Below are 72,089 nucleotides of genomic sequence, written 5' to 3' on the forward strand. Positions count from 1 at the left end.
ATTACTGTTTTGCTATAACAGCAAAAGGACCTATGAATGAATACATGCCTGTGCACCAAATTTTGGCATTCACAAACTAACAATATAGCCAAATGGCTTACCCTGAGACCAATTCTGCAATCTCTGCGGAACTGGGGGATGCTTCAATGTTGTAATTATAAACCAACTTGAAATCCTGCTTAGGGGAGCAGGACCGGTGAATCAACTAAAGATAAAGAAATGAGAGGAAGGGGTGTACATGTCAATCTTGGCTGATTAAGTAGACTGGCAGGTAGTTATTGCAGCCATAAGTGCAGTAAAGTCATAATGTGTCTCTTCTTGTTGCTTTAAATCAGTCTGTGTCACCATGTTGGATACAGAGGCTTCAGGCTAGGAGGTGTAATGGCAGGTTGGGTTGTGCCTGATGAGCAGGGCTATGAACAACTCTCCTGCCCTTTGTCATACCCACTGAGATGCAGGGAAATCAAGGAGACAATGATGATAGTTGTATAATGATCCAGTGGTGGGAGAAGACCGTTGTTTGTATATAGGCAGCAGAGCTCCTAGCTCAAGCATCCACTCCAGGGCCATCTAGGACAAGCTCCCATAGTTGTCTTTTAAAGTGGTTGTATACTCTTTTTTTTTTTACTTTAACCTACAGGAAAGCCTATAATAAGGCTTACCTGTAGGTAAAAAAAAAATCTCTCCTAAACCTGTACGGTTTAGGAGATATTCCCCTCGGTATGCGCCGCTGACTGCAGCGGCGCATGCGCACAAGGGGATTCTTGGCTAAAAATCCGGCAGTGGCCGACCGGCCGGGAAGAAATCTCCTGCGCGCATGCGCGGGAGTGACGATATCGCGGTTCCGGCCACTCACAGCGCCGGAGCAGCGATACCCGGACGATCTGTGGATCGGGCCAGATGTCGGGGCCTCGTTCTAAGGTAAGTATTTCATAATGAGCTAGAATGCGGTGCATACTAGCTCATTATGCCTTTTGCTTTGCAGGTGGTAAAAAAAAAAAAAAAAACATTAGCGGGTTTACTAGCGCTTTAAGCAATGCAGAACTTCAATCTATGGGGAAGGGGAGATTTCCCCTCACCTGCTGTGTGGTCACTGGGCAGTAAACAGAATCTTTACAACCGTAACAAAGACAGCAATAAAAACACAGACTAAAGGAAAGGTAAGCCAGACCTTACATTAACCAAATTTTCTTTCCTTTAACCATGGTTTGAAGGAAAGAAAATTGTTTGATTCCCCCATCGACACAGTCAGTGTTGATGGGGGAATCCCTCCCACTGAGCTATTGTATTCTGACAGCTGGATGTTTCCTGCCTGTCAGAATACAATTGTAGCAAGGTCTCTGGCCTTGTCCAGTCTAATGAGGACTTTCCAGGCCAAAGATAGCTGACATCCTTCTATATGTGGTGAGTTGTGAGGCATAGTGGGTGCAAGGTGGACAAAGTTATTGGGCGCCAGACACTTCTTGGATGTAAAAGAGGTAATATTTCTCTTGACAGTCCTTTATGTATTTTTGGGGGAAAGAGGGTTAGGGCCAGGTACCCTTAAGTAGCTGTAAATTAAATTAAACAGAAAAACAGAAAGACAGCCATGCATGGAAAGGCACTAGCACATGCAGGAATGCTGTCTCCTATGGCAACAGTCTTTAACAGTTCCCAACTCAAACGTAACAGTTCCTTCAGCTTCACTACAACTGCCTCTTGTAGTTCTTCAACACTTGAGCTCCAGGTCTCTCACTAGACCCACTGATTCACTGACTCTGAATCCCTTGAGCTCCTCCAATATTTGTGGTAGTATCTCCCTCAAGCGTCACCCTCGCTTCCTTCCTGTGTCCCAAGTTGGCACTTCAGATACTTCTCAAGCTTCATCCCTGCTTACCGGCTCAGTCCCTAGCTTGACACACAAGGCTGCTCTGCAAGCGTCACCTCCGCTGATTGGGTCCATGACCTAATCACTGCCTAAAGTTTCCAGATTCTCCACCGTGCCCGTTTGGCGAGAATGTTGCTCCAGTACTTGTTCAGTTACTCACTGTGGTCCCTGGTAATAAGGTGTTTTGGCCGGCAGAACCGTCACTTATGGTTGGACTGCAAGCCGCAATCCCAACCCTGCGCTGCTATCTTACCTCTGGATAGGCCCTCACATGGCCTGGCAACCAGGTGCCCCTGGGGTAGGCCCAATCTCTGGCCTAGCAGCCTGGGGCGCATGACACACATCCACCCAGACAGCCGCCCGGGTGGCACAGAACATCGATCACCTGACTTCACCCGAATATATAGACTCTCCCAGCAGGCCAAGAGATTCAAGAAAACCCCTGCCCATTGGCTGAGATACCCCATATACCCATAACCTGACCTTGGGCTGCCCTTCTCATATCTAGTACCACCAAGTGCCCAGCCACCTAGCGGTAGAAGAGAAAAGTGCAACAAGGCCAAAATTAAGGAGAAATCAATAGATTGCCATCAATTAACCAGGATAACTACTCCTGGCAAGTCTATTTGGGAGATGCTCCCTGCCTAAACTACAGGGTGTTACATCCTCCTCCTGCCCAAGAAACTACATCTTGGAATTTGCAGAAAAATAATTTGAGCTCCCGAGCCTGAAAGCGAATGTCATGGCAAAAACTGGGACAACACTTTAAATGGGTGTACAAGGTGGCTCTCAGCGTAGCGTCCTTGACATCACACAACCCATATTTGTAATCCACAAGGAAATTATATGACTTTGATGCGACTTCACCAATAATATCTGGGATCTGGCAGTGTCACATCTTCTCCTTTGGCATTTACACTGACAATATAATATTTAGCATCTTTCTTGTCTGGCCTGCGGAGGATCTCGCTGTCCAGGTTAATTTTACGACCGTGGCCCCAGGTATTTAGCAGTGAGAGGTATTTCCCTGACATCTTTGGTGACAAATTAAGAAAGTCGGTCTTTAGAGGAATCTGAAGGAATTCATGGATGGCTTCATCCACCCTAGTAGGCTGGACTGTCTCAGAGACCCCTCTGAGTTTTAAGTTGTTCTGGTGTGACCGGTCCTCAAGGTCAGCTATTTTTTCCTTCAGCCAATGCCGCTCTTCTAGATTATCATCATGAGCATCCACTAGGTCATTTACAGTGGTGGCGATCTCCTCCCAGTTTCTATGTGAATCATCCTTTCACCTAGGGAGTTGATTTCAGAGGAGAATTTGTGGATGAGTGTGGCAAAATCAGCTTTTAGTAAGCTTTGTAGGGATAATAGCAAATCCTTAAGTACAGTGTCCATTACCAGTTGGTTGGATGTAGGATATTAGACAATGGAAGAGAGGAGAGGGGGATAGGAGAGAATGTCTGCAGCAGCATGGCTCACCTCATCATCCTGAGGGCTGTCATCTAATCATATGCAAGCTTTTGCTGGGCTGGTACAGAGCAGGCTGTGATGAAGGAGAAGGTAGGGATGTAACATCTTGCGGGGATACAGGATCTGCAGGATCATCGTGAAGAGTGTAGGGCAGGGAGGAGGTGGGGGCCAATGCTGTGGTGCCACCTAACTGGCCTCCTCTAGCAGGCTGTAGAGAAAATGCGGTCAGTTTTTGCAAATGCCTGTCTTCCTTTCTTTTGCTGGATATGATCGGTATTTTCCTGTGGGATTCAGGCAGGATTTGGCTGTGAATCAGGTGGCAATAATGTCATGCTGGTATATGCCCTAATAGTTCCGGAGCTCAGCTGTCATCTAGAGTGCGCGCTGGTAATGGCCACCCGCCCCGCACTGGGCTTTTTTTCCATGGGGCCGCATATTTTCATATCTCCCTTTATGCCGGGAGTGTGCCACACAGCGCGCTCCCAGCACAGAGACCGGGGTCTCACCAAGAGCCCTGGGCCCTGTTCTAACGATCAGGACCCGGAACGTCTGATTCTGGGTCACCTGATCGCTGTGATAGCCTCTGATTCGCTATCACAGTGATCAGTCATTGTGAATCCCGCCCGTTTTTTCTGTCTCTCTGAATAGACGAGACAGATACATTGTACCTTTCTCTGTCCTTGCACAGATAGAAAAAGACTGTAGAAAAAAAAGTACAAATAATAATAATAATTAAAAAAAAATACCTAGATCAAAATTTGATCTAGGTCAGCACCAGGGTTAGTTTGGGTCAAGGTCAGGGTCAGTATTTTTTGGATAGTTAGTGTCAGTGTGTTTTAGGTAGGATAAGAAAGTAAAAAGCAAAATACACACTATTGTTTCTGGGCTATAATAGGGGTAACAACAACTAACATACACATATGTGGTATCACTGCGGTCGTCCGGATCAGGAGAATTTATTTTGGGCTGTTCCTTCGTGGTAGGTTATGGTAGTAGGAATAAATGTACAGTTAAATTAAAAAAATATATATTTTTTTTACTATTTTGGGCCAGTTTTCCTTTGATAATAATAATAAAAAAAAAAAAAAATCAGCAGATATCCATTACCATTTACCATCAAATGAAAGCCCAATTTTTCCTAAAAAAAAACACAAGGTTTAATTCATCTGGATGCACAAAGTAGTAGATATGTACAGTTTTACTAACACATCTCAAAGTTGCAAAATTGGGCTTAGGCATTAAGATTTGTTTTACCTTTAGGCGTGAAAGGGGTTAAAAAGGAGCTTTAATATCTCTGTTCGGTGGTGCCTGTGGGCACTTTGAGTCCGTCTGCTGGCCACTATATCACTACAAAAAACAGTAGTGATGTACTGTAAATGCCATAGTAAGGAACCACAGTGCACAGCAGAAGCACGCTATCCAACATGTTTTTTTGTCTTGGATAGCAGTGGTGATCTTCAAAAGAGCAAACCTTCAACACCACTCACCAGATATATGTTTTTTTTTTTTCACAGGATAGGTCTCTTTCTGTTATATTAAAGCCTAGTGCCAGGATTATATAAACTCCTCCTACTTTGCATGTCCACGCCGCTGCTTGTGTGACATAGACACTTCTTGTTGGCTGTTCAGCCTGGGGGGTGGTCTCAGGATCCAGAAAATAAGTGACATTAGGTCGAGTGGACAGTAGGAGACCTTGAAGGTCCATCTTCAGCACTGGGTTACATAAAAATAACAGCGAGGAACCTCGACAACGGATTTAGGTGAGTGCAACTGGCAGAATGGGTAGAAAGGGGTGGGAGGAGGTTCATATTTTGCCTGGTCTAACATTTACTATAGGGACATGGTAGTTTAATGCTGGATTTGCACCTTACCAAACAGGTTTTCATGCATTTTTATGAGAGTTATCAACAATCAATTAATGTGTATGTTGCTATTGTCACCAATATACCCTATAACACATATTGACACATTAAAGCGGAGTTCCGCTTAAAAAAAAAAAATTAAAAGTCAGCAGCTACAAATGCTGCAGCTGCTGACTTTTAATAATCGGACACTTACCTGTCCCAGGGTCCAGAGATGCGGGGGATCGAAGCCCTACTCATCTCCCCCTCGGCTCACGATTAGCCGCGCAATCATCTGGGACCTGTGACATGTCCCAGATGATTGACAAGAGGGAGGGGGCAGAGCAGATCTCCCTTCCTGCGCCAAGGGAAGTGATGTCAAGAGCCCAGGCGCTGAATGAGGCAGACTACGAGGGACCCCCTAGCAACAGGAATTTAGTGGGGAGTAAAAAAAAAAAAAATTCTCCAAATGTTTTTTTTTTATTTTTTTTATGCACGTTAATGAATTTTTTTTTTGTTGGGTGGAACTCCACTTTAAAAAATTAAGTATTGCATAGATGTGAACTAACACCAAAAACAATGGCTAATGCATCTGCCTGTGTTGATGTGTGTTAAAACACATAGATAAAAATTGGACCTAAATCTTTTACAACTCCAGTGGTAAGATTTTACTGTAGTTTGTACCTTTGTCTTTCCCTACCGTAAGGTTCTAATTAATCTGACAATCTTCTAACTGCATTTCTCAATTATTTGAAATGATGAAAAATGCATCTGGGAAATATGACCTCATCTGGCTAAGTATTGGCTTTAGCAGTTGTGTGAAAACTAGTAACAAGATATGTTGCCACTGGAATTTAGAAATATAAGAAGCATATGATTTGTCTTGCCAACAACCATGCAAAACTAAAATATCTGTTTTATGTAGAGTCATACTTTAGGCTTTCCACTTATAAAATAGGTGAACTTGATAGAAGTGAAAAAAAAAACTCCTTTAGGCAATAATGTGATTCACTGGGTAAAAAATGAATGGGAAATTTCAGTTCATATTATGCTGGTTTGGTTTTAAGCAATATAAATGCCTCAAACCACTTTTTTGGGAAAATAAAAAATCTAAAGTGACACATAATAATAAAAAGGCTCAACCAAGCTCAAGTCTGCCAAGATGAAAGGAAAGGAAAAACCTCTCCCTTTCTTTCTGGTAATTGGTCCCCTGAAATCCAATGTGAAGTCAGTCTTTTAGGGGAGTCCTGGGTTCCCTGCAGCGGTCAGCGGTTCCTTCTGCAGACCCCTATGTCAATGCTCACTTCTCCAGTGACGTGGAGGACAAGTGGAACAAATAAGAGCTGTATAGGAGAAAGATGTTATTACAACCCATGCCAGTTAAAACTATACATAGTTTAGTAAGCATTTTTTTACACTGCCTCACAAAAAGCATTGCTTCAGATTGTTTTGGGTTGGCAACTATGCCTTAATGAATAATACATACATGGCAAACTATGATCAATTATAGTTAAACAGATATAAACTCTTCCTGTTCCCTTCTCTGACTAGTACTAGCCTCCAGTACTGATCTCCAAAGAGCAGGAAACCTAATTGTTGCAACTTGTGCTGCGCAGTACTCCGATCCTCCAGTGAGCTAGCCATAATTGTATAGCGGAGTCCCTATTTTCTTACCATGTTTTGCTCTGATTGAACTGGTTATTACATGGCTATAATTCTCCAAAGTCTCCAGGGCAAACCTGTACTTATCAACAAATGCCTTGTATACTCCCAGCTGGCAGACCCGTTTCTGAAAGTGGTGGCTGACAATTGTCTTCTTGTCAACTCCTGAATGCAAGGATAAAGGTTGTCATAACAGTCCTTATGGATTTTATAGCTGTCTTGGACTTTGTATAAAACAGCATCTGATTGTTGCATGGCTAAAGCTGGCTGTGACATAGTGGCAGTAGCCTTAAGTGGCTTCATGGGTAAAAGCAGGGCTTCCTGTTTGTTTATACAGTGGCTATAAAAAAAAAAAAGTCTACACAACCCTGCTAAAATGTCAGGTTTCTGTGATGTAACAAATGAGACAATGATAAATAATTTCAGAACTTTTCCACCTTTAATGTGACCTATAAACTGTACAACTCAATTGAACAACAAATTGAAATTCTTTAGGCGGAGGGAAGTAAAAATAAAAAACTAAAATAATATAGTTGCATAACTGTGCACACCTCAAACGAATACTTTGTTGAAGCACCTTTTGATTTCATCACAGCACTCAGTCTTTTTGGGTATGAGTCTATCAGCATGGCACATCTTCACTTGGCAATATTTGCTCACTCTTCCTGGCAAAAACACTCCAAATGGGTCATATTGCAAGGGCATCTCCTGTGCACAGCCCTCTTCACATCACCTCACATATTTTCAATCAGATTCAGGTCTGGGCCATTCCAAAACTTTAATCTTCTGGTGAAGCCATACCTTTGACGTGGATGTATGCTTGGGGTCGTTGTCATGCTGAAAGATTAAGTTCCTCTTTGTATTCAGCTTTCTAGCAGAAGCCTGAAGGTTTTGTGCCAATATTGACTGGTATTTGGAACTCTTCATAATTCCCTCTACCTTGACTATGGTCCCTGTTCCAGCTGAAGAAAAACAGCCCCAACGCATGATGCTACCACCAACATGCTTCACTGTGGGTATGGTGTTCTTTTGGTGACGTGCAGTGTTGTTTTTGCACCAAACATATATTTTGGAATTATGGGCAAAAAGTTCAACCTTGGTTTCTTCAGATCAGAACACATTTTCCCACATCCTTTGGGAGACTTCAGATGTGTTTTTGCAAAATTTAGCCAGGCTTGGATGTTTTTCCTCATAAGAAAAGGCTTCTGACTTGCCACTCTACCCCATAGTCCAGACATATGAAGAATATGGGATATTATTGTCACATGTACCACACAGCCAGTACTTTCCAGATATTCCTGCAGCTCCTTTAATGTTGCTGTAGGCCTTTTGGCAGCCTCCCTGAGCAGTTTTCTTCTCGTCTTTTCATCAGTCGTGGAGGGACATCCAGTTCTTGGTAATGTCACTGTTGTGCCATATTTTTTCCACTTGATGAGGACTGTCCTCACTGTGTTCCATGGTATATCTGATGCCTTAGAAAATTCTTATGTATCCTTCTCCTGACTGATACCTTTTAGCAATGAGATCCCTCTGATGCTTTGGAAGCTCTCTGTGGACCATGGCTTTTGCTGTAGGATACGGCTAAGAAAATGTCAGGAAAGACCTACTAGAACAGCTGAACTTTATTTGGGGTTAATCAGAGGCACTTTAAACAATGGCAGGTGTGTACTACTGACTTAACATGGGTTTGAATGTGATTGCTTAAATGTGAACACAGCTACATCCCCAGTTACAAGAGGGTGGGCACACTTAAGAAAACACAAAATTATTTTTATTTTTCCTCCCCCCCCCCCCCCAAAAGATTTCAGTTGGTTTTTCAATTGAGTTGTACAGTTTATATCTCAGATTAAAAAGGTGGAAAGAGTTCTCAAATGATTTTTTTCATTTCTTTTGTTTACATCACAGAAACCTGACATTTTAACAGGGCTGTGTAGACTTTTTACAAGTATATCCACTGTATATACAGTATCTCCTCACTTGCCAAATTTTATCTGACTCACTTTCTCCCTATGGAAGTAACCCCTCAGTTGGAGTGGGCGAGACCCCAATGACACTGTCTTGACTCCTGGCACTGAGCTGTGGAGTCATGGTGGGAGATTTACCATTGTAGGGCATAGCTCCTGTGAGGGCTTGATGACTATTTAGTTCCTCATTCCCCTCAGCATCATAATGCCATGCCCCTTTTTCTGCCATCCATTGCCCAGCATAATGACAAGACAATGTGCCCCAATATGTTTTTCCCCTATATTGTTCAGTTCAACTAGAGATGAGCTCACACATTCTCTGAACTCATCTCTAGCCAAACTTGCCCCACCTCTTTGTGATGTGAGCGGAGGCCCAGTGATGACCTGACCCCCGCAGTTCATTGGAATGAAAAAAAAAATGCAAGTTTGGAGTTTGGCTAGAAATCAGTTCAGATGACACCAGCACTCATGTGTAAGTTCAACTACAACAGCAGGTCGTGTGCACTGAAATAAAGCAGGACAGGGTGTATTTTTTTTTTTTTTTTAGCTCAGTGAGATGTTACACACTGCACTAAATTGGGCTTCTTAAAGTGGAAGTAAACCCATCGATTTAAACAGTTAAAAGAAAAAAGGCATGCTGGGAATGCTAACTGCACATTGGCTGTGCTCTCAGCCAAACTATCAAACCATCCAATGGCTGGTGTCATAACGAATCACATGTGCAGCACCATAGCAGCTTCCTTGGCTGAAAACGATAGGGGAGTTTACTTCCACTTTAAAGCTGAATGAAATATCATTATGTGTCTATATTTAAAAAAGCCCAACTATGGAACGCCCTACTCGTGACAAATATGTAATAAAAAAATTCCAGGACCTTATCCGGTATTTCCAGGGTTTTCTAGACACACTTGGGATGCCATCAACAAGTAATGGCACCGCAAGCGCCACTTGCATTTTTCACGTTCCCAGAATGTGCAGGTGCGAATGCAGCCTAAGGGGTTACAGCATTGGTACAACTCTACTTCACAACATTATACCAGGGACCATTCACACTAGAAAGCCTCATTATGCCCTGTATAAAAGCTTACTTTTCTTTTTAATCTGTGTGGGATGATGCGTCCATTTTTAGAGAACAGATGCCTTAATTCACACGAGTAAAAAAGACACAATGGTGCTACAATATAAAGAGAACTATAAGGCCCCTTACACATGAGATGGGCGCCGTTGGAGTCTTACTGCTCAGGGGGAAATCTGTCTGCTGATCAGATCGATGACTGGTCCCTGTCCGCTTGTGCAGAGCTGACACAGACACAGCCTGCTCTCCTTTATGGGTGGTCAGCTGTAAATGGACCAGGGAGGAGATAAGGGCGTTTTGGTGGAGGTGGATAGCTGGTCAGAGGGATGATAGTGATGAGATGGCACTTTCTCCCCACTGACACCATCAGCCTGTGAACCCAGAAACCCAGGTTTCTGTGCTGCCTCCTTTCTCCAGCACATACGAGAATGCTTTACAGCTGCTGGACTGCTCTACACTGCTCTCTACCACCATGCAGAGGATGGACACATGCCACAAAAGAGGAACTCCTGATTATATAATGTTTTTACCATTTAACGATCTTGTAAGTGCTTTTAACCCTTTGTGCACTTTATTAAATATTGCATACTGCACTTAGAGGATGTAAATGGACCACCTGTCCATTTACTCTCTACTGCCATATTGATGGGGAATGATCCCCATCCGTCTGTTTTTAGCGGACAGGATCGGATGTCAGCAGGTGTCAATGAACCCATGTCCGTTGTCACACAACGCTCCATAAAGACGACTGGAGGGTTCATCTGAAAAAACTGACAGGAGGACCTGATCAGTCCACCTGTGTGAAAGGGCCCTAAACCACAAAAAATAATATTGAAAAATTGTATTCCAATTAAAAAAAAAAAAGATATTCTTTATTTTTTTAAAGCACAAAAACAGTAGAGAAATATCAAAAGACAACTGCTCTTAAGAGGACTTTAACTAAACATGATCATCTTGCCAAGACACTTCGCCATCTGGAGAAACAAAGAAATCAGCAAATTGATTTCGAATGTTCATGACATCAGAACAAGAGCACGAGTCCATAAACTGAACATCCTGTGCAGGGTGTGGGGGTGTGGGTTCAAAGGAACCACGCTCCTTTTCAATAAGAAGATTGTGTAGCACACAGCAGGCCAGCACCACTTTCATTGCATTTTCCACATCCAATTGTATGGAGGAAAGGAGTACACGCCACTTAGAAGTACAGCCTCCAAATGCATACTCCACAACTCGACGGGCACGGCTCAGTCTGTAGTTGAATATTTTCTCTTTGTGGCTAAGTTCATGTCCACTGTAAGGCCGCATTAAGTGCTCTGCAAGTCCAAACGCCTCATCTGCTACGATAACAAGTGGCAGACTTGGCTCCGTCGTTAATGGAAGAGGCCTCTTTGGGGGAATCCCAAGACGTCCCTCATACAGCCGACGCCCCATCACAGACTCTCCAAAGATTCCGGAATCTCCTTGACTCTCGTAGGCTCCCACATCAACAGATATAAAACGATGGTAGGAGTCCACCAATCCAAATAGGACAATAGAAAAGGATTCCTTGTCATTGAAATGCTTAGAACCAGAGTTTGGTGGCATTTTTATCTGAACATGTTTTTGGTCAAGGGCTCCAATGCAGTTGGGAAATTGAGTTTTCTCCCAAAATTCATCTGCCAACACTTCCCATATATCCTCTGTTGGCCGAGGCATCACGGTATGACGCAACTCTTCCCATAGTGCTAAGCAAGTTTGCCGGGTTACTTTTTTCACTGTCCTCACATCCATTAGGAAATAGTGGTGGAGAGAGGCAAAACTTTGCCCTGTTGCAAGAAAGCTAGAAGAGAAAAAAGTTAAAATTACCATATGAAATATATACACATACATACATATATACACACACACACACACATATATATCTTCAATTAGTCTGTTCCTTTAAAATTGATTTTAAGCAGTTCTCCATCCCAATAGCAAAAAAATAAAAAAGTCAGCAGCAAACAAAATGCTGCAGCTACTGACTTTTTACCACTTGCTGACCAGGCATTTTCAGTATTCTTTGATAGAAACGTACTTATAACCCCCAAACATTATACATTGTTTAAATTAAAAAATTGCAACGATCGCCATTTTATTTTATGTCACACGGTATTTGCACAGCAGTTTTGCAAATGCAATTTTTGGGGTAAATAAATCCACGAATGAATATAAAAAATTAAAAAACACAATAGTTACCTCAATTTTTTTGGATGTGAAAGATGATGTTATTCTGAGTAAATATATACCCAACATGTCATGCTTTAAAATTGCTCAAGCTCGTGGAATGGCGATAAACTATGCTACTTAAAAATCTCCATAGATGGTGTTTTAAACGCCTTTACAGGTTACCCGTTTAGAGCTACAGAGGAGGTCCAGCGATAGAATTATTGCTCTCCCTCTAATGTTTGTGTCAATACATCATATGTATGGCACGAATACTGTTTACACATACGTGAGCGACTTGCGTATACGTTCGCTTCTGCCCACGAGCATGGAGGGATGGGTGCGCTTTAAAAATGTATTGTTTATTTTACTTTTTATTTTTACACTGTCCCCTTTTTTTTGATCACTTTTATTCTCATTATAAGGAATGTAAACATCCCTTGTAATAGAAATAAGGATGGCAGGTCCTCGGACTGGTTTCATGCAAAAGACGTCTGCCTGCTGTAAAAAATGGCACCGGGTTATGGCTGATATCTTTAGCTATAACACTAGTAAACCACTTGTAAACTACAACATATATACGTATTGCGGTCGGCAAGTGGTTAATAATAGGACACTTGCCTATCCAGGGATCCAGCACAGTCCTCACCTCTTCAGCCATCTTCAGGTCCAAGTTTACTTAGGGAAGAAGGCTGTGACTGCTTGCAGCTTCACACTTCTTATTCGTGAGCTGCGCTGCGCTTTGTGAATGGTCCCACAGTTTTCTAGTACCTGTGACGTGTTGCAGGGGAAAGGGTGGGAGCGATCTGTCAACCGGAGTGGGAGCGGGTACCTTTCAAAACCAGGTATCTGCTTCCCCCCTCAAAAAAAAAAAAAAAAAAAAAAAAAAAGGGCCAAATCATAAGGGGGGTGGGGAAGCAGACAGGTTGGTGAAGTTCTACTTTAACCACTTGCCTACAGGGCACATTCACCCGCTTCCTGCCCAAGCCACTTTTCAGCTTTGTCACACTTTGAATGAAAATTGTGCGGTCATGCTACAACTTTTTATCATTTTCTTCACACAAATAGAGCTTTCTTTTTTTGGTATTTAATCACTGCTGGGGTTTTTTTATTTCTTTACAAAAAAGAGAGAAAAAATTTTGAAAAAATATAGGTTTTTTACTTTTTTCTGTCAGTGAATTTTGTAACCAAGTAATTTTTAGCCTTCACTGATGTGCGCTGATGAGGTGGCACTGAGGCTGAACTGGTGGGCATTGATGAGGTGGCACTTAAGGGCACTGATATGCCGCACTTATGAGCACTGACTTGTGGCACCGATATGTGTCACTGATGAGCACTTATCAGCACTGGTAGGCAGCACTGGTGGGAACTAATAGGTGGCATTAGTGGGCTCTGATAGGCAGCAGGGATAGGCAGTACTGATGGACACTGATGGGCATTGATTGACTGCAGTAATGGGCATTGATGGGCAGCACTGATTGGCAACGCTAATGGGCACTGATTGGTGGCACTTGTGGGCACTGTTTTTTTTTACACTTTTTACACTCTGTCAGTGTGAGGCGAGGAGAGGCAATTACCGGCACTTCCTTGTTTACATGTGACCGGCTGTGATTGGACACAGCCGATCACATGTTTAAAAGAGCCGAGGACTCTGCTCTTTCCACAGAACAGGTCGCAACGTGTCCTAGCAAAACGCCGCGGCCGTCGCGCTGCGTACCCCCGTGTGCGCGGCCGTTCTGTCCCGCCATCATATGAAGGAGGCCTAGGACAAGAGCTCCACCGTCATATGATGGTGGGCGGGCGGCAAGCAGTTAAAGACATCAGAACCACATGCAACTTATTTGTTACATTGTTATATTATTATAGCAATAAGCTGCATGTGGTTCAGGATGTCCTTAAATTGATTTAAATGAACCAGATTGTTGAAGATTTGTAGTATACATTTGTCCAAGCCTGAGCAAGGATGTTGTCTGAAAGCTTGCATTGGAGGAAAACCATTTTGGCATGGTATACAATGGATGTGCATCTATTGTGGAGAAATGAAAAGCTATATCAAACAGTATGGGAGTGCAGCAGTCTTTGGATGTTTACCATATATACACACACACACAGTATCACACAAAAGTGAGTACACCCCTCACATTTTTGTAAATATTTTATTATTATATCTTTTCATGTGACAACACTGAAGACATGACACTTTTCTGCAATGTAAAGCAGTGAGTAGGGATCAACAGATTTTTGGTGAGGCCGAGTTTCACTTTTTTTTTTGTATCGGGCACAAACGTACCCAATATTGCTTCAAGAGGTTTTACCGGGGTGATGCCTGCAGCTGCACACAATATCGGCTAACAGCCTGATAGGTGACCGAGACATCAGTATCGTATCGGCATATCAACTATATCGGTCGATCCCTAGTAGTGAGTGCAGTTTGTATATTGTGTATATTTGCTATCCCCTCAAAATAACTCAACACACAGCCATTAATGTCTAAACTGCTGGCAACAAAAGTGAGTACATCCCTAAGTGAAAATGTCCAAATTGGCCCCAAAGTGTCAATATTACGTGTGGCCACCATTATTTTCCAGCACTGTCTTAACCCTCTTGAGCATGGAGTTCTCTTCCATTCCTCCATGATGACATCACAGAGCTGGTAGATGTTAGAGACCTTGCGCTCCTCCACCTTCCGTTTGAGGATGCCCCACAGCTGTTCAATAGGGTTTAGGTCTGGAGACATGCTTGGCCAGTCCATCTCCTTTACCCTCAGCTTCTTTAGCAAAGCAGTGGTCGTTATTGTGTTGGAATACTGGCCTGTGGCCCAGTCCCTGAAGGGAAGGGATCATGGTCTGCTTCAGTATGTCACAGTATATGTTGGCATTCATGTTTCCCTCAATGAACTGTAGCTCTCCAGTGCTGGCAGCACTCATGGAGCCCCAGACCATGACAGTCTCATCACCATGCTTGGCTGCAGGCAAGACACAGTTGTCTTTGTACTCCTCACCTGGTTACCGCCACACACGCTTGACACCATTTGAATCAAATACGTTTATCTTGGTCTCATCAGACCAGAGGACATGGTTCCAGTAATCCATTTCCTTATTCTGATTATCTTCCGCAAACTATTTGCGTGCTTTCTTGTGCATCATCTTTAGAAGAGGCTGCCTTCGGGGACGGCAGCCATGCAGACGAATTTGATGCAGCGTGTGGCGTATGGTCTGAGCACTGACAGGCTGAGCCCCCATCTCTTCAACCTCTGTAGCAATACTGGCAACACTCATATATCTATTTCTCAGAGACAACCTCTGGATAGGACGCTGAGCACAGACACTCAACTTCTTTGGTCAACCATGGTGAGGCCTGTCCTGAGTGGAACCTGTCCTGTTAAACTGCTGTATGGTCTTGGCCACCGTGCTGCAGCTCAGTTTAAGGGTCTTGGAAATCTTCTTATAGCCTAGGCAATCTTTATCTAGAGCAATAATTCTTTATATTTCATGTCCTCAGAGAGTTCTTTGCCGTGAGATGCTATGTTGAACTTCCAGTGACCAGTATGAGAGAGTGAGAGCGATAACAACAAATTTAACACACCTGCGACCTTGCAACACTAACGAGTCACATGACACCGGGGGGAGAGAGAGAGTCTAATTGGGTCCAATTGGACATTTTCCCTTAGGGGTGTACTCACTTTTGTTGCCAACGGTTTATACATTAATGGCTGTTTGATGCGATCTGTTGAGGGGACAGCAAATTTACACTGTTATACAAGCTGTACACTCACTACTTTACATTGTAGCAAAGTGTCATTTCTTTGGTGTGGTCACATGAAAAGATATAATAAAATAATTACAGAAATGTGAGGGGTGTGTATGTGTGTGTATATATATACACATACACACACACACACACACACACACACACACACACACACACACACAATATATTGTCAAAAAAGTATTGGGATGTCTGCCTTTACATGCACAAGGTCCCTACGCCGTATGGACCTAACGGTGGGGTGCATCTCACACACACACACACACACACACACACACAAAATCTGGTAGCTGCAGCCACTGAGATTGCATGAAATTGACAGACAGACTCCTGTCTGTTAGGTGAGAGTATTTGGGTGGCTCCGCTGCTGCCCGATCGCTCTCACACACCCCTGGTACTGATGCTCCTCCATGCTTACCGGGCTCTGCTTGCCCATTGGCAGACCCGTGATCTCCATGGCGGGTGCTGACGGGTAGAGGGGAAGAAGACGTCTGCTCTCCTCCCCTTCTTGTGACTCGCAATGCGATGTCTCTGTTGTCACTTCCAGGTCAAGCTGTGTACCCGGCTCGTTTTGCCGAGAAAGGATATTTTGCAATGCAGAACGAGTCATATCTCAATAAAGAGAACCTGTCACCTAAAAATCATTACATACATGCCTCCCCCCAAAGAAAATTGAGGCCCCCCCACCCCACATATACACACGTATGAACGATAAAGCATTCGTCGGGGCGCGTACGCATGAAAAGGTTGATTGCGATACACATCGCTGCACATTCCGGAGTGAGAGCACTAATTCTAACATAAGACCTCCTCCGTACCACTAAACTGATACTGATAGAAGGGCTTTTGAAGCTTCGCCTTCGCAGATATAGGGTACTTAGCCAATAGCTTTGATGTAGGAATTTGATCTGAGCATGCGTGGCACTTGGTCCGATCAAAATTCGCTACACATGATCGGAGTATGTCCGATCGAACCAGTTGGTCGGGAAAGATTTCCAACATGTTGGAAAATTGGGTCGGACGGAGATTCGGACGGAATCAGTCCGATGCATACCACACACAGTCGGATTATCTGACGACACGGTCCGATAAGACGCATTCCGACGGATTCTCCGACCGTGTGTACAAGGCTTTAGGGCAGTCTCTGCTCCAATTCATCCCAAAGGTGTTCTATCAGGTTGAGGTCAAGACTCTGTGCAGGTCAGTCAAGTTCCTCAACCCCAAACTCACTAATCCATGTCTGTATAGACCTTGCTTTGTGCAATGGTGCGCAGTTATGTTGGGACAGGAAAGGGCCATCCTCAAACTCTTCCCACAAAGTTGGGACCATGAAATTGTCCAACATGTCTTTGTATGTTGATGCCTTAAGGAGTTCCCTTCACTGGAACTAAGGGGCCAAGCCCAACCCCTGAAAGACAACCCAACACCATAAGTCCTGACCTCAACTCGATAGAACACCTTTGGGATGAATTAGAGTGGAGACTGTGAGCCAGGCCTTCTCGCCCAACATCAGTGCCTGACCTCACAAATATGCTTCTGGAAGAATGGTCAAACATTCCCACAGACACACTCCTAAACCTTGTGGACAGCCTTCCCAGAAGAGTTGAAGTTGTTATAACTGCAAAAGGTTGGACCAACCCAATATTAAACCCTATGGACTAAGACTGGGAAGTCATTAAAGTTCATGTGCGTGTAAAGGAAGGTGTCCCAATACTTCTGGTGTGTGTGTGTGTGTGTGTGTGTGTGTGTGTGTGTGTGTGTGTGTGTGTGTAGACACACACACACACACACACACACACACACACACACACACACACTAGGGTTGCCACCTTTTCTTCAAGTCAAACCTGAACACTTTAATGGCGCACAGCATTTCTTTTGTATTATAAACTATACATATATTTTACTATTAAAGGACATTTCCAATCATATGACATTAATGACAAGCGTCCCCCTTTTATATCTGAGTCCAGAGTTCCTCTTTTACATCTGAACTCACATAGTTCCCTTTCACTGTAAGGAGGGACTCTGCAGACTCTGATGTAAGGGAGACCTCTGGGGACTGACATAAGGGATGCTCTGGGAACCCTGACTGAAGGGGGAACAGTGTGGAATCTGATCTAAGGGGATAAACTGTGGCCTCTGGAGTAAAGGGAAACTCTGAGAACCCTGATTTACCTTAGTGTACTCACTCAGAGGCATGAGAGAGAAGGGGAGAGACTTCAGTCACAGACAGGGATGGATGGTGAGCTCACTCACCCCTTGGCAGTCAGCATTTCTCACCCAGATGTATCTGTGGCTGCTACACTTGCCATTTTCTTTTCTAAGGCACAGTGCCGGGGATTGGGGGGTGGGTGCAGATTGAACCCTCTCTACTCAGTGTGTTTTGGGGGGATTATTAGTGTTGGATTTAGCAGTGTGAAAGAGAGTGTAACAGACACTCTCAGCTTAGACAGCTGGAGGAAGCAACCCAGCTTGGAAGCCATAGTCCAGTCTGAATAATGTGTCCGGGTTTCAGGCAATCTTAAACCCGGATGCATGATTCCAAACCTGAGCTGTCCGGGTGAATCCCGGACATATACCCGCTCATGTTTTAGTAATATTTCCCATGACACTGGTGTATTCCCATACCGGAGTGTGACCAGGAGATGCTGTTCCGGGGACACGCTCATCCTCAGCTGGGTGTCCATACAGGAGAATCGGGGGCGCAGACGTTCAAGAAGGTCATCAAAAGTGCCGATGGACATCCGGGTCATGCCGAAGAACTTGTCGGGATATTTGCGCAGCTCTCCATACATGGTTGTGAAGTACTGTGCAGAGGAATGCTGGGACAGCAAACGTTGTACCCGGTACTGATGATTGGCTCGCTTCTCCTCCAATTGTCTCCGTCTTCTGATCCTCCTCAACAAAAGCAGCAGCAGTGCTTCTTCAATCATACTATTAATGGGATCCATGCTGAAGAAAGCCAGCTAGCACGGCTCTCAGTGGGGAAAGGGGACTTTTACCGCCAGCAGGTCCTTCAATCAGTGAGGATTATTCACCCGTGTCCATGAGGCCTAAAAGACGAGTAATAAATCCCGCACCCTCCACTCTGATCCTGGTAACTACAATACCAGCAGCTGCAGCTCCCCACCCCCCTTCCTCTCAATCTGCGTCCCACGCCTCGTTCTGGGTTCTCACACAGGAAGTGTACACCTCCCGCTCTACACAATCATCTTCGTCTCTGCTTGGTAACCGGAGCCACAGGCCTCCTCCTATTGGTAAACATATTTTTGTTTTCCTATTGGAAGAGGCTTTCTAGTCCCTCCTGTCGTGGAGCGTGCTATAAGCTCCGCCCCTTGTAGTTGGCAGCTCTCTCCTCCAATCCGCTGTGAGCCCCGGGCGAGTAGTGTTTGCGCACTGTGGTGAGGAGGGAGCTTGGTGAGGTTGTATCTCTCGGGGGCTCCATGGCGGTCACCAGGCAGCTCTGGATCCGGATCGTTTACGCCTCGGTGGGCGCTGTGGTTGGTCTGTCGGCGTTTCTGGCGTGGAATGTTGGATTCGGGCAGCCGTGGACTGCGGCTATGGGAGGCCTGTCAGGTACTGTCACTGTTACTATGCAGGTGTAGTGGGGATGATGTCATAACCATCCATTCTACTGGGAGCACAGGGGGTGTGGATGGAGGGGAGCAGCTCAGGGGTCTCTGAGAGAAGCACACAGGGTCTCCTTAGGTTACAAGGGCTGGGGTTGCAGGTTAGCAAACTTGGACACTTGTGGGTGCCACGGGCATCTGCGGCTGCGCCCCCTTGCAGTTGGCTAGTGCCGCGGGTGTCTGCGGGTGCCCCCCCCCCTGCAGTAGGTGTTGGCTGCGGCTGCCCCCCTGCAGTTGGTGGGTGCCGAGGTCATCTGCAGGTGCCCCCGTGCAGTAGGTGGGTGCCACAGGTGCCCCCCGTGCAGTAGGTGGGTGCCACAGGTGCCCCCCGTGCAGCAGGCGGGCGTCTGCGGGTCCCCCCCCCCCCTGTAGTAGGCAGGTGCCCCCCTGCTTAGCTTTGTCTGTGGATATTAATGATATGTTTCAAGTCAAGGAAACTCCATATTTTCAAAAGATGATGCCTCCGACAGAAGAGCGCGCTTGTAAAATTTTTGCACCTGATGTAGGAGGTATTACCAGGTTCGGGGTTAGGAGCCCTTACCAGGCGCTCCAGCAGCAGTTCAGCATTACGTAAATGTATTAACTCGAGCTGGTTGGACGCTTCCCAGTTCCTGGAGAACACAGAGGACACTGGGCTGCAGGAACACGCAGAGGACAACTGTCTATACTGTGTGGGGTTCCAGATAATGGGTTAAAACCATGGTAATCAGCTGAATGAATTGAGTCACTTAGAGTTTCCATTCCATTTTCTGACTGGTGTGCCCACACCATACCCAATCATTTAGAGGTGGTGTCCCATTCTTCCAAGTTTTCTGGGATTCAGGGTGTAGTGATGGTGTATCCCAGGGCTCTGTGAGCAGTACCAAAAGTACAGTTAGTTCTAGGAGGAAAAACAGCTCCTGAAGATACACTTGTGTGCCGACTGTTGCTCCGGAAAGAAGTCTGAAGTCTTGTCATTAATCTAAGGCCCCATACACACTATCGGATTTTCTGCTGACTTATTCCATCAGATTTGCCAAAACCATATAATATGAGGTCAAACCTTAGGAGTTTCAATGTGTATGCAATCAGGCTGGCCCTTGCACTACATGGCTGAAGGAAAAAATCAGCAGAAAATCTGATAGTGTGTATGGGGCTTAAGTAATTCTTTAGGAACAAAGGGTCATGAAACAGGACTTTTAACAAGTAAAGAGAAGTTTCCCCCAAGTGTGTACATTTGCCTCTACTTTGAAGTTTCCTACTTATTAGCTCATTGCACGTTTCGACTCCCGTCTCAGAGGTTCATCCAGGAGCTTTTTCAAGATGTGCAGTTTCCAATTATGCATGAAGAAGCAGAGGTTCTCCTAGCGGTTCCACCAAAATAACCTATAATTGCTGCTGATGGTGACTTGTGACCCTTGATTTCTATGATCAGCAGGAAGTAATGGACATTTGCCTGGTTGACTGGCCTCACAGACACAGGAGCACCTTCTCTCATTCAGAATGCTATGTGTATTCATGATAATATCTCTCCTCCCCCTCCCTACAGTTAGAATACATCTAGGGAACACAGTTAACCCCTTCCCACCAGTGACATTTCTACAGTAATCAGTGAATTTTTATTGTACTGATCGCTGTATAATTGTCAATGGTCTCAAAAGTGTCCAATTTGTCCGCTGCAATAGCGCAGTCCTGATTAAAAATTGCAGATCGCCATTACTAGTAAAAATAAATAAATAAAAAACGCCATAAATGTATCCCTTATTTTGTAGACGCTATAACTCTTGTGCAAGTGACTCAATATGCGCTTATTGCGATATTAAAAAAAAAAAAAAAGTAGACTATTACACATCGGCCTTAACTGAGGAATTTTTTTTAAAATTTGGGGTGTTTATTATAGCAAAAAGTTAAATTTTGTTTATAGCGCAAAAAAATAAAAACTGCAGCGGTGATCAAATACCACCAAAAGAAAGCTCTATTTGTGGGGGGGGGGAAAGGACGTCAATTTTTTTTTTTTTTTTTTTTTTTTTTTATCTAATCTAGTTTAATTTTACTTTTGGAGCAAAAATCTACCTAAAGATAGTTTTCCATTTAAGATACATGAATAATTTGGTTTATTCAGCATGAAATGGAGCTTAATTATGTAGCATGAGGCTGTATATTCTACAATATTTACATTTGTGGTAAACTCATTCAATGAATCCAAGCTCTGATAACATGCACTGCATTGATGCATTCACACAATTTCACAGTAACTATAAAACAAAGTTCAAGAGTATTCCTTTTATCCCATTGTTTTACAAATCTATGTACATTACAAACTGTGTTAACCGGTTCTGATATCGCTGTTTTACTAACCTGACAGCTTATTATTCTAAATAGGAAACCTTCATTTTGTTTGCAAGATTCTAACTACCAGCAAGAATAAGTCCTTCCATTTTAAAGAGCTCCTGTATTTTCAGATCCATCGTGACAGCACCTGTTGGCAGCAAGCCACTCCCCTGCTGCTGCCACGTCCCTCACCTTGTTGTGTCCCTGCCTCATCACCAGCCGTCCCAATAAAGTGAATGAGACTGTCGGTGAGTCAACGGCGGGTCAGAGGAGGAGCCGCTGTGGCACAGAGATGACAGTTGCTCTTTAAAAATTATGACTTAAATCAAGTTGATTTTAATCAAGCCTTTTTACTAGTGTTTTAAATCCACTTGCTTTTAATCAAATCCACCCCGGATTACACACATTAGTATCTCGTTTTACAATCGCTGCTTTACCAACAGCTGGTGCAAAGGCATGATTGATTTTTCTATAAATGATATGGATATACATGGCATAGTTGTTGGACTTTGTACATATATTGTATAAATCGTGGCTACTGACCTTTCCCCCTCGGGCCCTTGTGTTGAACCTGTTTCTGCAAGTTGCTGCACCTGATGTGACCCAGCCACAAGGTGGTATTTGGCTTTATGTCCCCTTGGTGTTGTGTGACATATTCACAAGACATGGTGGATAGATGGCTGGGTCTTCTACCACTGGCATCCAGCCGATAAGGTCATAATTGGTGGAGTTTCTGGGCAGAACATGCTGATCATCGGAGAATCTTTTCCTACAATATGCACTGCATATAATCTTATTCAGGTAATGTCCTAACAAAATGAATAAACTAAAGAAAATGCACATTTCTAAAATTCCTTCTTTCACTGTCACATGTTTGCAGTATTTGTAATCAGAAATGTATAGAAAGTGCTGCTTTAGAGTATTCGAAAGGAGCAGCACAAAAAAAGCGTCTCTCAGCACGATTCGGGAAAGGCGCATTTCGCTCTGGTGTGAACCGGCCCTTTACTGAACCGGGACCAGTTCGTCTCCGGCCTTAAAAATGACAGGAGCTGCAGCCATGAACTTGTTCTAGCCACTCGATGTTTTTGTACATTCGGGGATCAGCAAGTGGTAACATTGAAAACTAAAAAGAAGAATTTGGCTGGCTTTGTGTACCTTTTTTTTTATTTTTTTTTTTTTTTTTTTTTTTTTTTTTTTTTTTTTTTTTTTTTTTTTTTTTTAATACTTTACATTCAAATAGTTGTTGCTAAGCTCTGGGCTCCAATAAAATAACTTCTCATAAGTACCTGGGGGACTGCATGGAACTGAGAATTTTCGCCACTTTCAATACATTTCATTGTGTTATGTGTAAAGCTTGTCTTGAATATGCATCAGTAGATTACTACTACGTAGTTTTCATAATGCCTGGGTTTTATCTTTCCTTATGAATTAAAGCTTCAAGTTAATATTTTGTGTTATTTCTTTTCCTTTTTTTTTTTTTTTTTTTTTTTTTTTTTTTTTTTCCCCCTTTTCAGTATGAAATTCCTCCCAGTGTTGTTGGAAATCTTTGCACTTTGGAATGAATGTTTTTCTGCTTGGCTGCACTAAAAACAGCTGCATTTTGCGAGATAAGACAAAACCATTGCCAGCATGCCTGCTATGCACTTAAGGCCAAAATGAATTCATAACCTTATTAAACTCATATGCACAATACCTATAGAGATATAAATCCCACTGTACTTGTTGCCAATAGTTAATATTTTCAATTAGCTTTGTGTTTTGGTGGTCCTAAAATATGCAAACAATGTTCTAGTAGCAAAACAAAATCATTGCAAACATCTGTTTTCACTGAACAACTAAGCAAAGGAGATGTTGTGAGTAAACTGAAATAACCCATACACATGTAGATTTTTATGGCAGATTTTAATTGTCTTGGAACAGATGGCACATATATTTATTCCATAAAGGGATAATAGTGCTTTCTCTGGCGATGATCAAACAAGAGTAAACCTTAGGCTGGGTTCACACTTATGCGAATTGGATGTGGGGCGTACCAGGAGAATGTGACTGGCTCTCTATGGAGCCAGTTCACACATCTCCGCAGCAGGTCCGGTGCGTTTTGCAGGAAAAAACGTGTGCCCTTTTGGTCTGTTTCAGGTCCAAATTCAGACCAAAATACGGCTGAAATCGGACCAGAAACAGTGAACCAGCATGCACCTGCTGTGCGATGGATGCGGCTCATGTGAACCAAGCCTAAAGTATACATTTAGGTAAAGTGTTTTTTTTTTTTCCCCCATTTTGGATAGAATAGGTAAGGGTTAAAGTATTATTAAACCCAGAAGCAAATGTTTTGTTGCAGCCATCACATCGAAGTATTAAAAGGGTAGTAAAGGTTCCTGTTTTTTGCATAAAAATAATAAATGTGTTATACTTACCTTCTCTGTGCAAGGGTTTTGCACAGAGCAGCCATGATCCTCCTCTTCTGGGGTGCCCCACCGGCATCCCAGGCTCCTCTATCTGGTGCCACCAAAGAAATCTGTTCTCCCTGGGGGCACACATGTGGGTGCGCTCCCGAGTCCCACTGCTGCGTCCATTAACACAGACAGTGGGACTCTGCCCCCCCCCCCCCCCCATTTCCGCGTCACTGGATTTGATTGACGGCAGAGCAGGAGCCAATGGTTCCTGCTTTTATCAATCTGTCCAATGATTAGAGAGATGGTGGCTGAAACTGCTGTGCCCGTCACTGGAACAGGTCAGGTTCAGGTAAGTAAAAGGGAGGGGGCAGCTGCAGGAAAAAAAGTTTTCACCTTTAGTATAATAAGGTGAAAACCTTTAGACTTTACAACCCCTTTTAAGCTGCATTTTGTGTGTGTGTGTGTGTGTGTGTGTGTGTGTGTGTGTGTGTGTGTGTGTGTGTGTGTGTGTGTGTGTGGTGTTTATTTATTTTTATTAATGGCTTTCTTTCCTTTTTCATGTTTACCTGTGAAAGGGGCCATACTGGCCAGATTACCATGAGCGTACCAATTGCATCTGCCTCTGTTTTTCAGGTGGACCTGATCGGACCCGCCATTCCCCTCCTATGGAGTGCCAGATGTCAGCAGACATGTGACACCCGCCGACTTCCGAGCCCATCGGCTGAAAACAGAAGTATGGTTATTGGATTGGAAGACAGTCGGATGGAAATGGCCAGGTGGTCCGTTTCTATCCCACCGCCTATAGAGGAGTATGGGCTGTGTTCGTGTCCGCTCTGCATGAGCGGCGCGGACATGGACCTGTTACACGCCTGCTCAGTGGGGATCAGCGGACAGATTTCCCATTGAGCTGGTGGGATTGCACATCTGAACAAGGCCTAAATCTTTTTTTGTATTCCAACAGAACAGGCTCTCCTGCAAATTTAGCAGTTAGTGTTGGGATTTACCACTGGCAGGAGTGCTTACAGCAGTTGCCTTTTTTGTTCAGGTAAAACCTTCAACCCAAAAAGGAAAAATAAACATGTTGCTGTAACTGCTTGTATAAGCTTAAGTTTGGCTTCATGTTGTTAGTGTATCTAAATCTGGTAGTACATCTAACACTCCCCTTCCCCAGACTGAAAATGGTGTCCAAATGTGCCCGCTGTGCTCCTTGATTCAGTGTGTGGGCACTCTAACACAGGAGCTATGCTACTGGCCAGATCACAAGGTGAAAGCAAAGGGAAAAGCCTTAAAGAAAACAAATGCAGCCACCACATCCAATGATTGGTAAGCTGCAATTTATTACATGTTTGGTTTTGGGTTTAGTACTACTATCAGTTTTGTGTTTGTTTTATTTTTATTTATTTTTTTGTCGCAAATAATTTTGCTTGTCTAGTAAAACCTTGGTTTGAGAGTGTTTTGCAATAGTAAAAAAAAATTCACAAGCTTTTGTGCATAGTCAAGCATTGAAGTCCAGAATTTATCATTTTATTTCTACAAGTCAGATATTGCTAAAGAAGCTGCATGAGAATTGTCATATAACCTGATATTTCTTGCCTCCCACATGTAATGTTTTCCAAATGACTGCATTCCTGAGGTTGGGTGGATGAGGACATTCCTATAAAAGAAACTTTGGGAATTCCAAGCTCTTCCAGAAACTCTTGGGAAATGATAAATTCATAATTTTCAACACAAACACTTCAAAAAGTCATAGTGAATCATGTATTCACATTGAGCTGGTGTAGATGTTGGTAGAAAAGAAGACCTAAGATGTTAAATTGAAAATTGACCTTGAAAGCCTCATGACAAGAAGATGTTCAAATCTGTCCACAAAGGTCTGTGGTTCTAGGTGTACAGGCCAGTCACATGTGGGGATTGTCCGGGCATTTTAGGATTTCAGTATTTTGTGCTTGGCTAGGGCATGTTGGCTCATAGATTGGACAGACTGGCTCCTGAGGTTTACATGAATATGGCATCCCTGTATTTGGAAATGTCTTTGAATAACGGCCAACCTCTTTTAAAGGAATTGTAAAGGCAGAAGGTGTCCTGTGTGTGTGTGTGTGTGGGTTTTTTTTTTTTTTTTTTTTTAATCTTAATGCATTAAAATAAAAGGCCTTCTGTGTGTAGCAGCACCCCCCCCCCCCTAATAAACTGAGCCCCATCTCTGTCCAGCGATGTCCATGAGTCCCTTGGCTGTCCGGGACTCTCCCCCCCCCGATTGGCTGAGACACAGCAGCAACTTCATTGGCTCCCGCAGCTGTCAGCTAACCAATCAGGGGAGAGGGGAGGGGCTGAACAGCATCTCCATGTTAGAATGGACACAGGGAGCTGTGACTCTGCTCGGGGGGGCCCCCATAGCAAGCTACTTACTGTGGGGGCACTTGACAGGAGGGAGGGGCCAGGAGCACTGAAGAGGGTCCCAAGAGGAGGATCCAAGCTGCTCTGTGCAAAACCACTGCACAGATCAGGTAAGTATAACATGTTTAAGTGTGGGGTTTTTTTTTTCTTTTTTTTTTCTTTCTGTCAAATCTGTTTATTGATTTTATAACAAAGAATAAAACCAAAATTTTGTTGTGAAGTACAATAAGGGTAACCCTTTTCAAAAGCTTTTGGAAACCTTGTCATGCAAGTTTTGTGATCTGTGTTCCTCCAAAGTAGATTCTCCCTCTCCTTGTCCTGATGTCCATTGTCACTGGAACATAAAGTGATGGAAAATACATTTTTAGTTGCCATTAGAACAGGAGGTGAGGGTGAGGCTGGGTTCATACTATTGCGAATTGTATGCGGAATCCCCACATCCAATTCGCAATAGCAGGAGATTTTGACAGGCTCTCTATGGAGCTGGTTCACATATCTCTGATGCAGCTCCAGTGTGAATTTGATCAGGAGCCCTGTGTCTCTCTTGGTCCATTTCAGCCCAAAATTCGGGCTGAAATTCGACTTGCAATGGTGAACCAGGATGCACGAGACCCCCCCCTACTGGGAGCCACATTGGCATTGGGTGTGAACCCAGACTAAACCATCCACTGGAGACAAATGTTCTGCTGACAGCTATATATTGGGGGGTACAAAGGAGAAGTTTTTTTTTTTTTTGTTCAACCCAGCGGACTAACGCTAGTGGTGTTGGTGCTGCAATCTCCCTCTGTGTCCAGCTAATCGGCTTCTGGTCAGATGCTGGTTTTCCAGCAGGACCAATTTCTGGTAGACGGGCAGCTGTACACACTGTGAATGTCAGCTGGTTCCTGCTGAACTGGCAGATATTGTGACCATGTGTACCCAGCTTAAGAGGTGGAATTCCCCCTCACTTTATAGATTAACAATCACTTCCTCTTGCGTTTTTCCAGGCCTGAAAGTGAAGTGAAATCCCTTCAGCAGGACACAGACATAAAAAATAAAAAAAACATTTTGAGACAGTTGACAATAGCAGCTTCCATATGTATCCTGTGACAATTTTGCTTTAAAAACAATTTGCAGAAGTGGCTACAGTGATACTGCAGTAAACTATGCAGTGTGAAATTGTCAGCAATTTCAGATATGCTGTAAATGGCCGAGTCACACTATGAGGTTCCCTTTATGCCCATTACAGCAGAATCAAACTTTTCTAAACAGTATCCTAGTTCAGATGACTTGGCTCTTTTTAGCTAAAAGTGTTGCTACTATTTTCAGGAACCCCCAATGCTATGCCAAGTAAAAGCCTATGACAGGAATACACAACACAAACACCAAACACAAAAAGCCTCAGCTCCCACTCCATCTCACATCCAATGCTACGTTAGTGATGCTTAAAGTGATGCTGCTCTCCAAAATGCTGTACAGCAGTGGTCCCCAAGCTTTTTGGCACCGGGGACCGGCATTGTGGATGAAAATTGTAGCAAGTCCCAAAGGGGGGGGGGGGCCTGGGTGACAATGCAGCTTTTCGTGGCCAGTTTGTCAGGAAATGGCTGGTGTTAGCACTTCATCACAACACCATGGTTAATATGGTGTCAGGATGATTGAAGTGCATTATTTTTATTATTATATTGTAATATAAAATGAAATAGTTCAACTCACCATAATGCCGAATCTATCACCAGATAAAGCTTGTCATTTGCTACCAGATGCGCTTGCCACATTGCCTATCACCAGATTTCCACTTTCCACATTGCCTGCTACCAGATGCAGATTGACACATGCCATTGGATGCAGATTGACACATGCCCAGTCACATGCCACGAGATGCAGATTGCCACATGCCACCAGATGCAGATTGCCACAGACACATGCCACCAGATGCAGATTGCCACATGCCACTAGATGCAGCCTCTTAAATGCAAATTGTCACTAAGCACAGAGGCAGTGCAGTAGAGTGGTGGGTTCCACGTAAGAGAGAACAGCAGTGATGCGGGGCAGGCTGTGAGAGATGATGTAATCTCTCTGCTTCCCCGCTTCACCTCCAACAGTATACCGGCCGGGCTGTATGGGGGGGGGGGGGGGAAGACAGCGGTGATGCGGGCGGTGGGAGATGTCATCTCTCTGCTCGCCTGCTTCACCCCCAACAGTGTAGCGGCGTGGCTGTGTGGGTGGAAGTGCAGTGATCTCTCTGCTCACCTCAGTGCACACTTTATGGCCTGGCTGTAAACGGGCTACTGCCCGGTAGCGGGCCGCGGCCCGGGGGTAGGAGACCCCTGCTGTACAGCACAAGAAGGCGTAAATGCCTAGTGCATTGTATTTACATTTTCATATAAATGGTGGAACTGCATCAGGTTGGCCAAGTTCTCGAAGAAAGGAGGCTTGTCTCCCGAAAAGCATCAGCTTTCCCACTACAGCAATTCAGACTTCACCTATGCTGGAGTTGTGACTTTTATCTTCTCATGTTTGTGAGAGAAAAAAAAAAAAAAATGTCGTTGGTGGTGTTTGGGCCCTCCTGTGTTTCTTTTACAATACTATTAATATTTGTTAACCCTACTGGTAATAAAAGTTTACCTTTTTTTAAATATATACATTTTTGATCCTAATTGTCCTAAAGTAGCCTTTCTCAACATGGAGGAACCCTTGAAATAATTTTAATTTTTTTTCCTCCCCTCCCACAAATCGAGCTTCCTTTTAATCACCTCTGCAGTTTCTATTTTTTTGCTTTATAAACCAAAAACAGACAATTTTTTTTTTTGGCCACATCAGCGAATCCTCAAGGAGACTAGAATCAACTTTACGTTCATCGCTGTCTCTTATTTATTTTCACATCATTGTAGCAGGTTTCTTTACTCCCACTTTTTTTTTTTTTTTTTTTGTAAGTTGGGATAAATCTCTCTTATAACTTTATTTCTTTATCGTTTAAAATATAACACATATTACGTCACCCCTCCTATTTTCTAATAATCTACCCTCTACCCAATTCGCCCCTCCCACCCCGCGATGTCAGTAGTATTCCTCTTCTAAACATCCTCCTCTAAATCCTATCTTTTTGGTCTTGGCTGTACTGCGTAGCTCCAGTTCTGTTTAAACTTTTTCCATCCTTTCCATTTTTTTGCAAATGCTATTCTTTCATCTTCATCATTCATGCCTATACTTTCACAATTAAATATTCCCTCCACCGCGTCTACCCATTCCCATATCGTTGGGCATTCGACCTCATACCATTTCCTGGGAATCAGTTTTTTTGCGGCATTTAGAAGATGTGGAATAATTGTATCCTGATATTGTTTAACTCCCCCCCTCAGTCCCGTGAAAAATCACTATCCAGGGGTCCAGTTTTATAGTTGTTTGGGTTATTTCCTTTATCCTTTTGAAGGATCTCCTCCCAATATGTCTTAATTTTTGCGCAACCCCACCATATGTGTGTCATTGTTCCTATGGCTTTACACCCCCCGCCAGCACTCCGCCGTTCTTCCTTGTTGGTATTTCACCATTTTATCTGGTGTGTTGTACCACCGCGAGATGAGTTTGTAATTCATCTCGGCGGTCTTATTATCTATTGCCGAGCTATGTGTTATTTTCAGTATTTTATTTATCATCTCTTGATTTATTTGTGACCCTAGTTCGTGTTCACATTTTTTTATGTAAGGCGGTATCTCCCTCTGGCTGGCCGATATCAACAGTTTGTATAGCCTTGATATTATACCTTTACTCTGAACTGCCTTACAGAGTTTCTCTAACCCCGTAAATTCATTATCCACTCTAGGTGGCTGGGGCAGTCTTTGTATAAAGTGAGCCAGTTGGAGATATCGCCATCTATCATTCACCATAAATCCGGTGCCTACTAATTCTTCAAGTGAAATTAATTTCCTGTTTCTGATTATATCATTTAATAATGCCCCTTCTTTTTTTATCCAGTTCCCCGCTATCTCTCTTTTTTACCTGGGGGAAAATACTCATTCTCCCTTAAAACTATCATCGGTGAGTTATAGTGTCCATTTAATCTTTTATATGCCCCATCCCACGTCTTAAGTGCCATCCGTGTCAACTCATTTGTAGCTATATCCAGTGCCCTATATTTTGGGGGACTCCACACTATATCCCAGAGTCGTGCCTTGCTATATATACATTCAAGATTCACCCACCTTTTTTTCATACCTTTTTTCCCCTTACCCATTCGACTATTCTAGACAATAAGATTGCTTGGTAATAGTGGTACAAATCCGGAACTGCCAGCCCCCCTTTCCTTTTCTCCTGTTTTTTAATACCCTGTGGGAGATCCTAGGTTTTTTATTATTCCATATATATTTGCTCATTAGCGAGTTTAATCTTAAAAAATAACTGATTGGCAACATCTGAAATTTATATAATATTTTGGGGAGGATGAACATTTTAAATACATTTATTCGGCCAAGCCAGGAAATGGATCCATTAGCTACCTTCCTAAGTGCCGCTTTAATTTCATTTAATAATGGGATGTAATTCAAGTGGAACATCTTATCCAGCGTTCGTGCTAGTTTTATTCCTAAGTATTTCAGTTCTTTTGCCCACTTAAATCTACATTTTTCCCTGAATTATTTGTTCTTCCTGTTTGCTAACGTTTATATTAAGGATTTCCGATTTTGTTTGATTTATCTTAAAATTTGATATTTTACCATATTCGTCAAGGGCCTCTATAGCTTTTATTAATGAACTTTGGGGGTTGCTGATTTAAAATGGCACATCATCTGCATATGCAGCAAGTTTGTGCTCCTCCTGTCCCACCATAATTCCCGTTTATTTCTGATCGTCGAGTAGAGGTTCCAATGAGAGCACGAAAAGAAGGGTCGAGAGCGGACAGCCCTGTCTAGTTCCATTTTCCATCTCAAAGGGAGGGGAGGGCAACCCGTTGATGTTTACAGTCGCAGTGGGATGTTGATACAAGGTTTTAATCCACTTGACCATCCTTGGGCCAATACCCATTTTTCCTATTGTCTGAAACATAAATCCCCAGTCCACCCTATCGAAAGCTTTTTGGGCATCTGTTGACAATAGTAAAGCCGGGGGTTCCGTCTTCTCCCTTTAAGATAGCAATAATAAGGTTCTAACCCCATTATCTTTTCCCTCGCGGCCGGGCACAAACCCCACCTGGTCAGGGTGTACCAGGAAGTTCATTACTGTCTTCATTCTATTTGCTAGTACCTTTGCAAATAGTTTAGTATCTACATTTAAGAGTGAGATTGGTCTATAACTGGCACACTTGGTCTCGTCTTTCCCTTCCTTTAATATGACAGTAATAGAAGCAGACAATGCCTCTCTACTTATATCGTATTTTTCTCCAATTCCATTCATATACCGACAAAGTTCCGGTACCAGAATTTCCTTGAACCTTTTATAATAGTAGATTGTTAATCCGTCAGGTCCTGGGCTCTTCCCTAATGCTGACTCTGCCAGTGCGTTATTTATTTCAGCAACCGTTATGGGGCTTTCTAACTTCTCTTGATCTATTTCCCCTATCTGGGGGAGTCTCGCGTTATTAAGGTATCTGTCTATTTTGTTTATATCCCCCCCTTTTTCGGGCTTCTTGTTTTTTATAGCGTATAATCTCGCATAGTATTTTTTGAATGTTTCTCCGACCTCCTTTGACGTATGCACCAAGTCCCCATGTTCTGTTTGAATTTTCTCTATATAGTTAATAGCTTTTTTTCTTTTGGAGTCTATTAGCCAGATATTTTGTGGGTTTGTTCCCGTCTTGGTAACTTATTTTCCTTAGTTGATTAAAGTATTTTTTTGTTTCTTGTTCTCTTAGCCCATGTAGTTCTTCCCTTTTTAGTTAGTCATTTTTGGTATACCTTCTTATCCGCGATCCCGAGTTTGTGTTGTTCTATCTTACGGATTTCCTCATTTTAGTTTATTGGTTCTTTCAGCCCGTTCTTTTTTTTTTTTTCTGTGTGCCTCTAGCGATCAGGATCCCACGGATATAAGCCTTATGGGCGTCCCAGAGGGCTTGCCCCGAGATGCCCTCGGTATCGTTTATGGAAAAATACTTTACTAATTCTCTTCCTACTACTTCACCACCTTCTTTGTCTCGGATTAATTCGTCATTTAACCGCCACCTGGTGGCTGGTTTACTATACCCAGGGATCTGTATCTTCATTTTTATTGGAGCGTGGTCTGATTGTGTTTATTATTTCTATGCTTGTTTCCAAAACTGTTTCAAGGACTCGATGTTCCACCAGGATATAATCAATCCTGGAGTACGTCCCATGCACAGGAGAAAAGAACGTATAATCCAATTTTTTAGGATGTTGTGCTCTCCAAACATCAACTAGTTGATTCTTATTCAGATCTTGAATAATCTTTTTCAATTGGACCTTGCTCCCTCCCCGTGCATGGGACGTACTGTCCATTTCAGGGTTCAAACAGAAATTCAGGTCTCCCATCAACACCACATATCCACATTTGAATTCCTGTAATCTAGCTAAAGTTCTTCTCAAATATGTTATGGGGTTTTTATTTGGGGAGTAAATATTGGCCAATGTATAGGTTGTATTGCCCAGTTTTCCTTTCAAAAATAGATATCTTCCTTCTGGGTCTGTTTTCTCTTCCCTCAACTAAAAAACGGGTATTTTTCCCGAACCCTATTGCAACTCCCCTCGCTCTGTTAGTAATCGTTTCCCCATAATACCAGCTTGGATAGTCTTTAGAATGGAGCCTGATCTTAGACGTATGTGGAATGTGCGTCTCTTGCAAAAAGATCACATCCGCCTGATGGTGTGTCAGTTCCGCCAAAATTTTGTGCCTCTTTTTTGCAGTGTTGAGCCCCTTAACGTTGTAAGACATAAAATTTAAATCCTTTTTTTTGTTATCCATATCTTATCTTTTTGACTGGATTACTTTCTTTTTCCTGGAGGATTTTACTACTGACATGTCCCCTTACCCCCCCTCATCCCCCTTAATCTCGCCCCCCCCCCCCCCCCCCCAATTTTGAACAAAAACAATATCTTTTACTATAATAATAAAAATAAAAAAAAATTCAGTTTAGGCCAATTACGTACATATTTTTGGCAAAAAAAAAATTGAAATAAGCATATATTGGTTTGCAAAAAAGTTAGTGTCTACAAAATGGGGAATAGATTTATGGCATTTTTATTAGTATTATTATTATTATTATTATTATTACTTAAACAGAAACAAGGTCATTAAAACATATATATATATATATATATATATATATACATGCAAAGCTGATCTATTTTATATTCAACAGCCTATATATTACTTTTTAAGCCCTCTCTCTGTAGATCTGTTAAATGATAGACATTGGATAGGATCGTATGATTATATTCTATTTTTTGCTGTAACCTGTACCTAGTTAACATACTGTGTATTCTTCTCCCCCGTTGCATTGAAAAAAATATATATAAAAAAGTTATTTTGTCACGTAAACTGTAGGACCAGTTTTAGAGAATGTCAAGAGGTCACAGATGTACAGGGACTTGTGAAATCTGTTCTGTCACCAGTTTATGAAAAAACAACTGTGACTCTGCAGTTTCATATCCTGAGGGGAAAAAAAAGCTATGTCATGTTTTTGAGGTTCTTCAGTCACTTTTTATTACAAAGCTGAGTGGGCATTGCTTTCTGCTCTCTTTGTCAGAAAACTTCTGTGAGCAAAGTTCAACACTGAACTGTGGGGGTTATTTACTAAAGGAAAATCCACTTTGCACGGCAAGTGCACATGAAGGTACACTTGGAAGTGCAGTCACTGTAGATTTGAGGGGGACATGCAAGGAAAATAAAAAACACATTTTAGCTTGCACCTGATTGGATGATAAAATCAGCAGAGCTTCCACTCCTTTCAGATCTACCCTTTAGATTTAGAGCGACTGCACTTCCAAGTGCACTGGCAGTGCAAAGTGGATTTGCCCATGTTTATGATTTTTATAACGTGAGCCCACTTTTGTGCGCTATGTTTGACAAATGACACTTGCCTACCCCCCCCTCATCCCCCATATTATTATTATTATTTTTTTTTTTTTTTAAGAAAGGAGACACAGGTCCCCAAAAGAGGGAGGGGGGAGGTTTTCTGTTCCCCCTGTATCTGATTTTGTCCGCCGCAATATCACAGTTCCTCTATAAGTTGCTGATTGCCGCCATTCCTAGTGTTGAAAAAAATCCCTTAGTTTGCAGGCGCTATAACTTTTGCTCAAACGAATCCATATACAATTATTTGTTATTTTTACCAAAATATTTTCCAGAATACATATTGGCCTAAATTGACTAAGAAAATATATTTATTAATAAAGTGTGTGTGTTTTTTGTTTTTAGCGTAAAAAAATAAAATGGAGGGGATCAAATACCGGCAAAAGAAACCTTTTGTGGAGGGGGGGGGGGGAGACATTTGCGAGTTGACGAGGTTGGATCCCCCGTTACTGCAGATCCTGGCTTTCTTAAAGAGGAAGTAAACCCTGATGAGTTTACTTCCTCTTTCATTCCCTGCAAAGCATAATGGACTACTATGCATCGCATAGTAGTCCATTATGTGTCACTTACCTGACACAGGAGCCAGCGAAGTCGCCGCTGTTCCCTGTAGTCCGCCACATCCATCTTCTTGGTGGGGTCTCGCAGCTCCGCTGTCATTCGGGGAAGCCGCGATGACGTCACTCCCGCGCATGCGCATGGGAGACGACACGCACGGCAGCTCCGTCGTTGAGAATGCCGTGCTCAGTGCGCCTGCGCCGTAGACAGCGGTGCCTGTTTTCGGGCAAATATCTCCTAAACCATATAGGTTTAGGAGATATTTCTTGGACCTACAGGTAAGCCTTAATCTAGGCTTACCTGTAGGTCAAAGTGGTTTGTAAGGGTTTACAACCACTTTAATTCTTATTTATTTCCCCACAAGGCAGAACTCCACTTTAAGTCAGTACAATACAAATACTGTAGCTGTTGACTTTTACTATATGGACACTTGCCTGTCCAGGGAGCCTGCGATGTTGGCACTGCAGCCGATGTTCGGATCAACTGTGGGTGCAGCCGTCGCCATTTTAGGTAAGGGAACCCAGCAGCAAAGCCCTTCGGATTCACAGCCAGGTCCCTACTGCGCATGTGTGAAGCGCACTGCGCTTTCTGATTGCCCTGGTGGCGGAAGGAGGAGGGGCCATGGCCTAGTCTCCTGGAAGTGGGGAAGGGGACATGTCAAAAATGGGTTCCCCCCCTCCCCTCTCTGAAAGGTGCCAAATGTGACACCTGAAGAGGGGAGGAGGCGGCAATTAAGCGGAAGTTCAACTTTTGGGTGGAACTCCACTTTAAAGGGAGCCTGTCTTGACGTTTTTATAGTTTAACCACTTGACCACTGGGCACTTAAACACCCTTAATAACCAGACCAATTTTCAGCTTTCGGTGCTCTCACATTTTGAATGACAATTACTCAGTCATGCAACACTGGACCTATATGAAATTTTTGTCCTTTTTTTTTTTTCACACAAATGGAGCTTTCTTTTGGTGGTATTTAATCACCGCTTGGTTTTTTATTTTTGGTGCTATAAAAGAAAAAATACAGAAAATTCTTCTGTAAAAAAAAAAAAAAATAAAAATAAAAAAATGAATTTTTTCTTTGTTTCTGTTATAAAATTTAGCAGATTAGTAATTTTTTCTTCATAAATTTTGGCCAAAATTTATACTACTACATATCTTTGGTAAAAATTACAAATTGGTGGATATTATTTGGTCTTTGTGAACGTTATAGAGTCCACAAGCTATGGTGCCAATATCTGAAAATTGATCACACCTGAAGTACTGACGGCCTATTTCAATTCTTGAGACCCTAACATGCCAGAAAAGTACAAATGACCCCTTTTTGGAAAGAAGACATTCCAAGGTATTTAGTAAGAGGCATGATGAGTTTTAAGTTGTCATTTTTTTCCCACAATTCTTTGCAAAATCAAGATTTTTTTTATTTTTTTTCCCCAAAATTGTCATATTATCAGTTTATTTCTCACACACAGCATATGCATACCACAAATTACACCCCAAAACACATTCTGCTATTACTCCCGAGTACGGCGATACCACATGTGTGAGACTTTTACACAGTGTGGCCACATGCAGAGGCCCAACATGCAGGGAGCGCCATCAGGCGTTCTGAAGCACCCAGGACAATTCTGACATTTTCTCTCCTACATGTAAAAATCATAATTTATTTGCTAGAAAATTACATAGAATCCCAAAACATTATATATGTTTTTTTAGCAAACACTCTGGAGAATACAATGGTAGTCGTTGCAATTTTTATCTCGCACGGTATTTGCGCAGCAATTTTTCGAATGCTTTTTTTTTGGAAAAAAAACAGTTTTGTGCTTAAAAAAAAAAAAAAAACACAGTAAAGTTAGCCCAATTTTTGCATAATGTGAAAGATGAAGTTACGCTGAGTAAATAGATACCTAACATGTCACTCTTCAAAATTGCACACGCTCGTGGAATGGCGCCAAACGTCGCTACTTAAAAATCCCCATAGGCGACGATTTAATTATTATTTTTTTTTTTACTGGTTATATGTTTTGAGTTGGAGGGCTAGAATTATTGCTCTCGCTCTAACGTTCGCAGCGATACCTCGCATGTGTGGTTTGAACACCGTTTTCATATGTGGGCGGGACTTGTGTATGCGTTCGCTTCTGCATGCGAGCACATGGGGACAGGGGCGCTTTAAAAAAATAATAATAATTTTATTGTTCATTTTACTTTATTTTAGTTTGACATTTTTTATTCTTCAAAAATAATTTTTTTGATCACTTTTATTCCTATTACAAGGAATGTAAACATCCCTTGTAATAGGAATATGGCATGACGGGTCCTCTTTACAGTGAGATATGGGGTCAATCTCACCTCTAAGCTGGGAAGCCTGAAAAAAAAAAAAAAAAGATTCTGGATTTGATCGTATTGGCGAGTCGGTAGAAGCACCGGAGGGCGGCGGGGGGGGGGGGGGGGGGGATGTCTATGGCTGGGTATCTCAGAGTATGGCGTTGCAGAGTATTGCGTTGCAGGGTATTGGCGTGTGTTGCAGGGTATTGGCGGGGGTTGCAGAGCATTGCAGAGTGTTGCAGGGTATTGGCGGGGGTTGCAGAGTGTTGCAGGGTATTGGCGGGGGTTGCAGAGCATTGCAGAATGTTGCAGGGTATTGGCGGGGGTTGCAGGGTATTGACGTGTGTTGCAGGGTATTGGCGGGGGTTGCAGAGCATTGCAGAGTGTTGCAGGGTATTGGCGGGGGTTGCAGAGTGTTGCAGGGTATTGGCGGGGGTTGCAGAGCATTGCAGAATGTTGCAGGGTATTGGCGGGGGTTGCAGGGTATTGGCGGGGGTTGCAGGGTATTGGCGGGTGTTGCAGGGTATTGCAGAGTATATTTTCGGTGAGCAGCGATGTGGGCACTGCAGATGCAGCCCACATCGCTGCTGACACCGATCTCTTCCCCATCCGCTGTTCCGATCGGTACAGAGAGGGGGAGGGAGGAACCGGCGTCATAACATGACGCCGGTTTGTTTACAAGTGATCGCTCCGTCATTTGACGGAGCGATCACGTGGTAAACGGCCGATATGAGCGGCCGTTTACCATGATCCGTGATGTGTTGGGTCCTGTGGACCCGGCGGTCACGGATGCTCTCGAGTGCGCGCCCCAGGGGGGCGCGCAAGAGCGGAATTCTGGGAGGACGTCATATGACGGCCTCCCAGAGTTAAGAAACCGCCCTGTAGCCGTCATTCGGCTATAGGGCGGTTGTTAAGTGGTTAAAGGTCCATCTTAGGAGGTAGGAGTCTGCCCTAATTTTCTGTGGTGGAAATCTTCTGGATTTCCTGGAACTGTTAGGGGGGTGGTGGTAGTGGTGGTGGTTTTATTTTCTCAATGAAAGGCGTTGAGGACACTACACTGTTCTATGTCCTTCCTTCCTTCCTTCCTTCCTTCCTTCCTTCCTTCCTTCCTACACTTGGAACTTTTTGCTTATATATTCACATACTGTATATATTAATTGCTTATTACATGTGTAATATTGTATTTGTATTTACAGAATTTGGGGTAGTACAATGTCAGTGTGAATTTACAACTGTTTATTGCTTTATGCTACTACTTAAAACTTTGAGCACTGCAGCTGATTTTCATTGTATTATTCATGAAGGGTGAGCGTGAAGAATACACACTATATAGACATCAGGCTTATTGCATTGGGTCTGGATTGGGCATCCCTGCCCAACACATATCGTGCGAATAAGCCCTTAGAGGGGTATGTTGAATAGATGCAGTATTACCCTCAGCCAACCGTGCATAGCCTCATTTCAAACTTTGAATGTTCAGTATTAAGAGTAAAGCAATGTTATGTACCTACAGTATGTGGATACTGCATATGCAGCATGTTTCCTTAATGGACTAATATTGTCATTTCTCTTTATTTTTATTAGGTGTCTTGGCCCTGTGGGCCCTCATCACACACATTATGTATATACAAGACTTCTGGAGAACATGGCTGAAAGGTCTTCGCTTCTTCCTTTGCGTTGGAATTTTCTTCTTTATCCTGGCCTTTATAGCATTCATCACGTTCCTTGCTTTAGCCATATCCAACCATCAGTGTAAGTATCCTACTGTACTGCTTTTAACCACTTCCCACCCGGCCAATGTACATATACGGCCGGGTGGGAGCTCTCTACTTCTGAGAGGACGTTCAGGAATGTCCTTCAGAAGGAGGAGGATCGCGCGCGATCCCGATGTGCTCGTGTCACCCGGACACGGCGCATCTCAGATCGGCAGGAGGGCTCTGATTGGCCCTCCTGATCACATGACGGCCGTGTCCAATCACGGCCGTCATGTGATGTAAACAAACAGCCGGTTGCTAGGCAATCGGCTCCTCCTCTCCTCACACAGAAGTCATCGCTGAGGAGAGCAGATCGCTGCAGCCGGCTGGTGATCAGTGAGTATGAGCTGTTGTTTACAGCTTTTTACTAACTGATCACCAGTCTAGTGTAAACACGCATCACCACAATACACATGTCACCACACATGTCCCCAAATAAAAAAAACATATGTCCCACTAAAATCACATGTTCCAATGATTATCTGCACACATATGTACGTGATCATTTGCGTACATATGTCTGTGATCACACAAACCAATTATACACTTAACAGAATTTTTTTTTACCAAAAACGTAGCAGAATACATTTTGGCTTAAATTTGACAAAATTAGATTTTTATTGGATTTCTTTTAAAATAGAAAAAAGAAAATTATTGTTTTTTTTCCAAATTTCCGCAGTTTTTTGTGTTTATATCGCAAAAAATAAAAAATGGAGTTGTGAATAAATACCACCAAAATAAAGCTCTATTTGTGCGAACAAAATGATAAAAATTTAATTTGGGTACAGTGCAGCATGACCGCGCAATTGTCATTGAAAGTGCGAGAGTGATGAAAGCTGAAAATTGGGCTGGGAAGGAAGGGGGCGAAAGTGCCCTGTATTGTAGTGGTTAAAGAGATATTGTAGTGGGTTTTGTACCTTTCTTCATGATGGTCAGAAATAACACTAGGTTGTTTACTGCACTTGTACTGTTTGTATCATCTATCTATCTCTTATAAATATATTTTCTGTCACTGTTATTTGCTCTGGCAAGATTGCTGCTTTTAATTTCTTTAATTTGTCTGGGATGCATTGTACACTGGTGCTGTTGAATGGTAGTGCTGAATGTTTAATAATTTTTTTTTTTTTTTTTTTTTTTTTTTCCTCCATGTTTAAAGCGGGAGTCCACCGGGACTCCGCGTTTTTTTTTTTTTTTTTTTTTTTTTTTTTTTTTTTTTATAAAGCCAGCAGCTACAAATACTGCAGCTGCTGACTTTTAAAATAGTGACACTTACCTGTCCAGCGCGCCCGCGATGTCGGCACCCGAAGCCGATCGCTAGGTCGTCTGTCGGGTCCTGCCGCCGCCATCTTGGGTATGGGAATCAGGAAATGGAGCCTTTCGGCTTCATTTCCCGGTTCCCTACTGCGCATGCGCGAATCTCGCTGCGCAATAAGGACGCTCCCCGCTGCCTCTGGGAGATGTGTGTTTCCCAGCAGGCAGCGGGGCACTTGCGGGAAGGGGCGGGCATTTGCGGAAAGGGGCGTAAGTTACGCCCCTTTCCGCAGAGAGCTGTCCCGGAAGTGGGTGCAGTTACCTGGATTATCCAGGTAACTGCACCCCCCTCCCCCCTGAAAGGTGCCGATTGTGGCACCGGAGGGGGGAGGGTTCCGATGAGCGGAAGGTCCACTTTAGGGTGGACCTCCGCTTTAACTTTTATGTGAAAATAAAATAAAGAATTAAAAAAATAAATAAATAAAACAAAAGAAATAACACTAGGTAATACATTTGAAACCTATGAATATTTTCCAGCTAGCTGGTGGAGCTCTAGATGCCAATAAACCTCTCTACTCTTTGATCATTTTTTAAAATGCCTTTCGTGTACTTGACTCAGTAGCTCAGGCTATTTTTTTTTTTTTTTTTTTTTTACACAACATGAGCCTGTACTTTTCAGGGAAGGCCTTACAAAAACCTGCAAGCCAAAGGCATAATGAGCTAGTATGAATCGCATATTAGCTCATTATGAAATACCTTGGATCGAAGCTGTCGCAACGATCACCGCTGTGACCGGTGACATGTCTCCCGGAGTTATTTCCCGGTTCCTGAGCTCCGGCGTTGTGATTGACTGGAGCTGCGATTGCGTAATTCCCACGCATGCTCATGGGAGCCGCTGTTCATGACTCGGCTACTGAAGAAACTGCACGAGCGGCCCGTTTCTTCAATGTGCATGTGCCAATGATGTAACTGTGCAAGTTTAGGAGATATTCACGGTATCTATAAGACTTACCTGTAGGTAAAAGTGGTGTAACAGGGTTTACAACCACTGTAATAAAGTAATACAAATATTGACAAACAATATTAATGTGAAATGTAATTCATGCAAAAAATAAATTGTACAAAAGGAGAAAAAAAAAAAAGAAAAAAAAAAAAAAAAAAATATATATATATATATATATATATATATATATATATATATATATATATATATATATATATATATATATATATATATATATATATATATATATATATATATATATATATATATATATATATATATATATATATATATATAATATTAAATTGTGCATGCATAAATATATACACTACTCTGATTAGAGCTTAAATTCTTAATGCAAAATATTAGTCCATCTCGCTTATAATTTCCACCGTGATGAACCCCACCAACGGAAAAGTGTCACCAAGAAGGCAGGAAAAAGACTTTCCACCACCGATAATACTGACTCTTACCAGCTACATAGATCCCATATCAGAGATCAAATATTGCAACTGACATATCACTCCTTCTGGACCTGAACTGCATGGAGGATGTATCTCTTTAAGGCACTCTGTTCCAACGTTGGTATATTCCTACAGCCACACCGCTCATTTCCCATCACATGAATAAAAAGGAGGAATCGCCATAGTCACAGGTTTACCTTCATAGTAGAGCCATGACGTCACCTCCCGGAGCCAGACAGAAACTAAACTCGCAGGAAGGACAGCTGAATGCCAATAGAGCCGTTGCAAGGTACGGAGGGTGGAGTTTCGCCCTCCGGCCACCAGGGGTCGGGTGCTTTTTTGTAAAAAAAAAAAAAAATTTACTGACAAATTTTGTCTCCTTCACTGATGTGCGCTAATGAGGCGACACTGATGTGCACCTGTAGGCTGAACTGGTGGGCATTGATTAGGTGGCACATTGATGGGCAGCACTGACTGGCATCGTTAATGGGCACTATTTGATGCCATTGATGGGCAATGGTGGGCACTGGTGACACAGTTGGCTCTATATTGTAATCAGGGCACTGATGTGCTCTTTACAGAGATCGGGGTCGCACCATGACGCGGGCGTTCTGTGATGCTGTCATATGACGGCGTTTCAGAGCGAGAGCCGCACTGCCCTGCCGTCAGGTGGCAATTAGTTAAGTGGTTAAACTGACCTCGTTTACAGGCTAAAGTTCATTAGTTTGATCTAAAAGAATCAAATGTTTGTTCTTTTTTTTTTTTTTTTTTTTTTTTTTTTTCTTTATCGTACATCATGGGACACAGAGCCTAAGTAATAACTTGATGGGTATATAGTAGAGGTCGACCGATATATCGGCCGATATTTGCCGTTTTTTAAATAATCGGCATCGGCCGATTGTGTTGATAAAAAGCCGATTCTACAGCGGGACTTTGAAATGACTTCTGTAAGAAGTCAGTGTAAGTTGCTGAGTCGTCATAGCAACACTTTCCTCCTCTCTGGGCAGACTGCCAAGAAAAGAACTAAATGATACAATGTTTACACTTCTGAATGAATGAAGTCATCCCTGTGTAGAAGTTCTCAGTTTAACCATTTAAAGACTAAATCTTTTCTGACACTTGTTGCTTACAAGTAAATATCCTGTCTTTTCTGCCAGAAAATCACTTAGACCCCCCCAAAAATTATATATATATTTTTTTAGCAGAGATCCTAGGGAATAAAATAGCGGTTGTTGCAATATTTTATGTCACACGGCATTTGCACAGAGGTCTTTCAAATGCATTTTTTGGGAAAAAAATACACCATTTAAAAAATAAAAATAAAATAAAAACAGTAAAGTTAGCCCATTTTTTTTTATTTATTTATTTTTTTTTTTTGTCCAAAAGTTTTGACTACCCGTTTTTTATTTAATATATAGGTTTTTTTTTTTTTTTTTTATCTAGATCAAACATACAAGTAAACTGATTGGAGGTTTGTTTTGTTTAATAAATGTTTAAAGCGGGACTCCGCGTTTTTTTTTTTTTTTTTTTTTTTTTTTTTTTAAAGCCAGCAGCTACAAATACTGCAGCTGCTGACTTTTAAAATAGTGACACTTACCTGTCCAGCGCGCCCGCGATGTCGGCACCCGAAGCCGATCTCTAGATCGACACTCGAGTGCTGCCGCCGCCGCCATCTTGGGTATGGGAATCAGGAAATGGAGCCTTTCGGCTTAATTTCCCGGTTCCCTACTGCGCATGCGCGAGCCGCGCTGCGCAATGAGGACGCTCCCCGCTGCCTCTGGGATCTGTGTGTTTCCCAGCAGGCAGCGGGGCACTTGCGGAAGGGGGCGGGCACTTGCGGAAAGGGGCGTAATGTATGCCCCTTTCCGCAGAGAGCTAGCCCGGAAGTGGGTGCAGTTACCTGGATTATCCAGGTAACTGCACCCCCCCTCCCCCCTGAAAGGTGCCAATTGTGGCGCCGGAGGGGGGGAGGAATCCGATGAGCGGAAGGTCCATTTTAGGGTGGACCTCCGCTTTAAGTGTAAGAAATTTTCTGTATCACTTATGAAGGCTGCTTTCACACTGGAGCGGGCAGACGTTGATGGTAAAACGCAAGTTTTAGCGGCTCTTTACCATCATTTTAGCGGTGCTATTTGGCTGCTAGTGGGGCACATATAACCCAGCTAGCGGCCAAGGAAGAGGTTAAATGCGCCCATGAAGCACCGCTGCCAAATCGCATTGCATGCGCTTCGGGAGTGGTGGAGGAGCGGTATACACCACTCCAAACGTGCTGCTTGCAGGACTTTTTTTTTAAGATCCTGCCAGCGCATCGCCTCAGTGTGAAAGCACTCTGTCTTTCACACAGACTGCAGGGGAGCCATTTTGCAGGCACTTTACAGGCGCTATTTTTAGCCCAAAAGCGCCTTAAAAAACGCCCCAGTGGGAAAGGTGTGTTAGATCAAGGGGGATTAAAAATAAATAAATAAAATAAAATCGGCCTAACATATCGGCCCAAAAAAATCGGCATCATATATCGGCTATCGGCCGCCATGATTTCTAAATATCGGCATCGGCCAGAGAAAAACCCATATCGGTCGACCTCTAGTATATAGGCACCTTCAGGTGATGGACACTGGTATACCCAATAAAGGAAGTTCACTCTCTGTATAATCCCTCCTCCTACCAGGAGCACGTCAGTGTTTTTCGCCAGTATTTAAGGTGTTGGTCACGAGTGAAGATGTGCTCTGAAGAGCTCCAGGAGGGATCCATGCTGGATGCAAATAGCCTCCATAGACCGTATCCATCCAAAGTGCCACTGAGGTCAAAGTGGATGGTACCCGGGCCTCGTTTTGAAGCACAAGGTTTTGCCTGTAACGCTTCTTTGCAGTGTCGGACCCCGGGACCCAGGGCTTTGGTCATGCTATATTACCTAAACTCTTTTCCTGGCAGGATGCTTTTACAGGTCCAAGGGAGTGGAACCCTCATAAAAAGGGACCTGTTCCTTGAAGGTTTGCAAAACGCAACCCGCCGTGATGGGTGAAGGCTGGATTGACTGACAAATCAGCAAATCCTGCGGCAGGGATAAGGTAAGAGAAGAAATTTAGGAACTAAAAAGTCCACCTATGATTCCTTCTTTGTGGGGAAAAAATGTTGTCATGCCTTAAATCTCCACTAGAGTACATGTACATACCTTAATCTGTTGTCTTCACTTAGCTCAGTGTCAGTCTGTGTGTGGCCGCAGCAGCTTCCACAGGGGGTTTCCTCTCAAGATAAGAGATCAGCCAAAATGCACGCCCCCCCCCTCCCCTCCCAAGACCAGAAGGGTTAGGGAAACAGCGGTGGTTGTACTCCCCACCCCCCCCCCCTTGTAGTAATTCCCCCGGAAGTCCCCATTTTATTGTTTTTTTTTTGTGCTTCAATAGTTGTTTTCCTCTGCCTGCTGTGTCGTGGGCTCTGCCCCCCCCCTCTTGTGTTAAGTCTGCAGATCGCAGGAATAATTTTCAAACGGAAAAGGAGAGGGCGGGTTTACAAATGGGCGGGGCGTCCACAAGGTCGCATGACACAAGCGGGCTTAGGGATCAGCTGGGGCAGTCTCTCCTCAGCTGATAGCAAGGAGGAAGCAAGCAGGCTACACTCGGGACACAGGAGCAGTGGGGCACGTAAGGGCTGCATGTGGTATTCCTAATAGAGGAAGGACATTTTTCCAAGCACTAGGCTGAACTTGATAGCGCCATCATTCTGTCATGACTATATTCAGCAAGTAGTGCAAACTAATAGTGCCTCTGCTTTTGTGCTCAGGACTATGCGTACCAAAAAGGTACCACAGATTTCACCCCCAGGAGTTAGGAACTCCAGTCGTGTCTCCACACTGTCATCCTCGTCTGAAATACCAGATATGGCAAGCCAGGGTGAGCCACTGGAACAAAGTGATGGTGAAACTGCTTCTCACATCTCGGCCCCTGTATACGTGACTGAAGAGGTATTTTCCTCCCTGCAGGGCCTGGAAGGGAGATTAGTGGCTGTAATCGCATCGACCATTCAAATGCATAGGAAGCGTGCTAGATCCCCCCTCTCCACCTTAAACCCTTTGCAAGGGGAACAGTGGGCACAAGATGACGTGTTACCCTCAGGCGATCAGGAGGAAAGACAAACTGATGACTCCTGCGGAGGAAAAAACAGTAGATGAACCTTTTTTCAGCCTCGCAATCTGAGCAATTGCTGATACAATCTCTTACAGAGATGGTTCGTTCCACTTTCATGTTTCTCCTAACGGAGTCTGCTGAAAGCTCGGTTTCTTCCTTGGGTTCCTTTAAAACCTTCACAGCCTTTGCCTGCGTTTCCTGTCCATGCATTACTAGAACGGCTTATTTATGCTGAATGGGATCACCCAGATAGGCATTTTCTCCCTCCAAAGAGATTCTCAGTTCTCTATCCCATGGAAGAGAAATTCACAAAAAAATGGAAGGTACCAGCAGTTGATGGTATACAGTGCTCCGCGGCCATTTTTGGTGTGACCAAGGAGCCGCTTGCTCTGTGGTCATTTTACTACGGCCATTTTCCCTCTGATTATGTCCTTTTATACTGGACGCTCGGCGGCCATTTTCTTGAAGCCTGAACATGTTTTTGGTCAGTTTCAGTGTCATTCGGAGCAGCTCTGCACAGCACAGTGTGGTCTCCTATGCACCTGGGAGCTGACACAGACACTATTAGCTGTATGGCGCAGAACCAGTCAGGGTGGTGAGTCCTGCGGGAAAGAGCCCCTCAGCTAGCAGCAGTTAGGAGGGTGGGACATCTCTGTCCTAAGTTCCCAACAGGTGGCAGACAGGGTAGGGTCAGCATGGCTTCAGAAACTGGTGTGTCTTCCCCCGAAATCCAGGCAATTGCAACCGGTTCGCCTGCAGACAGTGCCCGTGCCTCTGGACGCTTTTGTCGGCGGTCCTTAATTCATTCATTGCCAAGATGGAGGCGGTGTGTGGGTGAAAAGGGTTAAAGTGGTCAGTTCCTCCGGTCGTGGACCCCCCCCCCATCCAAGTTAAACAAAGTAACCATGATCCAGGTAGAGGGGACTCCTCCCTTTTAAGGACCTCACGGACAGGAAGGCTGAGGCAGTGGCTCGTTCCTTGTTTACAGTTGTGGGGTCAACTATGCGACCAGTACTGGCATCCGCACTTGTGTCGCAGACTCTCACTGAGTGGGCAAAACTTGTACACCCCGAATTGGGAGAGCAACAGGCCTCTCTTGTCTGCATGGAACTAGCAGACAAATTAATGCAAGGCCTTAAGTACATTTGTGACGCGGCCCTGGACACTCTCCCCCTGTTGTCCAGGGCTTCAGTGTCGGCAGTGGTGCTGAGGCGCCTGATTTGGCTAAAATGCTGGTCAGGCATCTAAGAAAGCCCTGACTGATCTTCCCTTCCTTGGCGACCGGCTATTTGGAGCCTCATTGGATGACATAAAAAAATGCCACAGGTGGTAAGAGTACACTACTGCCACAGGCCAGGAAGGCTAAGAAGCCACGCCTGACACTACTGCCACAGGCCAGGAAGGCTTGTCCCCAGCCTGACAGGATGCTTTCTGAAGGACCAAAGCATCCCTGGAACCGCAATCCTGCAAGCAAAAGTGCTACCACATGAAGATTTGCCCCCAACCGCAACACGGGTGGGGGGGGGGGGGGGTCGCCTTCGGGAGTTTGCAGCCCGGTGGGCCTCTCGGCTGTCCGACCAATGGGTCTGCGATCTGATTTTTTTTTTTATTTTTTTTTTTCAGGCTACAAGATGGCGTTCCTCTCTTGGCCACAAAAAATTCCTCCCCTCCAGCATACCCGTACTCTCGACTCGCTGGGAGGCCCTATTGGTGGTGGTAAGGTACCTGCGGAGTCACGAGGTAATAGTACCTGTTCCGGAATTGGAACATTTCCAGGGGTTCTACTCAAACCTGTTTGTAGTCCCCAAAATGGAAGGGGTACGTCCAATCTTGTACCTAAAAGCCCTCAATTACTTTGTAAAAATACAGAGGTTCAGAATGGAATCGGTTTTCTCAGTAGTCGCTGCACTCCATCAAGGGGACTCCCTGGCATCTTTGGACATCCAGGATGCGTACCTGCACATACCCATATGCCTTCTGCATTGGAGATTTCTGCGATTTGCAGTTGGGGTAGCCCGCTACGGTTTGTGGCTCTCCTTTTTGGTTTGGCTTCAGCCCCCCCGAGTCTTTACCAAGGTATTGGCTCCTGTTTTGGCATTGCTGCGGCAACGCTGGATCGCGATCGTGGGTTACCTAGACCAGTGATGGTGAACCTTGGCACCCCAGATGTTTTGGAACTACATTTCCCATGATGCTCATGCACTCTGCAGTGTAGCTGAGCATCATGGGAAATGTAGTTCCAAAACATCTGGGCTGCCAAGGTTCATCATCACTGACCTAGACGATCTCCTCCTGAGAGCATCATCCACCTCAGAGTTGGAGGAGGATGTGGCAATCGCCATGCAAACCCTGTAGGAATTTGGGTGGCTGTTGAACCTAAAAAAGTCGGTGATTGTACTGACTCAATGCTTGGAGTACCTAAGCTTTCTGCTGGACTCCATGGAAGCAAGAGTGTTTCTCCCTTCAGACAAGCTGCAGACTCTCAGAGCCGCGGTAAAACTGCTGATGAACAGCAGGTGGTCGTCGCTGCGTTTCTGCATGCGAGTCCTGGGACTCATGGTGGCCTCCGAGTCCCGCAGAAGGAGATTTTGAAAAAATGGGACAAATCTTTTTTTCCCTGGATCGGCAGATTCAGGTGAGCCAGTTAGGGATTCCCTGCTCTGGTGGCTGAGGTCCCCACACTTCGGTCCGGGAAGTCGTTCCTACCTCTGAAATGGACCAGCTGGGGTGGATTAATGGGAGTTCAGTCGACCCAGGGCCTCTGGTCGGTGGAGGAATCTAAGTTGCCGATCAATCTGCTTGAGCTGAGAGCGATCAGGCTATGCCTGTCCACATGGTCGATAAGACTTTGAGGGCATCCGATCGGGATCCAGTCAGACAACTCCACGGAGGTGGCATATGTCAATCGCCCAAGGAAGAACAAGAAGCTTGGCCGCTGCACAGGAGGTCGCTCACATCCTTCAGTGGGCAGAGCGACATGTACCGGCCCTGTCAGCCATTTACATCCCAGGAGTGGAGAACTGGCAGGCGGATTATCTAAGTCGCCAGATTCTGGACCCAGGACAACTTCTACAGCAAGGAGTAGACCAGAAATTGGCCTTAAGCACCATTAAAGGACGCAGGAGAGCTTTGGCTGTCTTTTTTTTTTTTTTTTTTTTTTTTTTTTTGCGACTTCTGGCGTCTCACTCTCTAGTGAGCACTTTTGTTGAAGGGGTCCGACATGTAGTTCCTCCAGTGCTTCTGTTAGCCCCCGTGAGATCTGAACCTGGTGTTATCGGCGCTTCAAAAACTGCCATTTGAAAATATCAGAGAGATCCCTCTGACTCTTTCCCAGAAAGTGGTCTTTCTAGTGGCCGTTACTTCGGCCAGGAGGGTTTCGGAACTGGCAGCCTTGTCTTGCAAGTCGCCCTATCTGGTTATTCACAAGAATAAGGTGGTGTTGCATCCGCAACCTTCTTTTCTGCCGAAGGTGGTTTTGGCATTCCACATCAATGAAGACATTGTTGCCATCTCTGTGTCCTAAGCCGACACATCCTAAGGAGGTGGCCCTTCATTCCCTGGACGTGGTTCAGGCTCTGAGGGTGTATTTGTCTGCTACGGCTCCCTTTCGGAAGTCAGACTCCTTGTTTTATTTTGGTGGCTGGTCTGAAAAAAGGCATGGCGGTCTCGTCGGCCACCATTTCCAGGTGGATCAGACAGATGTAGTACAGGCCTACGCTTTGAAGGGGCAAATGCCCCCCTTTCTGGTCACGGCCCACTCCACAAGGGCAATCGGAACGTCTTGGGACTTTTGACATCAAGCATCTGTCGCTCAAGTGTGTAAAGCAGCGACTTGGTCGTCTGTTTACACTTTTGCAAAATTCTACAAGGTAGATGTCAGTGCAGTGTGTTGGCCGCAAAGTTTTTTTTTTGCAGACTGCTGTATAATTGCAATTGCACTTTTTACCCACAAAAAAAAAAAAGTTTTTTTGGTTATTCCCACACACTGTCGTTTTTGTGGGTAAAGTTTATACTAGTTCCCACATGCCATTGTGGGTGAAGTTTTTATGCTGTTTTCCCACCCTTCATTTTGGCACTGCTTGGGGACGTCCCAATGGTCTAAGAGGAGCTGTGTCAGTCGGTGACTGTAAGAGAATAGGATTTTTTGTACTCGCTGTAAAATCCTTTTCTCTGTAGTTCACTGACACAGCACCCGGCCCTCCTATTTTTCTTTACATTATACTGCTTGTTGACGTACTGAAGCTGCAGTGCAGGCTGTGAGGTTAAGTTTTCGGGGCTAGCTACAGCACCCCAGGTGTTTAGAAAAATCCTGGCCTCTAGCCAGGTTAAGGCCACAGGGCATTATAATCTTGGCGTACTTGGACGATCTATTGCCGATAGACCAGTCTGCTCGTTTAGTGCAAAGCGTGTGCATTACAACCAGTTACCTGGAAAAGTTTAGGTTGGATTCTCAACCTAGAGAAATCTTCCTTTTAAAACTGATAAAAAGGCTGGAGTACTTGGGTCTGATCATAAACACAGCCCAGAAAAGTGTTCTTTCCTCAGGCAAAAATAAACTCCATGAGAGAGCTGGTGTGGATGGTCAGGTCAAAAGGCGATCCTGCCATTCGCCTTTGCATGAGGTTGCTAGAAAAGATGGTGGCTTCATTGGAAGCGGTTCCCTATGCCCAGTTCCATTCAAGACTGTTGCAAAACAGTATCCTGTTTACTTGGAGCAAAACAATTCAAGCTTTAGACTTGCCAATGCAGCTGTCCCAAAGCCTCAATTGGTGGTTACTAACCCAGAATCTGAAAGGGAAATCCTTCAGACCTATTATCTGGAAAGTGGTAACGACAGATGCCAGTCTTTCAGGCAGTAGTAGAAAAGACTACTGTCCAGGGACAGTGGTCAAAAGCCGAAACAACCTTGCCTATAAATATCCTAGAGATTTGGGCAGTGGACTTCCAGGTTATGGGGATTGTCAGGATCCAATCCGACAATGCCACAGCTGTGACCTATATCAATCACCAAGGGGGCACCAAGAGTCTCTCTTAGCGCAGAGAGAGGCGAACCATATTCTAACTTTGGCAGAAAGTAATGTTCCGTTCCTATCAGCAGTCTTAATTGCAGGAGTAGAGAATTGGCAGACAGACTACTTGAGTCACCAGTTGGGCTGTTTGCCAAAGATGGGGGACTCCGGTTGTAGATCATTTAGCGTGCAGATTCAACATGAAGTTAATCAACTTTGTGTCCAGGCTAAGGGATTTACTTGCATGTGGAACAGATGCGTTGGTGACCCTGTGGGATAATTTCTCACTAATCTATGCATTTCCCCCTTATTTGGTTGCTACCTCGACGACTTTGCAGAATCAAGCTGGAAAGAAAGCCGGTAATTCTGGTAGCACCAGCATGGCCCAGAGGGTCATAGTATGCAGAAATCGTAAAGATGGCAGTGAAGGGTCCATGGTCCCTCCCCACTACGGCCAGACCTACTTTCACAGGGGCCCATATTCCATCCTACCTTATGCATGATAAATTTAATGGCTTGGCTATTGAGACACACATTCTGAAGAAACGTGGGCTTTCTGGGTCCGTTATCTCTACCTTGATGCAAGGAAGCCAGCTTCCAAGACTATATGGAGGGAGTCTGGATGGCTTATGTTTCCTTGTGTGAATCCAAGGGTTGGCACCATTGGAGGTATATCGCAGGCAGAATTCTTGCCTTTCTACAATTTGGGGATAGAGATGAAGTTGGCCTTGAGTACTATTAAAGGTCAAGTCTCAGCTTTATCGGTCTTATTTCAAAGGCCACTTGCTACACATTCTTTAGTTATGGGTTTTATGCAAGGGGTGATCCGGCTTAATCCGCCAGTCAAACCTCCTTTTGAACCTTTGGGACTTGAACTTAGTTTTTGTCAATGTTACAAAAACAACCATTTGAACCGATACAACTTTTCCCTTAGTCCTTCTACCAAGGAAGTTGGTATTTTTGGGTGCTATATCCTCAACAAGGAGGGTTTCAAAATTGGCTGCTCTTTCTTGTAAAGAGCCATATTTGATTATTCACGAGGACACAGTGGTGTTGTGCCCTCGTCCAGGTTTTTTTTTTTTTTTTTTTTACCAAAAGTTTCCACCTGAACCAAGACATTATCCTGCCATTGTTTTTTCCCAAAACAACGTTCCAGGGAAGAAAAGTTACTACGTTGTCTTGATGTGGTGAGAGCGGTCAAAGTCTATATAAAGACTGCTGCTCAGATTCGGAAGACTGATGTCTTATTTATTCTGCCAGAGGGCCCTAAGAAAACGACAGTGGATTTTGACGCTGCCTGTCGTAGGTGGATTTCATAAGTTATAATTTAAGGGGTAAGATTCCCCCTTTTCAAGTCTGAATTATAAGTCAAAGCGCACTCTACCAGGTCAGTTAGTGCTTCTTGGGCAGTGCGTCTCCAGGGCTCAGATCTGTAAGGCCGCAACTTGGTCTTCAGTGCACACATTCACCAAATTTTATCAAGTTGATGTAAAGCGGTATGAGGGTATCGCCTTTTGGGCGCAGTGTGTTGCAGGCAGCAGTATAGGTCCTCAAGTCTGGGGGTACCCTGTGGGTTGTCTCCCTCCCCCTCAAATGGCATTGCTTTTGGATGTCCCATTAAGTTATTACTTAGGCTCTGTGTCCCATGATATATGATAAAGAAAATAGGAATTTTATAACGGCTTACCTGTAAAATCCTTTTTTTCTTGGAGTACATCATGGGACACAGAGGTCCCTCCCCTCTTTTTGGGTTTAAGTATACTGCTTTGCTACAAAAAACGGAGGTACTCCTGGTAGGAGTAGGGGTTATATAGGGAGTGAACTTCCTGTATTGGGTATACCAGTGTCCATAACCTGAAGGTGTCTATATACCCATTAAGTTATTACTTAGGCTCTGTGTCCCATGATGTACTCCAAGAAAAGGATTTTACAGGTAAGCTTTTATAAAAAATCCTATCATCTCTGCCTAAGCGACATTGTGATAAACTTGATGAGGCTACTTTTTTTTTTTTTTTTTTTTTTTTTAAGTTCTCTGTCATTTCCCAAAGCGTCTTCCAATACGGCTACATTGAAGATACTGGCTCGCCCTCTACAGAAAAAACAATCCAGAAAGCATTTTAAATGCCCCTCCCTCCCGTGTGTCTTCAGTTTCTTTTGTGTTTCTGACCCTCCAGATGAACACGTCGCTGTTTTGTTTTCTGCTTGTGCGAGTGATTGTTTACCTGCCTCGTTCTCCTCAGCCCTTTTGCCTGCTTGTGGGTATATCCTCAGGGATTATGCCTCCATTCGGGGAAGTTTTTTCCACCTTCTTACCTGGATTTCAGTCCCCTGTAAGGTTAGTGATCCGACTCTGGAAGCTCCTCTTCTAAGACCCTTGGCAGTGTTCCTTATTAAATGTATGGTGTCCACACTATTGTGGGTCATCAGGATGGAATGAGGGGGTGGTGACTGAGATAGTTGCCAATGATGGCAGCAGCCATTTGGCTCTGGTACCCGCTGTGAGCAGTGGGCCACATGGGGTCTCTTCCCTGGTGTACTAACATGGCAGCAGTGATGTCACTTTCGATGCCCTTTTTTTGAGGCCAAGGGAGTCCCATGATGGTGGGGCCGCCACTTCTACTGCCTGGGATTGACACACTTTTTGTTGCCAGGGAACATGCCTAGGTACCATCTTTAACCGGAGGCGCTGTGGTGTTACAGGGATTTCAGAGGCAGTAGAGGAAGCAATTTTTGGTCCTGGATCCTGCTTCCCTTTGTAAGTGCAAGGCTCCGAGCAGTGGAACTAAAGCCAGGTACCCTCATGCCTAATTCAGGCACTTCCTCTGATGTTTCCCTCCAAACCTCTTCTTTGCCTAGGAGTGTGCAGAGCAGGCTCGCAAGTATAAAAAGAAAAATGTGGGAGTTGTGGTTCCAAGCTCTCTGACTCGTACGCTAAGAAAATGTGCTTAAAAGTTGTCATTTACATATGTGTATGTGAAGAAAAATAAATGATAGAATATAATATATACAGTTGTGCTAATAAGTTTACATACCCTGGCAGAATTTATGATTTCTTATCCATTTTTCAGAGAATATGAATGTTAACAAACTTTTCTTTCACTTATGATTAGTTTTTGGCTGAAGCCATTTATTATCAATCAACTGTGTTTACTCTTTTTTTAAATTATAATGGCAACAGAAACTACCCAAATGACCCTGATCAAAAGTTTACATACCCCAGTTATAATACCGTGTATTGCCCCCTTTAACGTCAATGACAGCTTGAAGTCTTTTGTGGATGAGGCTCTTTATCTTCTCAGTAAAGCTGCTCATTCCTCTTGGCAAAAAGCCTGTGATGGTCAGGAGACTGAGATGCCCACTCTAGAACCTTCACATTATTCGGGTGTAGCCAGTGACGGGTCAACTTGACCTTGTGTTTTTGGATCATTGTCATGTTGGAATGTCCAAGTACGTCCCATTCACAGCTTCCTGGCTGATGAATGCAAATGTTCCTCCAGTATTTTTTGATAACTTTTTGCATTCATCTTGCCAAAAATTTTGACCTAATTTCCAGCGCCTTTTGTAGCTCACAAATCCCAAAAACATCAGCAATCCACCTCCTTTACCTTTTCATCATGGGCCCTGTTGACTCCTCTCTAAATGTAGCTTTTATGGTTGTGGCCAAAAAGCTAAATTTTGGTCTCATCACTCCAAATGACTTTGTGCCAGAAAGTTTTGAGGCTCGTCTGTGCTGTTGGGCATATTGTAAGCGGTACATACTTTGTGATACTTTGTGGCATTTGCATAGTAATGGCTTTCTGCTGGCGACTCGACAAGGCAGCCCATCTTTCTTCAAGTGCCTCCTTATTGTGCATCTTGAAACGGCCACACCACATGTTTTCAGAGAGTCCTGTATTTCACCTGAAGTTATTTGTGTTTTTCTCTGCATCCCAAACAACTTTCCTGGCAGTTGTGGCTGAAATTTTAGTTGGTCTATCTGACCGTGGTTTGGTTTCAACAGAACCCCTCGCTTTTCCACTTCTTGATTAGTTTGAACATTGCTGATTTGGCATTCTCAATTGCTTGGATATCTTTTTATTTTTTTTATTTTTAAATAGCCATTTCCTGTTTTATACAGTTCAACTACCTTTTTCCCGCATATCCTTTGACAATTCTTTTGCTTTCCCCATGACTCGGAATCCCAGAAACGTCAGTACAGCACTGGATGAAAGATGCAAGGGTCTGTCGGGAATCCAGAAACTCATTGACCTATCGCTCTCACTCACCACACGTGAGGATGGTTACCGTTTGAATTCAAACCCCTTTGTGTCAACTTGTGTGCACATTATCAGGCCAAAATCGCCAGAGTATGTAAACTTGAGAGAGAGAGACATGTGCCACATGCCAAGGCCATCTGCCAGTGCTACCTGCCAATTAGTGCCACCTGCCAGTGCAATCCAGTGCCATCTGCAAGTGCCACCCATTGTTACCTGCTAGTGCTACGTGCCAGGCAGTGCAATCCAGTGCCGCCTGCCATTGCTGCCCATCGGTGCCACCTGCCAGTTCCCATTAGTGGCACCTCAGTGCTGCCTATTGGTGCCCCCTGTCAGTGTCCATCAGTTCCAACCTCAATGCCGCCCCATCAGTGCCCATTAGTGCAGCCTATCAAAGCACATCAGTGAAGGAGAAAAAAAAAAACTTATTTGCAATTCTTATTGTCCGATGCCCCAGACATGCAGTACTAAGCACTGGGCAGAGGCTTTAATTAACTGGCTCCTAACTTTTTAAGCTGGCTCCTAGATTCTAAGCAAATTTGTCAAGGTGTGTGTGTGTATGTATGTATGTATGTATGTATGTATGTATGTATACATTTTTAATCTCAATTTTGCATTGTAAATGTTCTCTTGGAATGGAAATAAAATCTTGCAGCTGACTTTCTCCTCTCCTTTCTTTTTCTTTCTAGCAATCAAGGATCCAAAGAGTTTATACTTGTCCTGCGTATGGAGTTTCATGTCGATGAAGTGGGCCTTCCTGCTTGGTCTCTACTCATTCCGATACAGGAAAGAGTTTGCTGATATCAGCATCCTCAGTGACTTCTGACCGGAAAATTTCAGTGACTGCAAATGGATTTTATCAAATGGTCTTAGACACATACCAGCTCCTTGTCTGTCACTTAGTAATTCCACAGTGACATCCAAAGGAAATCAAGATGTAAAGGGACTAATGGAGCACCAGGGAAGATGGGATGTTGCATCTATTCTTTTTATTACAGCTCTATTCATCCTATATAACTAGTACTTTTCAACCTAACATTTTTCTTTCTTAACCAATGTTACCCATGGGATTTACTAAACATTTTAACAGCGGGATACATACTGCTTCTGTCAGACTTAATCAGCACAGTCACTTTATCTCTGCTTTACCCAAATGGAACTAGATTGAAATGGTCTTGCAGTTTTAGCACACAGGGCTTTTTTTGATACGGCATCCCTGATCAGTTAACCTTCTGGTATTGATACAGGTGTTTTTATTTTGACTTTTTACTGATGTATATGTATTACTTTGACTGTTTTGTACGTGTTCTATGTAAACACGCACAACGAATATCCACTTTTTGAAGGCTAAAAAACCCTTTTTAATGAAATGGTTTCTAAATAGAAGCAAATTCAGGAAATGAATCCTGCATTATTTACAATGAAGTGTATAAATTATGTAGCAACGATTTAAATTATTGAAAAAATTTTTTTTTTTTTTTTTTTCTTATTTTAAGAAATGTTAAAGTGCAATCTGAGAAACCCAAGAAAAAGTACAGCTACCATGTGTTTAATTTACTAAAATTGTTTGAGTCCAAGAAAAAAAAAAAATTGAGTATATGGAATGTTGTCTACAAGTTACTGCAGCTTTAATTCTTTGCCCTTTTATAGACTAACTTCAGGCTTCAGTACATTGAACTACCCAGAACTAGTAATCAGATAAGGAATTTTTCAGATTACATAGGGTCACATACATGTGAGCCTGTTAGACCCCTTTCATACTGGGGCACTTTGCAGGTGCTGCAGTGCTAAAAATAGTGCCTGCATAGTGCCCTGAAAGAGCCGCTCCTCACAATCCAGTGTGAAAGCCAGAGGGCTTTCACACTGGAGCAGTGCACTGGCAGGACGGTAAAAAAAAAAGTCCCGCTAGCAGCATCTTTGTGTGTGTGTGTGTTGCTCCTGCCCATTGAAATGAACGAGGCAGTGCGGCTATACTGCCACTGCAGCAGCCCTTTGCGGTGGCTTTAACCCTTTCTTGACCGTTATGGGGTAAAACCGGCCGAATACCGCAGCTAAAACTACAGTAAAGCGGCGCTAGCAATAGCACCATTTCTCTGCCGGAGCCCGCACCGCCCCAGTGTGAAAGAGGCTTTCATCAAAGTAAAAAAATAATAATCTGGTAAGTAAAACAATCATCTTGTCATTTTTTTGAAGGGTGCTAGGCAGTGACTGCTCGCTATTTCTCCCATAACAGGTTTCAACTACAGTGTCGTCTTCAGGTAAAATACAGTTTAAAGCAAGACTGCCTCCCTATAATTATGCTTTGCCTTTTTATGTCTGCATCAGGCTTATACATTAACAAGCATACAGTACAGAACCAATGAGGGATTGTGTGCCACTACGAGAGGTATGGCAACAGCATTCAGTCTTTAAAAAAAAAAAAAAAAAAAGAATTTAAATTGTTTGTGGCAACTTATTTCATCTTTGACATAACTTTGCATTCATCACTTGCTATTATATTTTTCATAATTATGTGGAATATTTCACTTTACAAGAAGAAAAATACAGAGCATTAACATGATCAAGAAATACCTTTAGTTACTCTTGAACACAGTTATTTTAAAGGGAAAGTGTAGTATTTTCAGTAAGCACATAGGTTAATATTGCAGTATTTGTAATTTCTCGTGTCTCATATTTTACATGTTCTTCCAATTTTATGTTATTTGTATTAACTGTAGGGATGTGTAGATTAGTGGCCAGAGGAAAAGTGGATTAGCCACTACCATCTCCCTACCTCCCTTAATAACAACTGTTGTGAAAAGATATCGGCCCCAAAGGAGTTGCCTCATAAACTTTCCTTAAGAAATCTGTCATGTGAGATTTCAAAGGAGGAAGTAGAGCCAATGTATAAGTAAGAAGCAAAAAAACACAGGAAAGACTAGACACTACTACTTTTTAGATCTATTAGATATACTCTGGGGACTTTTTTTTTTTTTTTTTTTTAAGCTCATGTTCTGTTATTTCACATGGACTATGTGGAATTTCCAGTATAAATTACCAATGCACATTTATATAACCTGGACAGGCTGCAGTCATATACTGTCTTTCAAACCAACCTTTCGAAGAGCAAAACATGGGAAACTGCCATTGCTGAACTCTCCTCCTAAAAAAATAACAGCTGCTTCTCTGTATCTTTTTAATACCAAGTCACTGGTCAGGATTCTTGAGATGTATTATATTATATTGGATTATATTAAAAAATGTTGACCAAAAAATATACTTTTATTTGGATAGGGGTGGCTAAAGTTGGCAGGATTACCCAGTTGTATCTGTGGAGGTTAGAATTCTAAGTTCGCTCTTTGGAGTTTTCAGCTCTATCAGCTCCCACTAGGGAGTTTTGCTCTTTTGCTGCTTTTTCTGATATGTAAACTGAATGAAGAATCCAGTAGAAAGCGTGGATCTCCTGTGTAATTGCTCTGGCATTGGCGCAGACCTAGAAAATCTAGGTTCGCTACCAGATCTTCATAAATTGGTGATTCCAGTCACCTGCAGCAGTTCAGAACAGTTAATTATGTCTATTCCCTGGTAATCAAAATTACAACAGTGTAAAGCGTGACACAAAACATCTAGTCTTAAGGGATTATTGATATAAAATATGGTTATTGCACTTGCCTGTGCAGTACAACCATTCAGTGGGGCCAATTTACTAAAGGAATGGAGAATGTTCCCAAAGAGTTTTTTTTTTTTTTTTTTTGGTGTTAAGTTTCACTTGGATTATGCAGACAGGTAAAAAGCTGATGCCTGTTTACTTTCATCTGTGACAACATTTTAGTAAATTGGCCTCAATATGTCTGAGGAAATAAGTGATTGTACCTCCGATCTGCTTATGATCAAATATAGTTAGTACTCCATTATAAGTATTGGACTTTTTTTTATATATATATTGTACAGTGTGTGCCAATCCTTGTACAAACAAGTCATGTATTTTTCATGAAGCGACTAATTACTAATCTTTGTTATTCAATATGAAACTTCACTGTGCAAGAAAACCGCATTGTCAATTGTACAGCCAAGATCATGATTTGTTTGTAATATGCAAATTTTGTAAATTTACCCCTGGCTTTGTGCAAAATATTCAGAAAAATGCAACGTGTAGCTTGGGTGATTTCTGGAAGAGCCTTTTGTCAGGACAGATGTATTGTGGTGTAATCTTCACAAAAAAAGTGAGCAAAACTGCTTTTATCAGAAAATGCTGGCAACCAACCTGAAGGAAATCAAGAGAAATACATGGACTGCGGTTGCTGATCTCCCCTTTTGGACATTGTTGATGCTTGTCACACTGAGCCAATGGCTTTCATTTTATGGAGTTGGTTGCTTACTTGTTTCAGGGTAATAAGTCACAAAAGTAGTTATGCCAGAAATATTTGGGGGGAAAAAAGCATTTTCAAGAAGTCCGTATTGGTAATCCTACATATTTCTCGCAGCAGAAGTTTACTTTATAATACAGCAAATGGTATATTATTTGATCACAAAGTTGAAAATGTGGTATAACTGTGCAAACCTAAACAAAGAAATAAACAGCAGCTACACAAGAATGTGACATATTCAAATAGGATAGTGTAAAAAATGTAGTGCTACATTTTTTACACTATTATTTAATCTTTTTGTTCCTTCCTTTACCCAAGTTTTTGGGTGAACACTAAAATACATCTGCCCTCTTGTCTCAATAAAATTATCACAGAAAAATTTATTTGCAATGCTCTTTACTCTAAATAGGGTGGTAATTTGTAACAAAATACGTGTCTCATTGTAATTATGTTTATCAACTCTTTTTAAATAAATCCTTGTGGTTTTGCTTCAAATATTGCAGTGTTTGTTTACCTTTACAGATATTTTAAGAGACTACATAATAGTAACCACCTACAGGAGGTAGATTTATTACATTTTTATCAATTCATATAATTTAGTTTTTTGGCATATGCAGTATATTAGAATAAAGAACACTTTTTTTTATTTAATTTTTTTCTTATAGAAGATTTTTTGTTATTGAGTTAAATAACTCTTAGCCCCTGTACACACGGTCGGAGATTTTGCCAACCAAATCCGTCGGATTTAGTCCGACGGATTGTGTCCGAAACTGTTGCATACACATGGTCGGGCCAAGTTGGCGAAAAATACGATCTTTCAGAACATGATGACGTAATTTTCGTTACGATGGGACTACATTCAGGCTAGTAGCCAATAGCTTTGATGTAGGAATTTGATCTGAGCATGCGTGGCACTTGGTCCGATGAAAATGCTCTACACATGATCGGATTAGGTCCGTCTGGCCCAGTTGGTCAGTAAATCTTTCCAACATGTTGGAAATTTGGATCGGACAGAATCAGTCCGATTGCATACCACACACAGTCGGATTATCTGACGACGCGGTCCGATAAGACTCATTCCGACAGATTCTCCAACCGCGTGTACAAGGGCTTAGAATGGATGTCTGGAAGTCCCTTACAAGTACCCACACTACAGCCATCTTAGAGGGGAAGTAGAGCGTGTGCAGTGGAAGGGTATATAGAAGTAGATGAGTGACATTGTAATTCCTGGTATAAAGTCCAAAATTGCCCTTTAGTCTCACGTTTTGTGAGCAGTTGATGCACTCCATAGCACTGTTTGGCTTATCCCAATCTCTTCATCCGCTGCCTCCTCTTCAATGTAGATAATGCAATCACATTGAATAGGGCTGTTACACTAGATATCCCGTTTGCAATGCCTTTCCAAAACAAAAAATGTCTCCTATCTATAGAAAAAATTTAAAATCTGTAATGTGTACATTAACACAGTGAACACATGCGCTCACTGTGTCCATTTAATAACTGAAGCATAGTAAGATTTACTATGCTTTGGTTTGTGAATGAAGGCTGCAGAGGAAGTGCAACATAAGTGTGCACCCCAAATCTCAAACGCACATGGAAAAAGGCGTTACGGTGGACGTGCAATACTTGGATTTTGCAAAAGCATTTGACACAGTACCTTACCTTTTAACATATTTATAAATGATATAGGGTCTGGGATTAGAAGTACTGTTTCAGTCTTTGCAGTTGACTCCAAGCTATGCAGTGGAATAACATCCTTACAGGATATCTCCAACTTACAACCTCAATGCACTGTTTAAATGGGCAACTATGTGGCAAATGAGGTTCAAAGTGGTTCCTGCGTTAAGGTAAAAACATGTTTAGGCATCCGCTTCCCCCCTTACTCCCCCTTTTACTTACCTGAGACCTCATTCGATCCAGCATTGTGCACATCTGCAGCTTCTCTCTCTCTCTCTCTCTCTCTCTCTCTCTCTCTCTCCCTCTCCCTCTCCCTCTCCCTCTCCCTCTCCCTCTCCCTCTCCCTCTCCCTCTCCCTCTCCCTCTCCCTCTCCCTCTCCCTCTCCCTCTCCCTCTCCCTCTCCCTCTCCCTCTCCCTCTCCCTCTCCCTCTCCCTCTCCCTCTCCCTCTCCCTCTCCCTCTCCCTCTCCCTCTCCCTCTCCCTCTCCCTCTCCCTCGCTGGGGCACTGGGAGCCATTGGCTCCCAGTGTTATCAATCAAAGCCAGTGAAGAGGGGTCAAGTCAGCAGGGCTCAAGAGTGAGCATGCACGAGTACCCCCATCAAAAGCTGCTGCTAATGGGGGCACGGACAGAGTAGGGGCCAGGAGCGCTAGTGGGGTAACTGAGAAGAGTAGGTTTGCAGCCACTCTGCAATTGCATCACTTTAATGTTGCTAAATGTAAAGTTATGCACTTGGGGGCTAAGAATATGCCATACATCATACATAATAGTCTCTGTTGCCAAACACGCAGCTTGCAGGACCGAAAATGCAAAGGGGAAGGGAGTTAAATATCACTGCCAGTCACCACAATGTGGTAGTGCAGGGGGTTAAATATCACAGCCATTGACCACAATGCAGGTGGAAAAAAGGGGTTAATCCCCCCTGACGGTCTTCCGAGTCTGGCTCGGGGTGGAATTTTTATTCCAAAAGCAGTAACCCCGAGCCAGACTCGGGACCGCATCGCTGGATCCAGGAGGAGGTTTACTTGCCTTCTCCCTCGGATTCAGTGTTGTCTCCCCGCTGTACGAGCGAGCCGTGTCTCTCTCTCTCTCGCTCGATCTATCACATCGCCGATCTCCATTCCCTGCGAGCGTTGCGACGCACGGGGACGGAGATCGGTGCCAAATTCAAAAAGTGAAACACACAGTATACATACAGCAATCTTACAGATTACATTGCTGTATGTAAATATTTCACAACCCCTTTGTCCCTAGTGGTCTGTCCAGTGTCCTGCATGCAGTTTTATATTATAAAAACTGTTCTTTATGCCTGGAAACTAGAGATTGTCCATAGCAACTAAAACTGTCCCTTTACATCAAAAATGATTTTAGACCAGCTAGAAAACAGCGATAATAAATTGTAATCACTCGCAGAATTGAGGGATAGCCATTTGTGGGGAGATCCGTCATCAAATACTGAAAAGTAATGACAGTGACAATTCTGCAACTGAGCAAATTTCAGTGTTTTTGATTTGATTACATTATTGAATAATTTTTATTGTTATATTATTTGGTACAATTATTTATTATATTATGATTTAATTTTTCAAACTTTATTATACCTGGCATGTCTGCTAGACTCTGGTTTGGACAGATTTAAGAGAGTTATTCCTAAGAATTACAGGACTACAATATAAAATGCCAAATTTTCATGCAAAATAATGGTACCGCTTTTAGCACCTAAAATCTGAAATAATCGTACCGCCAGGGAGGTTAAATATCACTGGCAGTAACCACAATGGGGGTGGGGGTGGGGGTAACTTTCACTGCCCAATGACCACAATGCACGTGGGCAGGGAAATGAACTATAACCATCACTGACCACATTGAAAGGGGCAGGGGCGTTAAATGTCATTACCAGACACTGCAATGTGGGAGGTTAAATATTACTGCCACTGACTGGCAAGGGGGGGGGGGGGGTTTCATGTAATTGCCAGCCACCACAATGTGGGGAGTAGAGGGTTAAATATCATTGCCACTGTCCACAATGCGGGGGGTTAATTTTCTCTACCACCAATTTTAGTGGGGGAGGGGGGGGCTGGCTTTCACTACAACTGATGTCAGTGTTGGGGGTTATAGCCAATGCTATGGGGTTTACGATTACGCTCCCTGACACCAATACTATGTGTTAATGTACTCCAACTTCAGTATGCATTGCAATACACTTCATAAAATGCATCAGGACCAACGTTTTTGGACACTGAGGTACAAAAATGTGTTGCTATTGTGCAGCCCTCTGGAGGTGTCAAGGCTACACTTGGGGAACCCTATAATTTACAGGTTTAGATGCACTTAATATTCATCTTTACATAGTCTGGTATAAGAAAGATACAAGTTCATGTAGTTCAACCAGTAAAGGGGGGGGGGGGGGGGGGGGAATTACAATCCTATGTACACAATCCCATATCCACGGGTGATCCAAAGGAAGGAGGGGAGAAAAAAAACAAAACAAAGCATGATCCGATTTTCTCCAGGGAAACAAAATCCTTCCTGATCCCCGAAATGGCGATTGGATAATATTGTACACAATTTATATAGCACCAACAGTTTGCACAGAGCTTTACAATGTAGTAGCAGGAGGACAGTACATTCTAAAGGGAGGGAGGGGGGAGGTGGTTCAACAGGTAATAGCTGTGGGGGATGATTTGATGGGGTGGCTCAGGTACAGTTCTTAGGTGGGTTAGGGATAGGCTTCCCTGAGTTTCCAGGGATCTCCTAAAGGTGGACAAGGTAGGGGCTGATAGGACATACCGGGGCAGGGAGTTCCGGAGGATGAGAGAGACTAGTGGAGTCCTGTAGATAACCATGGGAGGAGTTAACAAGGGAGCTAGAGACCAGGAGGTCATGGGAGGAGAGAAGGGGATGATTTGGCCGATATCTGCAGATGAGGCTGGCGATGTAGCTGGGGGTGATGTTGTGGATGGCCTTGCATGTTGGGGTTAGTATTTTGAATTTTATATGATGGGTTAGTGAAAGCCAGTGAAGGGATTGGCAGAGAGGGGTAACAGTCCCGGCTCGGTTAGTAAGGTGTTTGAGTCTAGCAGCAACATTCATAAATAGGATCAGTAGTCAGCGGATTCCACTACCTTCTTTGCCTACTGCGTAGCATCATCCCAGAAGGAGATGCAGCAGTAGTTGTAACAATCATCAATTCTCGACTCGACTACGCAAATTTCCTCTACCTAGGACTTCCGAAATACCAAACCATCCAGAACACAGCAGCCAGACTGGTAACTGGAAAAAGAACCCTGGGAATCAATCGTCCCATCCCTGCGAAACCTCTATTGGATAGTCGTGAAGGATGGAGTTACATTCAAGACCCTCTGCCTCACTAACAAATGTACACAAGGAAAAGCCCCGCAATACCTCTGTGACAAAATAAAACGCTACATCCCAGGTCGCACTCTCCGGTCAACTAACCAGAACCTCCTCCACATCCCCAAGACCCGTTACAAATTAAAAGGTGAACGAAGGTTCGCAGTGCAAGGACCAAGGCTATGGAATGCTCTACCCGCGGACATCCACTTGGTGGAAAACTATCTGGCCTTCAGGAAGAAGCTCAAGACCCATCTCTTCAGAAAGCTCAGATGGACACCACTGGCAGCAAAAGCACCCGAGGCGATTTAGTTCGCATGTAGCGCTATACAAGTTATTCATTCATTCATAATAGACTGAAGGTGGGATAGCATGTGTAAGGGAAGGCCATTGAGGTGAGAGCTGCAGTAGTCGAGGGGGGAAATAACCAAGGCTTGGATAAGTTGCTTTGTGGTGTTCATCAGGAAGAGAAGCGAATTCTGGAGATGTTAGCCAGTGATTGGGTGTGGGGACTGAAGGAGAGGTCAGAGTCAAGGATTACACCCAGCGCATTGGCATGTGTGGAGGGACCAATCGTTGTGCTGTTGATCTTAATGGTAAAGTCATTGAGAGGGTACCGGGAAGGAGGAAATATAACGTGCGACATCCATACCAATATGTCATTCAGCAAGTTTGTGATCTATGAGATCGAGGGGGTGAGTTGAGTGGAGAGAGAGAGATCTGGGTGTTGTCGGCATAGAGGTAGTAAAGGAATCCAGGGAGGTTATCTACTGGCCCAGGGAATTGGTATAGAGAATAGGAGGGGCCCCTAGGACGGAGCCTTTGGGTACCCCAACAGGAAGAGGAGCGGATGAGATTGAGTTCTAAGCGACACCGAAAGTTCACTGAGATAGGTAGGAGAACCAGGATAAAGCAGAATCACGGAGGCCAAGGGAGTGTAGTTTGCCGAGGGAGGAGTAGGTGGTCAACTGTGTCAAAGGTGGCAGAGAGGTTGGTTTTAGCCTTTAGTAGGTCATTGGTGAGTTTAAGTCGGACAGTTTTAGTGGAATGTTGTGGGTGGAAGCCGGACTGTAGGGGATCAAGAAGGTTGTTGTCAATGAGGCAGCAGGTCATTTGGTCGTGGACAAGGCGTTCGATGAGCTTGGAGGCAAACCGGAGCAGGGAGATAATAGGTGGGGTCTAGTGAGGCTTTTTTAAGTATTGGGGTAACCAGTGCATATTTGAGCAGGAAGGGAAAGGTGCCAGAAAAGAGGGAGAGGTTGAAGATGTGGGTTAGCAAGTTTAGGATAATGGGAAGGTGGTCACAGTAATTGTGAGGGTACAGCTGGTGAGGTGGGCCATAGAGAGGAGTTTGTCGACTAGGTATGGATGAGAGGGTTTTGATGAGAGTGTTGCAATAGGTGTTTTTTTTTTTTTTTTTTAGCAGTGTGGAGGCAGGATTTATATTTGAGAAGGGCAGATTTGTAGAGGGTAAAGTCTTGCAGGGATTTCGATTTATGCCATACTTGCTCAAGAGCAGGGCTGCGTCTCTTGAGACTTTCTTGTGTTGTCTGTTTTCCAGGGCTGTGGATATTCCTTGAATCAACTTTACCTATAGAATATTAGTACCCAGTTATATTATGTACATTTAGGAAAGAATCCAGGCTTTCTTTAACCACTTGCTTACTGGGCACTTAAACCCCCCTCAGTCCCAGACCAATTTTCAGCTTTCAGCGCTGATGCACTTTGAATGACAATTGCGCGGGCATACAACACTACCCAAATGAAATTTTTATCATTTTTTTTCCCACAAATAGAGCTTTCTTTTGGTGGTATTTAATCACAGCTGGGAGTTTTATTTTTTGCTAAACAAACAAAAAAAGTTGCAAAAAAAAAAAAATCATGTTTAATAGTTTGTTATAAAATTTTGCAAACAGGTCATTTTTCTCCTTTATTGAAGTGCGCTGATGAGGCGGCACTGATAGGCTGCACTGGTGGGCACTGATAGGCTGCATTGGTGGGCACTGATAGGCATAGTTAAGGCGGCACTAATAGGCACAGATATGGCGGCACCGATGGGCAAAGACGGGCACAGATAAGATGGCACAGATGGGTGGCACGGATGGGTGGCACTAAGGGGCACTGATAGGTACCACTGATAGATGGGACTGATGGGCACTGATAGGTGGCTCTGATAGACAGCACTGCTGGGCACTGATGGGCGGCACTGCTGGGCACGGATATGTGCCACTGGGGTGCAGCACCTTTGTTGAGGCAGATTGTGGGCACTGCTGGGTGGCACTGTGGGCACTGCTGGGTGGCACTGACAGGGGAGACACATTTTTTATTCATGTGGCAAAGCAGGGGGCAGGTGGGCACTGGCAGGGGGCAGGTGGACACTGGCAGGGCTGGCCGTGATCGGGACTGATGTCCCGATCACGGCCGCCGGTGATCGGCTTTTTTTTTTTCTCCTCGCGCTGTCAGTGCGAGGAGGAATAATAGCCGATTACTGGCTCCGTTATATCACATGATCAGCTGTCAGCTGACAGCTGATCACGTGATAAGGGGTCGGGATCGACCCCTTGCACGGATCGGTGATCAGGCGAGTCTCGTAGACTCGCCGGTCACAGAGCGCACCGCGCGCGCCCCTCAGGGATTATATTCCACATTTTTTACAGCTCTTACTGTGAAGAAGTTTTTCCTTATTTAGTGATTAAATCTCTTTTCCTCCAGATGTAAAACGTGCCTCCTTGTCCTCTGTGATGACTTTAAGCCTAGGTCCAGACATCGTCTGTGATTCGCAAGTGCTGATCACATGCAATGTTTGAGCAATGCGAGCCCAGCCATACAGTTGTATGGCTGAACTCGCATTGGATTTGCACAGAAAAAGGTGCAGGGACTTTTTCTCCACACTGGAATCGGATCGCATGGGTGTTCTCACCCATGCGATCCGATTCCTGTACGAATCCACAGTTCGCACTGCAATCTGTGGATTGTGGAGATTTTAAACCCAAGAACAAAAATGTTGCAGCTAACCAGTCCTTAATGGCTGGCATTTTTTCAGGCTAGTTTCCTTATTTTCACCTGTTAATTCTCCTAGTAATATGCTTGCCTATTCTAGGGTAACAACACTCACTTGCTGTACTGTATCTATGGAGCCGCAGTATTATTACCCTAGTTCATGACTTCAGAACACCTCCGGGGGAAGTATTATGCACTCCTCAGAGAAAGCTGAGAACAAATATAATTGAGAACAATAGAGCACAGACCGAAATAGGAGAATTTCCTTGTTAGGGTTTACACAACTTTGACCTTTTTAGGGCCCATTTATATCTGTGTGGTACATTGAAGTCTAGTACACACTGTTAGTTTTATTTTTTTTGTTCAACACAGCGAACTGAACGAAAAAAAAAACTGAAGAGCTCAGGGGGAGCAGCTATTGTGTTCTGACAGGGGGACTCCCCTTTCTAATACACTTCTGGTGGCGTACACAATACAGTGCAGCCGTAGTACAGTTGCTAATACAGTGCAGGTGATGTACACAGTATTTAATACAGTGTGTACAGTTTCTACTACACTTCTGGTGGTGTACACAATACAGTGCAGGCAGTGTACACAGTATCAAATACAGTGTGTACAGTTTCTACTACATTTCTAGTGGTGTACACAATACAGTGCAGCCATTGTACAGTTTCAAATACAGTGCAAGCCGTGTACACAGTATCTAATACAGTGTGTACAGTTTCTACTACACTTCAGGTGGTGTACACTATACAGCGCAGGCGGTGTACACAGTATCAAATACAGTGTGTACAGTTTCTACTACATTTCTAGTGGTGTACACAATACAGTGCAGCCATTGTACAGTTTCAAATACAGTGCAAGCCGTGTACACAGTATTCAATACAGTGTGTGCAGTTTCTACTACACTTCTGGTGGTGAACGCAGTACACAATACAGTTCAGCCATAGTACAGTTGCTAATACAGTGCAAGCAGTGTACACAGTATCTAATACAGTGTGTACAGTTTCTACTACACTTCAGGTGGTGTACACTATACAGCGCAGGCGGTGTACACAGTATCTATTACAGTGTGTACAGTTTCTACTACAATTCTGGTGGTGTACACAATACAGTGCAGCCGTAGTACAGTTGCTAATAAGTGCAGGTGGTGTACACAATATCTAATAGTGTGGTGTTGCAAAACAAAATATACATCATGTCTGGAAGGCCATCAAGGAGAGGCAGATGCTCACAGGCCACTAAAAGAGGGCAAGCAGCCTCAGTGTCTACAGTCAACAGTGCTGGTCGTGGACATGGTGCACCCTATGCGGGTGGCCGTGGGGCATGCTTGTCCTTTTTTATTTATTTTTTTTTCCTCCTGCTGCTGCCCGTGTTATTGAGCCAGAACATGCAGAAGAGGTGGTGGAGGTTAGCTATCTCATCCTCTCATCAGGCTCAGAGTAGTTTGCCTTACAACGCAGCTGCCAAAGCGGTCTATTCCATCGTCTCCTTGTTCACAGTCACTCCTTCCGCAGCCCCACCATCATGCACGGAGCAGTCCCCAGAATGAATTGACCACAGTGTTAGGTACATGCTGCTGGAGGATGCGCATTGATGTTGGTTCCCATGTTGAGGAAGGGAGTAATGTGAGTCTAGAGAGAGGGGGGTGCCCAAGAAGAACAAGAAACTGGCAGTCATGTTTTCCCAGCTGCAGCATACTGCCAACTTTGAAAAAATTATTATAGATGGCCGCGCTTGGGTTTAAACCCGGTTGCTGCCGCCCTAGAAATCTATGGCACCCTAAAGGGCTGATGATGTACAAATTGTATATAAAGAAATAGGGTCCAAGGCGCTACCTCAAATTATGTAAACTATATCAATAATAGAAGGATCTCTAAAGACAGCTGTTCTCCAGGACCCTCTCAACCAACAAAGAGAGAGGCCCACTAAGTAGAGGGGAGACAAAAACGCCCAAAAGGTATCCAGTTTCTCATAGAATTATCTGAAATATGCAAGACATGCACCAGGTGCCCCCCTAGACTAAGTTGTCAGAAAATAAATATATTGTGCTAATATGCCTAATATAGATATCAAATCGTGTACAGTATTGACTGAACCTATATTTTTTTATGCCAGACACTCTATACACAATGAGTAGGCTAGAATTGCACACACTATCCTATACATGCATACTCCCGCATGATATTATGTATGGGCTGTCACAAAATATCAGGATGAAATAATAAAGTAGATATGACATAAAGAATAAATCAAAAAATATAAGAAAGGTGTTAACACACAGTTACAATAAAGATACTCCTCTGTCATCAAACTAGTCCACAATATGTATGTATGTATGTATGTATGTATGTATGCAAGAGAGGCAACATCAACAAATTGTTCATATGCCAGTGAAGTCCGAAATAGTGCAAAAACAGATTTCTTATGTATATAAAGTGCAAAAAATTCCAATTTCTACCCTATTTCTTTATATACAATTTATACTGCCAAGTTTGCTCCAGTGATGAGGAGGGAAGGCATGATGAGGTCATTGACTGTACTTGGGTGCCTGAGAGGAGGAGGAGGCGGTGCAACTCCAACAAGGCAGGATGTCCTCTAAGGGGCAGCTTAAGGGCAGCCACCCTATTGCATCACGCCGCAGAGCTCTGCAGGTACAGGGCGCTGCTGTCTTCCCGCTGAGTTTTAAAAGTTCCTTGGTGTAGGCCCTGTTCAACACGTGTGCAGCAGATTGCACTGTTGCTGTTTGCAACCTATGTCTGAAGCAGATCAAGTGTGGCCAGAACAGCAACCATCTGTTGGCAACAGCACTTAAAAGCCTGCACTGAGAGGAATGAAGGTATAGCAATAGGTGTCACAAGTACTTGCAGCTAATCTGCTAGCAGTACAACACCATCTGATTTAAGCAGGCAAATTTCCCTACCCCAGTTGCTGAACCGTAAAAAAAAATTGATCTCTGCCATCCACATGTTCAGCGTCTAATTGCTAGCTTGGCCAAATTGCTAGCACCGCAAATGCCTTTTCAGCTGGTAGACTCTGCCCCCTTCGAAAATTTGTGGAATGTGCTGTACCTCAGTATCGTGTTCCAGAACGCCATTTCTTTTCATAGAAAGCCATTCTGGCTCTCTACCGGGATGTGGAAGGCAATGTTTTGGCCTTGTTGGACAAGATGGTCAGCAGTAAGGTGCATATTACTGCTGACTCATGGTCCAGCAGGCAAGGGACATTACTCTTCCTTCACGGTGCACTGGGTAACTGCTGGCAGCTGGGAAGGATGCAGGACAGGGTTCAGTGTTGTTGGAGCTTGTTCTGACACCATGCCTGCTAAATGCTAGTGGTGATTTTGCCACAGCTCTCTCCTCCACCCCTCCCTTCCTCTTCCTCTATGGCCTCTTTTGCAGATTTATCCTCTGAACCAGCGGCGCTCCGTAAGCGTTCAAGGGGCTACGCAAGCAGTCAGGCTAAATGATGCCATGCAGTGCTTGAGTTGGTCTGCCTAGGGGACACACTGGGGCAGAGACTCTGTCAGCCCTGCAGGGGCAGGCTCAGAGGTGGTTGACGCCACAACAGCTTTAGCCAGGAATGGTTGCATGCAACAATGACACCAACCTTCTCTCCACCCTCTGACAGGTACACTTGACCCATGTTTCATGTTTGGCGCATGTCCTGAATTTGGTGGTGCAGTGGTTCTTGTGCAGGTACCCAGGCTTACAGGATCTCCTGAGGCAGGCCAGAAAAGTCTGTGGTCATTTCTGGTCATACAATGCCAGCCCACCATGTCCTTTGTGACATGCCCACCAGGTGCAACTCAATGTTGGCAATGCTGCAGCTGCTGCACATGCAGGAGCGGGCCATCAATGAGTACTTGTGCGAGTATGGCACCAGGACAGGGTCACGGGAACTTGGCTTCTTTTCACCACACCAGTGGCTACTGATCAAGCATGCATGCACTGTTCTGTTACCATTTGAGGAGGCTACAAGGATGGTGAGCAGCGACAATGCATGCATCAGAGACACTGTCCCGATAGTCTTCCTGTTGGAGCACGCGCTTCGTGGAATCATGGACAGGGCACTTGAGGCAGAACAGAGGGAGGAAGAGGAGGACTTCCTTACCTCTCACGGCTCCCTTTATCCAGATAGCATTCCTGTGGGCCCACCAAACACACGGAAGAATAGGAGGAGAATTGTGTCAGCATGACCGTAGAGGATAACACTCAGCAGCAGTCTTCAAGGGATGGCTTTCAGTCCCCAGAAACCCAAGGAGTTGTATGTGGCTGGGAGGAGGTAGTTACAGATCACGTGATTCTTAGTGGCCCAGAGGACTCCGAATCGAATGCCTCTGGAAACTTACGCTGCATGGCCTTGCTGATTCTGCAAAGCCTGTGAAAGGACCCTAGGATTCATGGTATCAAGGAGAAGGATCATTACTG

At 43.7% G+C, this 72,089-nt stretch overlaps 1 protein-coding gene across 1 annotated transcript; it reads left to right on the forward strand.

Annotated features, from left to right (window-relative positions):
- Positions 1–19,150: 19,150 nt before the first annotated feature.
- On the forward strand, positions 19,151–60,123 carry SLC48A1 (solute carrier family 48 member 1). Its single transcript, XM_077483766.1, has 3 exons — positions 19,151–19,408; positions 39,012–39,179; positions 55,972–60,123. The coding sequence occupies exons 1-3, from the start codon at positions 19,276–19,278 to the stop codon at positions 56,106–56,108; spliced, it is 438 nt and encodes a 145-aa protein (XP_077339892.1). The 5' UTR covers positions 19,151–19,275; the 3' UTR covers positions 56,109–60,123.
- Positions 60,124–72,089: the final 11,966 nt, after the last annotated feature.

The sequence above is a fragment of the Lithobates pipiens genome, unplaced genomic scaffold (genome assembly GCF_037356315.1).
Source record: "Lithobates pipiens isolate NorthernLeopardFrog02 unplaced genomic scaffold, aLitPip1_a1.2 Scaffold_16, whole genome shotgun sequence".
In the NCBI taxonomy this organism is placed as follows: domain Eukaryota; kingdom Metazoa; phylum Chordata; class Amphibia; order Anura; family Ranidae; genus Lithobates; species Lithobates pipiens.

What these genes read in the sequence shown, in the direction of transcription:
- SLC48A1 (XM_077483766.1), top strand. Translation starts at nt 19,276, where the DNA reads ATGGCGGTCACCAGGCAGCTCTGGATCCGGATCGTTTACGCCTCGGTG. An exon ending in GGCTATGGGAGGCCTGTCAG is followed by an intron (nt 19,409 to 39,011) that starts GTACTGTCACTG and finishes TATTTTTATTAG; the next exon opens with GTGTCTTGGCCCTGTGGGCC. An exon ending in AGCCATATCCAACCATCAGT is followed by an intron (nt 39,180 to 55,971) that starts GTAAGTATCCTA and finishes TTTTCTTTCTAG; the next exon opens with CAATCAAGGATCCAAAGAGT.